This window comes from Pygocentrus nattereri, chromosome 21 (genome assembly GCF_015220715.1).
Source record: "Pygocentrus nattereri isolate fPygNat1 chromosome 21, fPygNat1.pri, whole genome shotgun sequence".
NCBI classification, from domain to species: Eukaryota; Metazoa; Chordata; class Actinopteri; order Characiformes; family Serrasalmidae; genus Pygocentrus; species Pygocentrus nattereri.
The window spans coordinates 14,566,632-14,638,570 of NC_051231.1; the positions used below are offsets into that span (position 1 = coordinate 14,566,632).

General features: G+C 37.5%; 4 protein-coding genes across 13 annotated transcripts in view; 1 reads left to right on the forward strand and 3 right to left on the reverse strand.

Moving 5' to 3' along the window:
* The window catches only part of lrp1aa (low density lipoprotein receptor-related protein 1Aa), a 258,171-nt gene extending 256,544 nt beyond the window's left edge, over positions 1-1,627 (forward strand). For all 7 annotated transcript variants that reach the window (XM_037532351.1, XM_037532352.1, XM_037532353.1 and 4 more), the window contains one exon: positions 1-1,627. This exon is cut by the window's left edge and continues 428 nt beyond it. The gene's annotated coding sequence lies outside the window, so the exon portion shown is untranslated.
* A 6,169-nt stretch (positions 1,628-7,796) lies between these two features.
* On the reverse strand, positions 7,797-16,879 carry LOC108424579 (E3 ubiquitin-protein ligase DTX3L-like). The gene is made up of 4 exons (XM_017692709.2): positions 16,622-16,879; positions 12,929-13,344; positions 9,939-10,156; positions 7,797-8,238 (listed from the first exon to the last, which is right to left on the reverse strand). Exons 2-4 carry the CDS (start codon positions 13,265-13,267, stop codon positions 8,169-8,171), a joined length of 627 nt encoding a protein of 208 aa, XP_017548198.1. The 5' UTR covers positions 13,268-13,344; positions 16,622-16,879; the 3' UTR covers positions 7,797-8,168.
* Positions 16,880-17,960: 1,081 nt separating this feature from the next.
* LOC108424580 lies at positions 17,961-36,849 on the reverse strand. 3 transcript variants are annotated; one of them, XM_017692710.2, is made up of 20 exons: positions 36,777-36,849; positions 33,955-34,054; positions 33,178-33,272; positions 32,144-32,360; positions 28,158-28,233; positions 27,777-28,069; positions 27,589-27,672; positions 27,165-27,238; positions 26,815-26,877; positions 26,371-26,407; positions 26,060-26,113; positions 25,848-25,921; positions 25,658-25,720; positions 23,240-23,448; positions 22,901-22,997; positions 22,159-22,321; positions 21,969-22,072; positions 20,688-20,832; positions 19,919-20,042; positions 17,961-19,322 (listed from the first exon to the last, which is right to left on the reverse strand). In XM_017692710.2, exons 2-20 carry the CDS (start codon positions 34,003-34,005, stop codon positions 19,018-19,020), a joined length of 2,328 nt encoding a protein of 775 aa, XP_017548199.1. In that variant the 5' UTR covers positions 34,006-34,054; positions 36,777-36,849; the 3' UTR covers positions 17,961-19,017. The 3 variants fall into 3 exon arrangements, 2 of the variants coding, with proteins under 2 accessions (XP_017548199.1, XP_037388081.1); XM_037532184.1 differs by lacking the exon at positions 36,777-36,849 and adding an exon at positions 34,296-34,431; XR_005129280.1 differs by lacking the exon at positions 20,688-20,832 and having other exon boundaries at positions 19,190-19,322.
* A 2,848-nt stretch (positions 36,850-39,697) lies between these two features.
* On the reverse strand, positions 39,698-60,663 carry LOC108424633 (E3 ubiquitin-protein ligase DTX3L-like). Of its 2 annotated transcripts, XM_017692782.2 has the most exons (10): positions 60,544-60,663; positions 52,283-52,364; positions 51,497-51,592; positions 49,037-49,129; positions 47,864-47,947; positions 46,657-46,912; positions 46,351-46,505; positions 42,883-44,469; positions 40,766-40,983; positions 39,698-40,595 (listed from the first exon to the last, which is right to left on the reverse strand). In XM_017692782.2, the coding sequence occupies exons 2-10, from the start codon at positions 52,331-52,333 to the stop codon at positions 40,526-40,528; spliced, it is 2,610 nt and encodes an 869-aa protein (XP_017548271.1). In that variant the 5' UTR covers positions 52,334-52,364; positions 60,544-60,663; the 3' UTR covers positions 39,698-40,525. The 2 variants fall into 2 exon arrangements, with proteins under 2 accessions (XP_017548271.1, XP_017548272.1); XM_017692783.2 differs by lacking the exon at positions 49,037-49,129.
* Between the last annotated feature and the right edge of the window lie 11,276 nt (positions 60,664-71,939).

A 71,939-nucleotide genomic window follows, 5' to 3' on the forward strand; every position in this document is an offset into this window, starting at 1 on the left:
CTGTGAAAAATGGAATCGAAAGAAAAGCAGTATGAAAAAATTGGAACAAATTTAATTTTTTATTTTTGTATGAATTGTATAGAGAAAAAATAATATTGTTCCATCTCAGTAGTGCCAACTCGTTCTGTATCACGTTGCGTGGGGAGCGCCGGAGCTGAAAGGTAAATGTTTTTTAGTAATGTCTATCACAGTGTCTGTATAGCACGTGTAAAATGTCAATTCCATATTTAGCGTCTCCTTATTTTATTCCATAGGTCTAGGTTTGAGCATTGTTATGTTCTTTTAATAGCATAGCTGAAGCTTTTACGGTACATACGCCGTGGAAAAAATACATTTGCAGGACAATATGTGTATTTTTTTTTTCGATTAATATCTTAAATTTTAGCGCTTGAATGATGCAAAAATAAGTCTCGCAAATAAAGAGCCATGGGGAAAATTCACCCTGTGCTGATAGCGATGCCTTTCATAACATACAACGTAATAGGAGTGCTGTGACATAATCGCTGTCTGTCTGGATGCCGTGATCATTTTAACGGCTAACGTAAGGACCTACTTTTCTATGTAAATTCATTTGTTTCACCAGAATGAAAGAAGAAACTTCAAGAAAGCATCATGAATTGTTTAGATTTCACTGTCTTGGCTTGGACGTACAGGTTTACACCACAAAAAATGACATCATGAGTGTAGTCAATATAAATGACATAAAATTAATAACATCTTGAGTGTAATCAATATAAATTATATTTCTCATTATGAGGATGTTGTAGAAAAATAAGATATTTAGCCTATTTCTGTACATTTTGACTTGTCATTTCTGGTAGATAATTTTACTTGTTTGGAAAAAATGCAGATCATTTTGCACATTTTTAATAAATATTTGATGAGTCAAATTTTCTGCAAGTGGAACAAATTCATTGGATAAAATGACTTATATCTAGTTAAAATCAATATAAATAGGTTAAATAATTTCATTTTTTTTCCCAAAATGTGTCATAATGAGAAATATTTTATATATTGAGCAGGTTTGTTTTCACTTGCTTACATATTTTTTGCAGTGCAGGAAAAGCCTTAAATGGATATAGAACCTTTACATTATATGGAGGTTCTTTAAAAAAACCCAATTGCACACATCTTCAGTAGAACCAAAATGGTTCTTCCTTTTTGGTTCTGTCGGCCACCTTTATTTTCAAGACTGTAGGCATTGTCTGAGGTTTCGTTTTTTTTTTTTTTTTTTTTGTCTTTTCTTACTTGCTTTGCTGCTTCTGTCCGAAAGGTGATCAGCCATATCGTGATGCATGTTCAGCAAACGTTAAACAAGCTAATTCTCGTTAGCATTGAAGCAAGATGTTTTTTAAGGTTCTGTTCTCCAGATTTTATGGCCATGTTAAAAAAACAAAAAGCAGGAGAATATAATCACATTATGTTCAGAACTATTGCTAAATTGTTCATGCATTGTTTTTTTTGTTTTTTTTTTTTTGTGCAGTTGTATTTAAAAAAATTACCGCTTTTATAGTACAAAATGCATGGAGGGTCAAACTTAGTTCTGGGACGAGAATAATGTTTAATTTTTGCTGGAGTACTTTACAAACTAAATAACATTTGTTATAAATAAAATACCTTAAACCTGCATTGTTTCAAGTGTCTTTCTTTTCTGCTCAATTCCATTTTTGTCGTAGTTTTAGTTTTTTTTTTTTTTGGGGGGGGGGGGTTATAGAGTTGTGCAAAAGTCAGAAATAGGCAATATTTGTGAAATTAAATATGAAATAATCCACTTGATGAAGGAGAAGGTCAAAGTGGGGGAAAAAAAAACAAGTTTCTGAAACTGGAGTTAAAAACCTACAGAGATAATGAGACTCCTAACAACCACCTGGAAGACCTGGTAGACACCAAAACTGCCTCCATCAGGTAAACAGCACTTAAAGCTTTCATCTGTGAGAGAGAGGAGAAAATCAAGCTGATTCAGATCTGAAAACGTCCACAGGTGTTTCTGTCCATCCTTCCACTGTGAGAAGACAACTCACCGCTATGGGTCTGAAAGGATGTGTAGCTGTCAAGAAGCCTCACTGAGAAAAGGAGACACATCAAACAAATATTTTACCTTTAATCCACCTTTTATCCACCTTTAAATGTCACTGTACAAAATAAATAAAGCATTAGCAAAAAACATAAAAAATAAACATATGTCCGAAATGTTGGGGAGACCACGTAAGGTTGTAACATTTTTTGCTTTAGTACCTGTAACTCAATTTTCAAGCTAGAGTTTTCAAACCTCTATATAATGTACCCATATTTCTTTACTGCAAAAGGCTTCAATTCAATCCTCAGCAAGGATATCACAGACTTCATGAGTTAATGTCAAATACACAACCTTACCCCACTACCAGGGAAGGTTGTAACACATGCTGGGGTAACTTGTAACAATTAGACAAACGAGGCAAAAACAGATCACAATGTGCAATATGCTTCAAAAAGAGCTTTACTGAAATAAATGAAATGAATCCCATGTAGCTTTACAACTGATCTGACTGACTCGCCTGTCTTTGTGACTCCGTCGTTTGTTTTTGTAAAACATTGGCAGGCACATCTTTCCTTTGTGAGTCTTTCTGACTAGGCATTCTATAAACGTATTCAAATCCAGATGTTCTACGTTGTATGTACGGGGCTGATTGTAAAATTTTCAAAGGTGTGCAACAACCCACCCCATCCCTGTCAGCCATTGTTTAGCTAGCTGTTTTAGCATGGTGGTCTGAAATTAGCAGGGAAAAAGGCGTCAAACTACAGTGGAGTCTAAAGTCACATGGTTTTATCTGTGATAGCATAAATACTAAACAGAATACAGTGCTGGTCTGAACATTACTTCTTTTCTCTCTCTATAGAATCTGCATGTGCCTGTTTCCAACCTTCATAACCATGTCCACCTTGAAATGTCTCTGCTCGCGATGTAACCAGCAAGCTGATTAGCTCTTTTTCTGGAAGGGCGGGACTTACTCTGTAAACAAACGCCTTGTTGAGCCTTACCAGCTTTCCCCATTCAAAGTTCAACCAGCGACCATCTCCTCTCCTCATTTATAACGATTCTGATAATCTTGATAATAACAATTCAAGATATTTATAGACTTTATAGTTTTTTGCAAATATTGATTCATTTTGAATTTGATGCCTGCAACACGTTCCAAAGAAGTTGGGACAGGGGCATGTTTACCACTGTGTTACATCACCTTTCCTTTTAACAACACTCACTAAGCATTTGGGAACTGAGGACACTAATTGTTGAAGATTTGTAGGTGGAATTCTTTCCCATTCTTGCTTGATGTACAACTTCAGTTGCTCAACAGTCCGGGGTCTCTGTTGTCGTATTTTATGCTTCATAATGCGCCACATATTTTCAATGGGAGACAGGTCTGGACTGCAGGCAGGCCAGTCTAGTACCACACTCTTTTACTACGAAGCCACACTGTTGTAACACGTGCAGAATGTGGCTTGGCATTGTCTTGCTGAAATAAGCAGGACGTCCCTGAAAAAGACGTTGCTTGGATGGCAGCATATGTTGCTCCAAAACCTGTATGTACCTTTCAGCATTAATGGTGCCTTCACAGATGTGCTAGTTACCCAGACCATGGGCACTAACACACCCCCAGACCATCAGAGATGTTGGCATTTGAACTTTGTGCTGATAACAATCTGGACAGTCCTTTTCCTCTTTGGCCCGGAGGACACGACGTCCATGTTTTCCAAAAACAATTTGAAATGTGGACTCATCAGACCACAGGACACTTTTCCGTGTCTGTGTGGGTTTCCTCCGGGTTCTCCGGTTTCTTCCCACAGTCCAAAGACATGCAGTCAGGCCAATTGGACGTGCTAAATTGCCCCTAGGTGTGAATGACTGTGTCTGTCTGTCTGCCCTGCGATGGACTGGCGACCCATCCAGGGTGTATCCTGCCTTCCACCCGAAGACTGCTGGGATAGGCTCCAGCAGCCCCCCGCGACCCTGACGGAGAAGCGCCTTAAAAAATGGATGGATGGATGGATTTTCATCTTTTTAACAGAGGAGTTACATGAAGAAACTCACCAGTAAGGCCAGCAGAGTGGAAATGGAAATGAATATAATCAAATATAATATTGAAATAATAAGTAAACAGAGAGAGAATAGGAAACACATATATTATTAGGGGATATATCATAATACATTTAGGACAATCTACTCTATTTTCTCAACTCTGTAAATGACCAACATCATAGGTGATACTCACTGAGCTGTGATAGTCAACGTCCATACTGATGATTGGCTCTTCACACTTTATCCTGTAGTCCAGAGCCACAAACAGCCATACTATCACTCACATACTCTGATACCACCAGCTGCCCTGTAATAATCTGCTACTGACTCAACAAACTGAAAGGTTTGTAAATAGGGCAGGGGCTTGTGAGACCACCCAGTGATAAACTACCAGGTTTCATTTTTTCATTAATTTGAGGACCGTGCTCATTAATCAACAGAAGAAAAATACTGTAAATGTGCCATATAGGCTCATTTTTATCTCTTGTCCCTGGCCAGTTCTTCAATTGCCAACCTAAAATTATAATAAAATGATTTTTCAGAAATAACACACCCACAAATAATACATTTAAACTACTAAATAAACCAGTACAATTAAATGACAACAGTAAAAAATATATGTATAGGTGGACCTCTGCTTCTTCTGTGGCCTACAGAACTTATCATGAAGGTTTAGTTAAGTTGGAGGGCGTCTTACTCCCTGGACTCCTAAAATGTTTAACAGTGAGAAATCTGAGAACAGTGGGTCACTAATCTCGGCATATGATTGACAATCATTATCTTGCACTCTTTAAAATGATGGTTCTTCAAGAATTTAGCAAGGAAAATGGTACTACATAGAACCATGAACACTCAAAGAACCATGGTTAAAGGGTTCTTTGCATCATGAAAGGGATCTTAAGAATGTGTTGTTGGATGGTTCTATACAGCACCCAAAAGGGTTCTTCTGTTGTTACAATGTCCAGCTTGTATACAATAGAAGAACCCTTCTGAGTACTATATAGAACCCTTTTAAAAAAGGTTTTATATATGTAAGTATATATAAGTATATATATATGCCATTTTGAAAAAATTGGACAAAATGCATACATAAAAAATATATAATAATTATAATAATATATAAATAATATACATATTTTTATTATTATTTAACACTATGGGTATTTCGCAAGTATATAGTCAGTTTATGTAGGACAGTCTCTCTTTGCCTAATTAAGTGTTTGAGTCCTTCAGAGTAGTTTTGTGTGAAATGCTCCATTCTAGAGTCTTTATTCAGAATTATTCACAGTGGTGGTGATAGGAACCAGATGTCCACCTCTTAAAGCTCCCTCCCAGAAAGTTGTGACATGAAATGGTAACAAATTCATTGCCCAACATTTTTATGATCGTTTAAGAAGATATGTGGAATTTTTTTTTTAATAAATTGGGTTTTTTTAAGTACTTTTAAAAAAAAAATTAATGGTACATACAGGGCAAAAAAAGCCCCCAAAGAACTGTTACTTTTCCAAATATGTAGACTTCAGACGTCTGGTTCCTGTCACCACCACTGTGAACAAATCTGACTCTAGAACAGAACATTTCAATCAAAATAGTGAACTTCCCTTTTAGATATCTCAAATCTAAGTTCTGAGAGAGGCACACGTTCACATCCAACTACAGGTCCTCATCATGATCTCGCCATCTCATTCAAGAACTGCATACTGCAACTCGCTCTTGGCTGGTTTTCCCATGCAGGCCATCAAGCCTCTGCAACTCATCCAGAATGCAGCACGGCTTGTCTTCAAACACCCCAAGTTCAGCCACATCACCCCACTGCTGTGCTCCCTTCACTGGCTTCCTGTAGCTGCACACATCAGATTTAAAACCCTGATGCTTGCCTACAAAGCCAGAAATACACCAGCCCCTACCTACTTGATGGCAATGGTGAAATCTCGAATTCTACCACCAGCCCTTCGAGCTTCGAGTACTCTGTTCTTTGTACTGGCACCCAAGTGGTGGAATGAACTCCCACTGGCTGACCGTACAGCAGAGTCTCTTGCTGTCTTCGAACCCAGACCGAAGACACATCTCTTTACACAGCACTTAGATGAGCATTGAATTAAGTATTGATTGCAATATATCATGCTGCACTTATATATTACATTATTTTGTATTGCACTGTGTATTGTAGTTTACTGTATTATATTGTATTGTAGTGTATTGCACAGAGTTCTGTGTTCAACCCTGTTCCTTTTCTCTCTGTATCAACAGTGACTTTTGTTTTTTTAGCAGTATCTGAGCTCAGGACTGTCTTTCTTTCTAACCTATTGGTAACTACCAAAGATTCTTTCTCTAGATAGACAAAGCACTTCTTGTAAGTCGCTCTGGATAAGAGCATCTGCTAAATGCTGTAAATGTAAAACTAATCACTGTTAGTCCATGCTTTGGGGACAGCAGGTCAGATTTTTTAGCCCTGCCTCTGGTCTCCAGAGTGGGTTCAGGCAGCTTATTTACACACAGACTATATCATTAGAGGGAGGCATTTGTTTACATTAGGCCACTGGTATATTTCTGATCAGCTATATTGGCCACTGAGCAGCAACACTAACATTTTCACTTCTTTTACAGTTTGCAGGCTGAACAACGAGTTTTCATTTGACGTTTGTGTATATAACAGTACATTTAGAGAAAGCTGTGCTCTAACATTGTGGTTGAACAGTAACTGAGCTGAATGTAAGATATTTCAGTGACTCTGCTCATGCTCACACTGGGCATTGTGGCTAAATGATAAGTTGTTCTACATTCTCTCCTAATCCTACATTTCTAACTCCATGATTAAGGGAGTGAGCTGTGTTACTTACCCAGACTGAGCTCTCTCAGTACTGTTAAAGCTGGATAGCTGCTCTGCTCCCTTTGGTAAGACAATAAAACTGAAAGTGTGCATGTTTTCTTAGTTACTGCAAAACATGGAATCTTGGCAAGTGAAATTATTTTAAATCCATACACTGAAACATACATATAAAATATATCACATTTCAAGATTGTCATAAGCTTATAAAATTATTTACCTCATTTCAAGACCTTTGTACTTAAGTGACTGTATGAAGTCAAATGATCTCACTATATCTGCAGATTTTGCTTGATGTAAGAAACCTGCTTGAAACCAGCGACTGTAATGAGATCATTTGTTTTAATAAATTCACTTAGAACAAGTAATGAAAGTCTGAAAAAATATTAATCTCATAAAAAGCTTACAACAATCTCAGAATGAGACATTTCAGATATATTCATTCGATTTTAGACAGTTTCACTTGGCAAGATTCCGTTTGGGCAGTGTGGGACAGATGTTTTCACATCTTGGGAATCATTAATCATTAAACGTATTAACAGAACAAATGCATTAACATTTGAAAAAAATTATAAACTGCACAGAACCATTTCATTTTGACGAACCCTTGTCCCACAGCAGGAAGCACTCTAGAATGTAACTGTATGTATCGTTAAGATTTCCAGTAACTGGAACAGAGGGCTGAAGAAACAGGAGCTTTTTTGCTGTATAGCAAGATTTTTGCAAGAATTGTGAGCTGAGCTTTTACACAATTCTGGAGAATCTACTCTTGCCCTAATTATACCTTGGGGGATAACATGATTTTCACATTGTCGCTGTCTCAGAAGGATCTCTGAAGACGCTTCAGTGGAAACTTCCTACTTCACCTTACGTTTAGAGATACAATTTTTACAAACCAGAGAGTACTGCTGATTTAAAACTCAAAAATGTTGCACATAGAATTTATTCACCTCTTGTTCACAGAATTCTTGAAATATTGAATAAAATATTTTAAAAAATCTTTTGTAATTTTAAATTCACACTGTGTATGTTATTATTGAGGCCTTGTCTTTTAAGGGTCCATTAGGGTCCCCCTTATGACATCCCTGATTTTTTTAGGGAAGATAACAAAAAAAAAGAATAATTAAAAGATTTTTAAAAGATATGGTGAATTGTGCTCAATTTGAACAAAGTCAGTTTGATTTCAGTTTGACTGTGAACAACAGGAGGCAAAATTAGAAGAATCCACTTATAAGTCACTGCATAGGAAAAAAGTGAAATAGAATTGTGTGCAGTTTTGTATCTTCACTCGATGCCTTTGGCCTTCAGCTCTTCTTTCACTCTCTTTAAGTAGTTGGGGTCTGGATAGCCATAACTGAGGAAAGAAAAATAATAGTTTAATTCATTATGGTATATACACATTTACATGAAGTACAAGTAAAGAATTTGAAGATAACATTGTAGATAAATGCAGAAAATTATTCAAATCTGATCCGTCTGTTCAACTTCACAGGTTTCAGATCACCAGTAAGACGCTACTGTAAATATAAAAGTGTCCATAATGGTGAACGGAAATGTAGAAGATTCTAAATTGAATAAGAAAGCTGTAGACAGATGGTCACCAGTTCTGCTCCTGTAGATCCTGATGATTCTGCAGATCTACCATGCTGCAGAATTCAACTCCAGCTCAGAGTTAACACTCCTGATCATTATGTGAACTGATGAACTGATGATCTGGGTGAGATGTATTCAGTATCAGTTGGAACTGAGCTCTTCAGGAAGGCAGATCTTCAGAAGACCATCAAGAATGAAGTTCTAATAAAATTAATATCCAGAGTTCATCAAGTTTCAAAGAACTTGACCAAAAAATGTAAATACATAACTGATCATTTTCTTTACTTTTTGCTCACAGAATTCTTAAAATATTGAACAAAACACCTAAAATTGTGTTTGGATTGTAAAATAGATTGTAATATATTCACAAGATATACATTATTAGTATATAAAATAACAAAAAATATAATATGGCAAGTGATTCCAAACATCTGAATGCTGGTATATCATCATCTTGTATCTTCAAAAAATAACTTTACAAGAGAAAAAAAATAGTTTTACTTTCTGTACACGTCAGTGTAAAATAAATTTATTCTAAATCATTTTGGGGATTTGGAGATGGCTTACGACCGGGTTCCCCTAAGATATCCTGTGGGAGGTCCTCCAGGAGTATGAGGTACCGGGGCTACTACTCCGGGCCTTTCGATCTCTGTACTCCCAGAGTGAGAGCTGTGTTTGTATACTCAGCATTTAAGTCGGACCCTTTCAGTATTAGCGTTGGGCCTGTTCGTGATATTCATGGACAGGGTGTCAAGGCGTAGCCAAAGTCAGGAGGGCATTATGTGTGGAGGCTAGAGGGTGGAGTCTCTGCTGTTTGCAGACGATGTTGTTCTTTTGACTGAATCACATGGTTACCTCCAGTTTGCAGCTGTTGGTTGGAGTGTGAAGCAGTTGGTATGCGGATCAGCACCTCCAAATGTGAGTCTATGGTCTTAGCCCGGAAAAGGATGGCATGCCCACTCCAGGTAAGGGGAAAGGACTTGCCCCAGGTGGAGGAGTTTAAGTATCTCGGGGTCTTGTTCACGAGTGATGGTAAGAGGGATCGTGAGACCTCCCAGTGGGGGTGTACCAGGCACGGCCTAACGGGATAAAGACCCGGGGTCATCCTAGACACGCTGGAGGGATTACATCTCCAAGTTGGCCTGGGAGCGGCTTGGGGTCCCTGGGAATGAGCTGGAGGAAACTGCAGGGGACAGGGTCATCTCTCCCAACTGCTACTGCGACCCTATCTGGATTTAAGCGCTCAACGACGATGATGATGATGAGGATTTTGAAATTTCTAAAAGAATACCACATACGGGTATTTTCCAACCAGGTCCTCAGGGCCCACAGATGTTCCACATTTTCCCTTCCTCCCTGAGTTTGGCTGGAGCAAACTATGAGGCCCCGAGGACTGGGTGGGGAAACACTGCCATACACTACATATAAACATCATAAAAGTCAACTTTAGGTCAATCTTACCACTGCGGCCCACCACTTGTGTTAGTCTTATGATGAATGTCGTTCCAGATCACAGTATTTTCTTCTCCAGTGGTCATGGAGGTCCCGACAGTGAAGATCAATTTCTGATCGAAAGCCCTTTTGAGCAGCAGCAGCACATGCCTTCCTTCATCATTGTCAGGGAGGAAAGCATGGCGTTGGGTTCCACTGAAATATTTTCCAGGGTTTGGATGTTTATCCTAAGTAATGATGTACAAAGAATTACAAAGTTGTTTTATATAATGGTTAGTTGCACATACAGTTGAGGTTTCATTTGTGCAACTATGAACTGAATTGCAGCTTTACATCAGATTCTTATTCAATTAAAAGTTTGGTGTTAGTAGGATATTGAAAACTTGACTTCAGATTCCTGATCTTTACATTTTTCAATCCCTTCTTTTAAATTACAAACCAAAAATTATCGAAATGGGTGTGCCTTAAAATCCAAAATGAGTGTGAGGTGCTAGAAGTGGGTATACCATGCTGCTTAAACAGGGATGAACCCTTTAGCTTCATTTAGTCATAATTATAAAAAAAAAACCCAGAATGAACCAAGTACAAAACAATTACATAGTTTTTCATTCATTGAACAACAAAGGGATCCCATGCTATATATTTTGGTAGAAGTATGTGAACCTCTAGAATAATCAGTTTGGTAAAGGGGATAATTAGGGCTAAGAGGTTCAATCAATTGGATGACAATCAGATTTGATAGTAGCTGAATCTTCACCTGAATCTTCACAATCAAATTCAGGATAACATACACTGAACAAATATAGTATGTAAGAATAGTATGCAAGTAATGATAGCACGGTGAAAGCCACCACTCCCTAGGAAGAACATATCTGCCTGTTTAAAATTTCCTAAAGACCACCTGAACGAGCTATAAGATTACTGAAATAATGTTATGTGGACGGATAAGGTAAATGAACACTGCATTCCAGCACTGAAACCTCATAACAGCTGTGAAACATGGTGGTGGCAGTATCAGAGTTTGAGGTTGTTTTGCTGCTATTGGACCAGGGCAGCTTGCTATTATTTGATAGAGCTATGAATTCTCGACTGGATCAGGAAATTTCAATGAATGTTAGGGCATTTGTCCATAAACAGAACCTCAACAGAAGGTGGGTCCTGTGGCAGGACATCAACCCTAAAAACACTGTTAAGTCTACAAAGACTGGTTAGAGCAAAAAAGTTATATTTTAGAATGACTAAGTCAAAGTCCAGACCTTAATCCAATAGAAACATCGAGGCAGAAACTACCAACATAACACAGTTGCAGCAGTTGTGTAAAAAGGGCTGACCATCAGTTATATGAGTTATGTTATTTGAAGTCATTGCTGCTTAAGGGGGTCACAGAAGTTTCTGAAAACTTTGCCAACAAAGACATTTAACACTGGATCACTTTGTTTAACAAGTGAATAAAAACCTATACTATGGTTTCTGTTAAGCCTTGGGTAAACTACATGTCTTTTAAAGTCTTAACAAATTATAAAAAGATTGGGCATCTCACACTATCTGTTTTTTGCAGATTTTTTGGCCGACTGAAATATTGGCGATCACACACTAAACCATTAGGGATCACACACTACTCGACATTTAAGCTGCTGCTGAACCGAACATAACTCGCTGAACTCACATGATTTCACACGTTCTACCATTACAAGAAGACCCAAAGACAACCCCATTTCCAATAAAGTTGGGATGCTGCAAAAATTCTACGAAGAGAACAATGTTGAAATTGAGAATTTTTAGTTTTTTGAAAAAATATATAACAATTTTGTATTTGATGCCAGCAACACATTCCAAAAAAGTTTTGTTTACTACTGTGTATCATCACCTCTTCTTTTAACAACATTTTAAGTGTTTGGGAACTGAAGAGACACTGCTGTAGATTTGAAAGTTAATGTTTTCCTATTCTTGCTTAACATAGGATTTCAGCTACTCAACAGTTAGGAGTCTCTTTTTTTGTATTTTTCATAATGCGCCAAATTATCCATGGTGATAATTATCAGTGGTGACAGGACTGGACTGCAGGCAGGCCGGTTTAGCACCGGGACTCTTTTACAATCGGAGCAATACTGTTGTAATACATGCAGAATGTTTGGCGTTGTCTTTCTGAATTAAGCAAGGCCTACTGGATGGCAGCATATGCTGCAAAACTTATATATGGTTCAACATTAATGGTGCCTTCATAGATGTGCACATCACCCATGCCCATGCCAGTTTAAGCTTACTTAAAATAAAGTTTTATTCCTGCACATGTAATGTAAGTTTACACAAACAGCCCCTATAGGGTAAGGGTACATAGCCCATTAGTTTACCCAGGCCACATAAGCTGTATTTCATGAAATTATTAGCCTGTGAATCTCTTTATGCATTCAAACAAAACAAGACAAAAAAAAAAACTTGCTCACAAAACTAGCGCTCTTGTAATGTTTGGTGTACAATCTGATACACAAACATAGATGCTGCATTGGGTTCAGCCAAGCACGGTGTTTTGGTGGTGGTCAACACCACTGCCAGACTGCATTCTGTACAGTTACAGAGTGGCTGTTTAAGAAAGGTGTCCAAAATGATACTGTTTTGTAGGGATGTTATGATCCATGTTCATATTCTATTTTTCCGATATGGAGGTTAGCGGGATGATACCTGCTGTGAACCAGTGATTAGATTTCTTCGAATAAAATGTGTGATAATGGGAATATAAAATGTGCCATTCCATTTGCTCAATTTTATTTTTCCCCAGTTTGTAAAATTCAGCAAATAAATTGCAACTAACGGCATTCAAATGTACAAGAAGTACATTGTTCAAGAAGTGCATATGTTCTCAGTACAGGATATGCTCACTTTTTTGAATGAACAAGTTGACTAGGGTGCAAACTGTATGTTAATGATGTTTCTTTTTAATCAACGGTGTCAATAGATCACAACGAATTTGTAAACATATTTTAATAATAATGAATTCTTACCGTCTGAATGCCACCTGGTATGAAGTACTCAATCACAATAGTGCCACAGTGAGGATAGCCAGGCAGACAGATTGAACGATTAAAGCTCTTCATATTTCCCTCAGGCTGATTTCCCTTCAGTGCCCCAAAGATGTTCTTACACACTGGGCAGATTTCACCCATGCACTTTAATGATGCCTCCAGACACTCTCTACAGAACTCGTGGCCACACTTCAGCTTCTGTTTGTCAGTAAATTTCTCCATGCAGATTGGACAGTCGACATCTTTGCCTCTAACACTTTCTCTTTCTTTAGCATTTCCAGCTGTTTGTCTCAGATCTCTATTATGATTACCTGCCATGATTCTGAATTATCTCAAAAACTCCATACCAGGCTCCAAATTCACCTGCTTCTCAACTCCTTGGATCCAAGAGTGTCCTGCAAAAGGTAATAAGAAAAATCATAAATACATTTTTTTGTTGTGTAATAAAAATAGGCCCCAAATGCAGGGATCATTTTGAGATTTTCTTTTGCTTTGGCTGCTCCAGAAGCCTTCAGCTTTCCAACATCCATCTGGACTAATCTAGACATGTTTTTTCAGCTCAAATGACCATATATGAGCACTCGGTATTTCTACAGTTACAGACTATGGTCAATTTGTTTGTCTGCATACTTTGTCACCCTGTTCTTCAATGCAGAGCAGGTATTATTTGGGTGGTGGGTCATTCTCAGCCCTGCAGTGACACTGAGGTGGTGCTGGTGTGAGTGGATCAGACACAGCAGTGCTGCTGGAGTTTTTAAACACCTCAGTGTCACTGCTGGACTGAGAACCAAAAACATCCAGCCAACAGCGTCCTGTGGCCACTGATGAAGGACTAGAGCAGGGGTGGGCAAACTTTTTGGCTCAGGGGCCACGTTGACTTCTAAAATTTGACAGGCGGGCCGGGCCAGCTCCAGGTGCATACATGTCAAACATAAACATATAAAAGGCATAACAGTGTTAAAACTTAGCCACTTTTAGTGGGAACAGTGTTGCTGATCCCCCTTTTTTGCCAGTGCATCGAAGTCTGGTGTTAGTTTTGTTGTGGCAATTCTCAGAACAGATCTGAGGTGTTCATCACTCAGCTGGGATCTGTGGGGTGCTTTGTTGGTGTTCATCACACTAAAAGTCTGTTCACACACATATGTAGAGCCAAACAACACCAACATCCTCTGTTCCATCTTCCGGATGTTTGGAAATTTGTCTGTGCTTAATGAAGCATAAAACTCATCCAGTTTAAGAGAGTTGAACTTCTCCTTTAAGACGGTGTCACACTGAAGATCAATCAGTTCCAACTGCAACTCCTGTGGTGCCGTTTCAGGGTCCTGTGTGAACGGACAAGACACCAGGTGAAGTGACTTGTCAATTTTTCCAAAATCAGAGAACTGACGGCAGAATTCTCCATGCAGGTCGTCCAGTGATTTTGTGTATTCTTTCACATGTTGAGGGGCCTCTTTCAGCGTAGCCAGTGTGGGGAAATGAGTGAATGACTTGTTTGACATTTGCTTTGAGAAAGCTTGCTTGGTTTTGAAGGCTCTCACGTTTGTGCACATTTCGTGCACGAACTGGTCTTTTCCTTGTAGCTTCATGTTCAGCTCACTCGTGTGCGTCAGTATGTCCACAGCAAAAGCTAAATCACAAAGCCAATCTGTGTCACTCAGCTCAGGAAAATCGTCACCTTTCTCAAGTAGCTCCAAAAATGAGATAATCTCCTGTTTGAGCTCCCACACTCGTTGACACAATTTCCCCAAACTTAACCAGCGGACATTGGAGTGGTAAAGCAAGTCCTGGTGATCAGCATCAGTTTCTTCAAGAAACTTAATAAATTGACGATGCTGAAGTCCCTCGCTCCAATATAGTTAACGACTTTTACAACTGGCTTCACTACGTGGTTAAGCTGCAATACGGATTTACACAGTGCTTCCTGGTGGATTATGCAGTGTAGGAAAATCACCTCTTGCTCCGGGTTGTCCTCTTTCACCCTGTCCTGGGTTCTTTTGAGCAGCCCGACGTTTCTTCCAGTCAGATTTGGCGATCCATCTGTGGTAACATTGGCGAGCGCTCTCCAAGGTAGCTTGTGCCTCTCCATGACAGCCGACACGCTGTCGTACACGTCCTCTCCCGTGTCCTCTCCATGGCCAAAAACTCCTCTGTTATCTCAAAACTGTCATTTATCTCTCTGATAAAAATTAAAAGCTGAGCAGTCTCCTTTCTATCATTACTTTCGTCCAGTGCCAAGGAATATAATGTAAACGACTCCACTTTTTTGTTTAGCTTGCTAGCTAAGTCTTCGTCAATTAGCTCAACACGACGAGTCACTGTCCTGCGTGATAAGCTCATTTTTTCAAACTTGTTCTTGCTCTCAGGACACAAGATATCTGCTGCCTCTACCATGCAGTGTTTGAGAAACTCCCCTTCGGAGAAAGGCTTGCTGGTCTTTGCTAATTTGAATGCCAGCAAATAACTGTTCTTGTTTCTTGGATGGCAGTTTGTCGGATAAAGGAGTTTTGCTGAGCCTGCAAACCAGCTGCCAACCTCTGAACAGTAGCTGTCCGCTCTTGCGTTGACAGGTTGTTAGCATAATTAACGTGCTTGGTGGAAAAGTGACGGCTAATGTTGTATTCCTTTAAAACCGCAACGGTTTCGTGGCAAATCAGACATACAGCCTTGGATCGGACTTCAGTGAAAAAGTATTTATTTGTCCATTCCTTATTGAACACTCGGCACTCACTGTCGACTTTTCTTTTCTTTGGCCCACTCATGGTTACAGATGGGTTCAGAGCAGAAGCAGAGTAATGAAGGAGAGTAGCCCCTGGCTCCGTAAAATCAAGTCAATGTATCGCTGTGCCTAATGCGCCACCTGGTGGAACGCCAGGCATTACAGAACAAGATTAAATGAACGCAGTCAAAATTATGATATGATTGATTTGAACAATTCTGTACCAATCTTCCGCGGGCCGGATCAAAAGGGCCAACGGGCCGTAGTTTGCCCACCCCTCTAGTCACTAGAGGATGACCAACGCAAACTGTACAGCAGCAGATGAGCTATGATCTCTGACTTTACATCTACAAGGTAGACCAACAAAGTAGGAGTGTCTAATGGAGCAGTTAGTGAGTGGACACAACCTCCAGCAGTACTGCTGTATCTGATTTTTTTACTTCTTTAATTGAATGACAGCTAATATCAGTACCTTGGGAACAAAAAAAGGAAATGACCACTAAACGAAGAACCGTTTAGGAGTCGGTTCTTATGAGCTGAGCTGATTGATCTGGCTCACTGAAGAGCTGGACTGCCCATCTTGATCCTCCAGTTTGTGAGCAGTAGTCCCACCCATATTTCTGCCTCTCTTGTTTTTATGTACTTCTTACCTAACGCTGATCAGTGTAACCAGAAAACTGCTGTAACTGAGTTTAACCGACTTAAACTTCACCACCACTGAGTTAGATCACTGTATTATTAGCTATATTTAGAGCATAATCATCTCCCTCACTTTTCGCTGTGTTTTCACTCTGCGTTTTCTTTCATAACGACAGCAGATTTGTGGAAAGTTGTGCACTGATGCTTATTTAAATGTAAACACTATCTCACACTCAGCAAAGCTGAATGCTAAGGGGTTTTAAATGTATCACTGACACTTTAACTCCGAATGTAAAGTGTTGTCTTTTGTTACTCACCCAATGCCAGTTGTTCCAGTGGAGCAGGACTGCACACTTCTCTCTCTTTTAAAGTGAAATGAAAGTGAAAATAACAACACACCACACCAAAATGTCACCGCCCACTCACAGCCAGCTCAGCTAAACACAGGAAAGTACAGGAATCTAGATCCAAGTAACATCTTGATGGACTTATTTTTCTTGTTTCTTGTCATTTTCAAATGATATGATCTCAAAAAGTAAGAGGCAGGACGAAGAAGCACGTCGTGTGGTTGTGCTTGTTGTGTCGTCGTTTGACTCAGCTAGTCACATGATACACGAGGAAGAGTCCAGCAAAGACAGAATAACTTAAATGGAACCCTGACTATTAAAGAGAAAACATAGGCCCCAAATTTAGTGTAAATGTCCGATACATACATTTGAATATACTCTATAATCCAAGAAAAATATTCTTATTATTATATATATCATTAAAAATAGAAGAATCCTGTTTAGAAGCTGGCGGCCATTTTTGTTGCTGCATTAAATGGTCACTCGCCCCCTCGTCCAGTGACGAACAGTGAGCTAAACATCTCATTTATCTCTAAAGTATAATTCAGTCTTTCCAGCTTTAGCTAGAGAATGACATCACCCAGGAGAAACGCTTTTTTAATTGTCTAATTTTTCATGGGTTTGACGCCACTGCACCCGTATGACATCACTACAGTGCGACATGGCCTACTAGTAGAGGAATGTTGTCTGTTATGTATTTTATAATAAACAAAGCAGTCCCATTTGGTTTATATGGTTTATATATATTTGAATAGTGTTAGACACCATTGTAAGGCACACATGTCAGTCAGGGTTTCTCATTCATAACCCTGCACTGTTATCAGAGCATGTGTAGTGTAGAGAACTGCTACTAAATAGGGTCTTCTGGGTTTGTCAGACAGTAGAGGCGCCCCTGAGGATTTCCTAAATGAATGGGCTGCCGTGGAGCTTTTGTGCAAAGTTTCTGACTTTCTAAATGATTAATCATTTTTATATAGAAAATGTGCTGAAAATGCACTTGAGCACAGACGACCCTTAAACCAGCTCAGGAATTCATTTCACCTTTGCTAAAAAAAAAACAACAAACATACAAAAACACAAAACCCACAATGTTCTCGTGTGACTGATGTTTTTCAGTAGCTCAGCCTTGGATTGCCCAAGAGCTGTTTATGATCTGAAATTCTCAAAATTCTGGGCAACTGCGCTGTCATTAGCTAAGCTGTTGGTTTAGAGTTTAACCTGAGTTTAAACCTGAATGATTCACATCAGTTCTTAAACCCCACAGCTGTGTCAGTGTAAGAGTTCAGCAGCAGTCAGGCGTATGCAGATCTGAGATACAAAAATGGGTTTATTGGCACGAGACAGTGGAGAAGTCCAAAAGGCAGGCGTGGGTCGAAACCAGTAATCCAAACTCAGGCTGACAAATACAAAAGGGTAAGGCAAAAAACAAAGTCGGATGTAACAAGCAAAGGGTCAGGCACGAAAACAAGAGAGAGAGAGAGAGAGAGAGAGAGAGAGAGAGAGAGAGAGAGAGAGTAAACAAAGAAAATGCTCAGCAAGTCCATAGAGAAATAATACCTCACAACTCTAACTGGCTAAAGCACCAAACAATAAACATTACAGAACTACATACAAGAAATTAGTGTACAAAGTAAAATAAAATGCAAATATCAAGAAAAACTTTAATACATCTTGGTTTAAAATACGAGTGCTCTGACATGGTTTTTAAATTATGTGAACAACACTATTTTAAGTAAGCCCACTGGCTCCAACCATGATTTAAAAATAGATTCCGTGGCAGCTGTTAAGGCCTGTGCGCTGTGAATTAGTTACAGCAAAAAATGTGGACCACTGCTGTAAGCTTGAAGACCAGACTGCAAAGAAAAGTAGTGAATTTTTGAAATTGGTCTTTATCACTTATTTCTAGGACATACAAGAACCTGAGCTAGGCTCTGAGAGGAGTTCTGAGCAGAATCTAGAGTTGGTGGTCCCTGAAAATATGTCAATATGATGTAAGCCTGATTAATCCATAAATACTGATGAAGTGACCAGTCAAAGAACTATATACATGCTTAAATGGTTCTCTGCATGGTAAAATTACTCTTCTTATTGATGGAGAATGTGTTGTATATGGTTCTGTATAGAACAAAAAAGAGTTCTTCTATTGTTATGGAGTCAAGCTTATAAAAACAGGGGATTCTTTCTGGTGCTATATAGAACCATATACAACAAATTGTACATCAATCTTAAGAACCATTTCACCATGCAGAGAACCCTTTAAGCATGCAAACAGTTCTTTGAGTGTCCAAGGTTCTATATAGTCTATAGTATAGTCTATAGTCTAGTAAATATATAGTACTGAAGAAAAATCTTTTTTAAGAGAGCAGTTAAATTTTATGAAATTCCTGGCCCAGACAGAACGCTTCCATCATGATCTGTTTGAAGTTTTCGTATGTTAACATGTGTTTAACAGGTAATGTGATGGTGCTGCTGCATGCTGCCACAGTTGGGTAGCATATTGTGTGCTCACTGTAATCTACATCACAGTAATGATTAAATTCCACTATTATCCTGAATTTGGCCTTCTCCCATGCCAGAATAGGAACGTGTCCCTGCCCGGTCACCCACTGAAGGAATGTTCTTGGAGTCATGGAGGGCAGAGCAGCTTCTTGCAGCCCAGGTGGATTCTCATCTAAACAAATAGAAAGGGAAAAATGTGCACATGAAGTTATAGATGTTAAAGAGACGCACGGGTACTTCAGTATTCAGTTAACCCAGGGGTCACAGCCCATATGTAAAGAATAGTGATTTTGCCCTTTCAATAACTTTCTGTGAGGGAGCTTTTAGAGGTGCTTGTCTGGTTCCTATCGCCACCACTGTGAACAATTCACAACAAGCCAGTCAGTGAGGAATATTTCCTACTTCTGTGTTTTAATAAGTAAAATAAACCAGCACAAGTAGCTGTGTCTTTTATCTGTTGCTACCACTAAGCATGGAATTAATGCTTCTTGCGAGAAATGGACTAACAATGCACTGCAAAAATGGCAACTCATGCAAGTGAAATCTTAAATCTAGTAAAAACTGCTAGAAATAATATAATTATACTTGCATAACAGTCTCAGAAATATTAGATTTATTGACTACATTTAAGCAATTTTCACTTACGAAGACACCAGTGTTTGCAGTGTGATCAGCCTGGGTATTGGTATACTGGTATCATCTTTAATAACTGCATGCTCTGTGCTGATTTAATAGAGAATAAAAACTGAAAAAGCAACTGAAACATACTTTGTTCCAGTTCCTGGAGTAGGTCTTGGAGATGGTTCATCAGGGTGACCTCCCTTTGTTCCTTATATGAGCCCTTCACACTAAACTGTGCCTGACAAACCGACATGACAAAGTCTGCATCAGCCTGTTAAAATAAAACAAAATAAACCATTACAGCAAAACTGAAAAAAAGTATTAAGGTGATCAGATGATCCTGCATTTTCTTGCATGCACAGCTGGTCAGTGTACATTTTTGTGCATAAAATTGGTGAACTATTCTTTTAAGATGTTAAATCTGGTTAAGGGACCCATATCAGGGAAAACATTTTTTCAGTTTATTAATAATTCTGTTGTTATTTGATTTAATCGAACACTGAAATATTCATTCACTCTATGTATTTATACTTCTACTAGAACTATTACTAATATAACTAGTTATTATGTGTATATTACTTAGTATTAAAGACTAATTTAAATGAGTTTGTGTGTTACATAGTTAAAATTGATACATTCCGTTTGCCCCCGCTTGGAGAAATAGCTTCTTTATTTGTGAGGGATAAAGAAAGGTTGTTCACGTAAAAATGAATGATGATTGTTTTTGGTACATAAAACTACACAAACACTAATAAGTGTAAAAGTGAAAAAAAGAAAAAAAATGATATATATAAAATAAAAAGCCCTGGGCCCTTTAAGGTCATAGACATGTTCAGTAATCTTGTGAATGCACTGCTTCAGCTTATAATATTTACAGCTTATTATTACATACAATTACAATTACACACAAGCTTACAGTCATCTCTACTCCAGGGATGAAAAGCGGCTGGCAGATTTTAGGATATTTGCTCATGAGATCAGAGAGGCCATACAACTGCAGACCATTCCTCATCTGCTGCAGTATGGGGACAAGCTTCAGCGTAGCGTGGAGAATAACAGCTCTGTTTAGACCCAGAATGCACACACACACAAAATCACTGAATAACTACATTTCTATATATTCATTTCTTAAAGAAAACAATGCATCCCAAGATAGCTTCATGCATCATGTCACATGTTTGCAATTTATCTCTTAATCTTAACCGCAAATAATTTTTTCAATTTTCTGTGGCTGAATATTTCCATCTGACAGGTAAATCAGCTCCACCTAGTGGATACTGTGTCTGGTTACCCAACATAAGCTGTACAGAACAGTTCAAACTAATGATTACAATGCTGACAGTAGAAACAGAGCTGCATGCAAGAGGACACATTGCAGCAAAACCCTAACGCAGCATGAACGCTGCACACAGACTGTAATTTAGCTGCAACTAACTCAGCTATTAGTTTAATTTAGAGTAATAGTCAGTTAAACCTGCCTTTGAGGATGAATTCAGCACATAACAACAAATACAGTGCACCACAATTAGAAATTAATGGAATTATCAAATTGATTAAACGAGAATGCAGACTTAACTGCTCAACACTTCATTCTCAGTAACTTCAGTCATGTTCAGCAGTGCTACCATAATAAGAGTCCCATGTAATTCTACTGATAAATGAAAGATTTATTATACAACATTTATTAAACACTATGTGTTCATACCACTATTACTGCTACTACTATGACTAATACTTAGCTTACACAAGTGTATATACAATGTAGTTAAAATGAAACAAAACCACTCCCGTCTTGGAGAAGACCACCTGGCAAGTATCCCCCATGTAATCATCTGAGAATCATCAGGAGTCTGAGATGCCTTATTTAGAAATGAATACAGTCTGCTATATGAAACATTTTCATTCACGATTAACAAGAAAGACACTATCATTTTTGAAACATCATGCCATCTAGTGGACAAAAAGTACCTTCTTCAAAAATAATATTTAAAAAATTCAGCGATTAGTCACAGAATTCAAATGTAATAAAACAATGAAGGAAGAAAGGAATTTTGGTTCAGAAAACAGCAGATAAACACATTTTTAGCACAATAAAAAGAACAAATCTAATAAAAATACAGCAATTGCACTGCATACAAATCATAATAAGTTTTGTTATTCTGCCAGAACACACCCCGTAATAATCCTCCAAACGTACCGAGTTATTTCCTGCTTCTTCTCCAAGCTAACAGTTCCTGTGTACCCACAGCTCACGATGTCTTCTGTGAGGTCTGTAATTGTGAACTTTGAAGCCGACTCCACCTAAAAAACAGAGGAGCACCTTGAGCACAGCTCAAAGACGCTGCTCAAGAGTGTGTTGTGTGGAAAATCGCCTAGCACAGTCTTACTTTTGAAATGAGATTAGTGTATTGATTGTCTCCCAGATCAGTTTTGTCCACATTTTTCAAATCCAGAGACCCACTGCACAGGAAATTGTAGCACCATAAGGCAAGAAAATTTGGAGCTGGTCCACCTTGGGCCAGACTAGCAGCCATTATTTCTCCTACAGTCCTGGAATAAACATCAACTCCTTACATCAAAAATACACTGAGGGAATGAAAAAACAAGTGAATGAATGAATGAATAAATAAGTAAATACAGTGCAAAAATTTAGGCACCTGCTAAAAACTTTTTAAAAAGCTAATGGGACTGTGTTTGTATTTTCAGAAAAACATTATTATTATTATTATTATTATTATTATTATTATTATTATTCATTTAAAGGGAATGCAGAGTTAGACAAGAAAATCATCTCACAAGTGTTATACAGTATGAATAAATGTAGCATAGTTACACTAGTTAGGACTCTGTTGGGGTTTGTCCTAAAGACAGCACAGTATTTAGGAGATTTAGTCTAGTTCAGACATTTGTGCAATACTGTTTTCTTATCTGGAGTTATTGATAAGATTATGAAGTTAGGAACTGTTATTCCTTAACAGCTACTGTCCTAAATTCAGTCTGTACTGAAGTTGTCATAGAGACTAAACAGATCAGATTTCACACATATGGTGTGTAAACAATGTGCTTAGGCGCCTAAGACTTTTGCACAGTACTGTATATACAGAGAGTACATGAGTGAACAATACATACTTAAAGTGACCTTTGTCCAAATCACACAGTGAATACTTGGGCCTCTTGCCATGCCTGCTCCCCTCAAAGAAACGCTTCTCGATGCCTTCTATCATTCCTTCAACCAGAGGAGCCGTCAACACATTTCACAATCAAGTGCTTTAATAACAATCAGCACATCTGCTTAATGTTTGCAAAGCTGTTTAACCCCTTAAAGTCCCCTTAAAAATTTTATTACACACTAAGAATATATAACTTAAGAATATCTTAGCCAGTCTACACTGAAGTCCCTTTAGTTACTGAATAATAAGCCTTTGTTTGTGATAAGCCTGAGATTTTAAGGGGTTAACTTCTGCTCACCTGTTAGAAACTCTTTGCGGAGCGCCCCTGTGTCGATCCCTGCCTCATCCAAAAACACCACTCTCAGAGGATTCAGTGGAGATGACTTCTTCTGCCTCTGCCACTGAGTGAGCCCTCTCTCCACCATGTTGTGCCGCGACACTGTGACGTCAAATGTGTTGCCGTCTTTACATATTGCAGCTTCGATGGTCTGGAGAACATCATCAAGGCTAACACACATACGAAACAACATAAAGAGAGCTGTAATCAGGGCCTCCGGGAATTTATGATCACAAATTCATGCAAATTAGAGCTGGACACTATGACAATATTATCATAATAAATTATGTTACAATATGTAACAATGTGCTATTCTGAGCACATCAGAGGTGTCAGTAGTCCTTACAAACACTTTCCAAATGCATGTTTCACTACAAAGAGGGAATAATTAGTGCCTTTTAACTTATCAAATGCCTGAAAAATAAAAGTATCATATTACATTTTTGCTGTATTGCCCAGCTCTAACACAAACCATGAAACAAATTCAATATTTGCAGAGGGCTGCAATTTTGTCCTATTGATGCATTATTTCCACATTTTGGGCCAGATTTACTAAAAGAGGCACTAATTACTGAAACTTTGTGCTGGTGGCTGTGGCTAATTTAGTCAACAAAGAAACAAAGAATGTCAATACAAATAAACACAGGTGGCAACCTCATGACATATGAAGAGCGCAACATAACCCCGATGCATTTTGTTATGGAATCCATAACCGTAAACTACAGCACTAAATAGTATATCACAATGGCACCATTAAAAATGTATTTATTAGTGTAGTACATAAAGTATGCAAGTGGTATGCAAGGCACAGCCACAACCTCTCCTTTCATCATCTGTAACTCATGTAACTATAACTGTAAATGTAACTCATAGGGTTGAAATAATTACTAATTTCCTTGAAATTGTGATTTAGGTCAAACTACTGACTAATAACCAAAATCACGCTATTACTCTTGGAGGACGTATGTGATTATTTCATTCCTAATAAGTTATTCTGAAAAAATAAGATCTTATTTTGACACTAAATAAAAAAAATTGAGAAACAAAATAATTACGTATTTGAAAATAAATAACTATGTGATAAACTCTTTTTCTGTGTCAGCAACAACATCAGGCCACAGTGTTTCCAGGTTACAGGCAACAAAACTGCAAAGGTTAGTTTAACAGCTGAGTTTTTAAGGCTGGCTTTACACAAGGTCAGCACCTGACAGTTACACAAAACAATTAAAAAGTTCCACACAACACAACTAGTTAGTCAAACTGTTGATACACTATATCATTTTCACTGTACAACAACATCCATAAGGTGTTTCTTACATACATTTTTTATTGTCTTAGTGTAAAGTTTCCAACTGTCATTCTTTTTCCACATCTATACATCTGCATATATTTATCTATCTATGAAGCCTATCTATGTTTTTTAGCATGTTAGATATATATTTAACTTTTTATTCTGTTCTTTTTATGTTAATCCTTTGAAAATTAAGTTTTAAAAAGCCATTATGGCTAATTATTTTGATCACTAGTCAGTGTGAGCTCTGTTTAAAAGTGAGAAAATGAGTACATATGTAGATCACGGTAACAGCAGCCTTAACAAACTTTGACACATTAATGTCATGGCTCAGAGAAATTACATTAAATACTACAACCTTACTTAAAGTTGGCCAGGAAGATTTTATCATCAGGTGTCTGATAAACCATCCCTTTTATTTTTTTGTTCAATTAATCTGGTGAAATCAGATGATTGAAATGATTTCATTTGATATCACTGTTTTGATCGGCTGTTGATATGCTTGCAACAGTTGTGGCTAAGTTTCAGGTGAGTTGCAGGATGCTTTACACTATGCATCTCAAGTGTGACTGAGTTTCACAACAGTTTCAAGCAACAGAAGTTGCATGAAATTTTCAATGTGTAAGGCCGGCCCTCAGTTTACTAGTGAAATGACTACAGGAGTGTATTTTGTATGCAAGTTTAGACAAAGTGGCAAAAATCTACCCTGCTTATTTGAGTAGCCACTCACACTCAATAGTTGATATTCCCAGTTTTCAATGATAATACTGTGCTTTTTTTCCACCCAGGCCTAATTACATTAGTCACCCAATGGTACAGCATGGTCGAACTTCGCGAAAACTTTATTTTACTTCTTTTTAAAAACACTTCTATATATTTGACTGTAAAAATACGGTGCTTATATTGTATATGTCATTTTATTGTATCATTTTAATATAAAATCAAAAACAGTTCTCTGAGAATTTGAGTGTAAAATTAAATCTGTAAAATCTGTAAATCTAATAAAGATTAGATTCTTAAAAAGTACAAATATTTCTATACATATAGAGGATTATCATGTTATGTACCTGAGAAAAATGTGCAAATACCTCTTAATTCCACTGTTTATTGCTTTAGAATCTTCTTTTACGCTGAAAGGCGCTTCCTCCACCCTGTTATTGCACACATTGTTAGATACAGGGTTTTGTTCTGACAATGACGATTAAAAGCAAAAACATTAAAAAGAAAAACATTTTTTTTAGATGTTTCCTTAGCCAGCAATCATTCAGATATTGTCACCTGTCACAGCACATGTTGGCATGGATTTGTAAATAATCCAGTGGAAAATTTCTTTGACAGATTGGACATGCAGCCTGAACAGAAGACACAAATATAATTATCAGCAAAATATACAAAATTCACTATTTACTATTCAGAGAAATTCTGTCATTATTGTCCTTATCAGAGAGCACTGCTCTTACTAATATTATTATTGCAGTATTTGATTGTACCTCAATGCTGGATTTACTCATACTATTGGGTGGCACTGCAGACACATCAGAAGGCTAGAATGAACACATAACAGGTGTTAATCATTATAAATGTTTACTATTGGTGGTGAGTATGACTAATCTTACTAATAGCATCATTAATAATTGGATCTACTCATATTTGCTGCTGCTGTGGATTTCACTGAGAGGACACATCAGCGGGAAATTTGAATCAATGTAAATGTTTGTTAAAAAAACTCATCCTGTAGCCGTTGTGAAACATCTAATAAACAGATGCATTGTGGTTGAATATTTACTGAAATCTTTATTACCTTTATGTAATTATCCATGTTGGTCTCTGTGGATGACCTGTCAATGCAGCAAGATTTGATATGCAATGGCAGAGACAAAAAAATCTACTCAAAATACTCAAAAAACAAAAATTAACACAAACTTAAAATTAAGCCACAAATCTACCAAAATCAACCCAAAAATTAATCAAGAATTTGACCCAAAATTCAACCCAACAATTTACTCATATTAAGCCAAAAATTAACCCAAAACCTGACCCAAAATTTAACACAGAAACCTACTCATATCAGACCAAAACAATAACCCAAAATTTGACACAAACATCTACCCACATTTACCCAAAAATCAACCATAAAATCAATCACAAAAAATGTTGTGAGATCCTGAAATGTTGTGTTTGTATGAATCATAAAAAACAGAGAAAATATGTTATGTACTCAGGCTAAGAAAATGTGTAAATATACCTCTCAATTCCACTGTTTATTGGTTTAGAATCTTCTTTTGTGCTGAAAGGTGCTTCCTCTGCCCTGTTAATACACACAGACATTTAAAGAATTATTACACTCAGGCAATTCAATACATATTATTGCTGTTGGAACAAAAATGTGTTTGTTCATTTTTGTTGTTTTGTATTTTGACACATACATTGAAAACGCAAGTTGTCATTTACACCATGTCAAAATTTTGGCCCAACAGAAATAAATGGTCCAAAATGACGAGAATCTTTTTGGAGATCCAAGGTTCTGTCCTGCCAGTAATGATATACAATATTCAGATTTATTTATTTAGCCAAGAAACATTCAGATACACTGACCTGTCACAACAGAAGCTGGCATGGATTTGTAAATAATCCCGTGGAAAATTTCTTTGACAGATTGGACATGGAGCCTGAATAGAAGGCACAAATATAATTATCAGCAAAAGACAAAAAAAAAAAAAAAAGAGAAATTGCTGTCTTTGTTGGGTAGCACTGATCTTAGTATTATAATTGCAATGTTATGTCACTGTCCAAAAAATGTCTCTGTACTTGACCATTTTTTTCTGCATCATTTAAACACAGTGGCTGCCCTTTACATTTTGTGAAAATTAATGATCATGATGAATAAACTAATAGAAATGCTCCAAAACCACTTAGAATAAAACCTCTTTACATTAACTCACATTAAAAGTTAAAAATGTTTTGCCTTCTCCTGTAAAGTTACTATTTTGGAGATGCATGTTTTCTAGATTGGTCTTACCTCAGTGCTGGATAAGCTTGTAGTAGTTGCTGCTGAGGATTTCACTGAGAGCAACTCATTAACAGCAGATACATCAGCAGGAGACTAGAATGAATGCAAATCTTTGTTAAAAAACTCATCTTGTAGCTGTTTTGAAAAAACAACAACTAATTACAGATACTGTCCTGAATATTTACTAAAATTATTACCTTTACATGATTATCCATGTCGTTTTCCGCGGCTGACCTGTCAATGCAGCATGACTTGATGTGCACAGCCATGACCTGCAGTGGCAAAGACAGCCCACAGGCTTGGCAGGTCGTCTTTGGTATCTTCTGGGATTCATGTTCACCCACAGGAAGAGGAGATGTATTGAGTTCCTCCTGGAGAGGAACTATGTACAGCGTGCTCTTCCCCCTTCCACTCACAGATCTTAAATATTGAGTATTATAACCCGCAGCTTCCGGAGGGACAACTGTAAGTTTCCGTTGTCCTGATCCACCTGTGTGGGGCAGCATGAGTAAAACAATGAAATGAGTGAAGTTATAAAATGTGTCTGACCTTCTGAACAGTTTGAGGTGTTACATTACCAAGGGCTTTGTACAGAAGCCACCCTCCTGATAAGCTGGAAAGTTTTGGGTAATGTTCAGTCAGAAGTCTTGTAACCTGCATTAAAGGACAAAGAATTTTGGTGTGACATCAATGTTTCAAACTTTTGTGAATGACTATTTTGTTGTTCTTGAATACTGTCAATTTTGCCACTCCTGGTTATGCTGATTTACTTTTAGCTTGCTAAGTTTCTCAGTTCCTCTGAAACTGTTATGTGTGAGTGGAGCTTGAGACGTAGCCTTGTGATTGGTCATGGGAATGCTTACATAAGCCTTACTCAAGATTAGGACTGCTCAGTTTACATTGAGTTGAGAGAAATAAGGTTTTACATGTTTACTGTTTTCCTGCAAGAACAAGATTAATCTAATTAGAAAGAAAACAGAGATTTAGGTTTCCTGAATCTTTAATTATGGACGACCATTAAATGTTTTGGGTTTTCCTGCTCTGTCACACCCACTTCAACTCAGGCTGGGCTTATTTTATAATTTACTGATTATTTGGATCAGGTGGGTTGGGAGCAGGGAAAACACTAAAATGTGCAGGGCAGGGGGTCCTCTAGGACCAGGGTTAGGAACCACTGATGTAACCCTTCATTTTTGATCAGTTTCTGACAGTAGAGCCACTTATGGCTGGAAATTATTTGGGTGGCGGTCCACTCTCACATTAGAAACTTGTCAGAAACTGATCAATGGTGAACTGTGCATTCATCTGTCTACTGTCTGTACAGTGAGTACGTCTGCTTTTAACAGATGAGAGATGAGTAAAATTAAATTATTAAATAAATAACATTACTATTATTAATAACATTAAACCAGCTATTAGGGGCGTACTTTGTGTTCTTCTGGTCCCAAGCCCGGATAAATGGTGAGGGTTGTGTCAGGAAGGGCATCCAGCGTAAAACTTGTGCCAAAACTATCATGCGGATCACAAATATGATTGCCATACAGGATCGGTCGAGGCCCGGGTTAACAACGACCGCCTCTGGTGCTGTTGACCAGCAGGGTGCCGGTGGAAATTGGACTACTGTAGGTCGAAGACCATCAGAGAGGAGAGGAGGAAGGCGGGTTAGAAGGCAGCGAGAGAGAAGGAAAGGCAGGAGTGTGGAGGTTAGAATAGGGACTATGAACATAGGGACAATGACTGGTAAAGGCAGAGCTTGCAGACATGATGGAGAGAAGGAAGGTAGATATTCTGTGTGTCCAAGAGACCAGATGGAAAGGAAGCAAGGCCAGGAACATTGGAGGTGGATTCAAACTGTTCTATCATGGTGTAGAGAGGAAGAGAATGGAGTAGGGATAATCCTAAAGGAGCAGCTTGGGAAAAGTGTTCTGGATGTAAAGAGAGTGTCAGACAGGATCATGAGCCTGAAGTTGGAGGTTGATGGTGTTTTTTTTTTATTTTGAATGTGGTCAGTTCATATGCAGAACAGGTTGGTTGTCAGTTAGAGGAGAAAGAGGAATTTTGGAGTAAGATGGATGAAGTGGTAGATGGTGTTCCTAGAGAGGAGAGATTAGTGATTGGTGCAGACTTCAATGGACATGTTGGTGAAGGGAACAGAGGGGATGAAGAGGTGCTGGGTATGTATGGTGTGAAAGGCAGAAATGCGGAAGGTCAGATGGTTGTAGATTTTGCAAAGAGAATGGAAATGGCTGTGGTGAACACGTATTTTCAGAAGAGGGAAGAACACAGGGTGACATACAAGAGTGGAGGGAGGTGCACACAGGTGGATTATATCCTTAGCAGGAGATGCCACCTAAAGGAGATTGGAGATTGTACAGTGGCCAGGGGAAAGTGTAGCAAGGCAGCATAGGGTGGTTGTCTGTAGAATGAGGTTAGAAACAAAGAAGAGGAAGAGAGTGAAGACAGAGCCAAAGATTAGATGGTGGAAGCTGAAGGAGGAGGATGGTTGCAGGCAGTTCAGGGAAAAATTGCAACAGGCCCTTGGGGGCAGTGAGGAGCTACCTGAGGACTGGGAAACTACAGCTAAGGTGGTGAGAGAAACTGGCAAGAATGTGTTGGGTGTTTCGTCTGGTCAGAGGAAAGAAGACAAGGAAAGTTGGTAGTGGAATGAGGAAGTCCAGGAGAGTATTCAGAAGAAGAAGGCAGCTAAGAAAAAGTGTGATAACCAGAGAGATGAAGGAAGTAGGCAGGAGTACTGTGAGGCTAGTCGCATAGCAAAAAGAATGGTGGCAAAGGCAAAGGCTCAGGCCTATGATGAGCTGTATGAGAGGCTGGACAGTAAAGAAGGAGTAAAGGACTTGTATCGCTTGGCTAAACAGAGAGATAGAGCTGGAAACGATGTACAGCAGGTTAGGCTGATAAAGGATAGAGAGGGAAATGTACTAGTGAGTGAACAGAGAGTGTTGTGTAGATGGAAGGAGTACTTTGAAGAACTAATGAATGAGGAAAACAAGAGAGAGAGAGGAGGACAACGGGGGGAGAGATAGCGGATCAGGAAGTGCAGAGAATTAGTAAGGTGGAAGTGAGGGCAGCTTAAAAAATGATGAAGAATGGAAAGGCAGTTGGTCCAGATGACATACCTGTGGAGGTATGGAGATGTTTAGGAGAGAAGGCAGTGGACTTTTTAACCAGGTTGTTTAACAAAATCCTGGAGAGTGAGAGGATGCCTGATGAGTGGAGAAGTAGTGTATTGGTTCCCATTTTTAAGAACAAGGGTGATGTGCAGAGCTGCAGTAACTACAGAGGTATAAAGTTGATGAGCCACACCATGAAGGTATGGGAAAGAGTTGTTGAAGCAAGGCTAAGGCGAGAGGTCCAGATCAGTGAGCAGCAGTTTGGTTTCATGCCCAGAAAGAGTACCACAGATGCAATTTTTGCATTGAGAGTGTTGGTAGAGAAGTACAGAGAAGGTCAGAAGGAGCTACATTGTGTCTTTGTGGATCTAGAGAAGGCATATGATAGGGTGCCAAGACAGGAACTGTGCTACTGTATGAGGAAGTCAGGTGTAGCTGAAAAGTATGTTAGGGTGGTGCAGGACATGTATGAGGATAGTGAGACAGTGGTGAGGTGTGCAGTTGGAGTGACAAATGGTTTCAAGGTGAAGGTAGGGTTACATCAGGGATCAGCTTTGAGCCCTTTCTTGTTTGCAATGGTGATGGAAAGGTTGACAGATAAGGTCAGGCAGGAGGCTCCATGGACCATGATGTTTGCAGATGACATTGTAATCTGTGGTGAGAGTAGAGAGCAGGTGGAAGAGAATCTGGAGAGGTGGAGGTTTGCACTGGAGAGGAGAGGAATGAAGGTCAGTAGAGACAAGACAGAATACATGTGTGTGAATGAGAGGGAGGCAGGTGGAAAGGTGAAAATGCAAGGAGTAGAGGTCGTAAAGGTGGATGACTTCAAATATCTTAGGTCAACCATGCACAGCAATGGACAGTGTAGAAAAGAGGTGAAGAAGAGGGTGCAGGCAGGATGGAGTGGGTGGAGACGGATGTCAGGGCTGATGTGTGACAGAAGGAAAGCAGCAAGAGTGAAAGGGAAGGTTTACAAGACAGTAGTGTGTCCTGCTATGATGTATGGTTTGGAGACTGTGGCTCTGTCTAAAAGACAGGAGGCTGAGCTGGAGGTGGCGGAGATGAAGATGCTGAGATTTTCGTTGGGAGTGACAAGGCTGGACAATATTAGAAATGAGCAGATCAGAGGGACAGTGAAGGTGGAGCAGTTTGGAGATAAAGCCAGAGAGGCCAGGTTGAGATGGTTTGGACATGTGTTGAGGAGGAATAGTGGATATATTGGGCAAAGAATGTTGGAGATGGAGCTGCCGGGTAGAAGGAGAAGAGGTAGACCTCAGAGAAGGTTTATGGATCTAGTGAAGGTGGACATGGAGATGGTTGGTGTGAAAGTAGAGGAGGCAGTGGATAGGGCAAGATGGAGGCAGATGATCCGCTGTGGCGACCCCTAAAGGGAGCAGCCGAAAGAAGAAGAATTATTAATAACATTCATGTACCTCAGTGTGGTCTGCACTTTCTGGGAGTCTGACCGTGCGTCTCCCCATGCCTGCTAGAAGAAGTGAGAGTTCTTCTGCTGGTTTAGGTGTCCTTTCCACATTCTTGTTCACGAGGTAGAACTGCATAGACATTGTCCTGGTGCTGGCCACCTCATAGGGGGCAAGCCTTTTCTTGCCCCTTACAGGAGGAGATTTTCTAAAATATCCTGAAAATGATCTGTGGAATCACAACACATTAAACAACCATTATTCAACTGTTAAAGTAACATTATTTCAGAATAAACTGACATGCTTGAGGAGCAAGTCATGCTAACACTGCAAAGAAATGGTCTCTTGACAAGTGAATGATCTTAAATTGAGTGGATATATCTAATATTTTTTTTATTTTTGAGGCTGTTGAACACCTATTATAACATTATTTTAACATTTTTTACTTTAAATGACTTTAGTCAAATGATCTCACTGTATTTGCAGGTAAGTTTGCTTGCTGTAAGAAATATTAAATGATTGAAGTTGAACAATGTGTAAAAATGAGTCATCTTTTCAAAAGCACACAACATGAAAATGATTAGATACATTAACTAGATTTAGGATCATTTCACTTGCCAAGACGCCATTTTTCACACTCAGATGTGAAATGCAACTAGCCTTCATGCTATCATGATGTCAGCATAATTACTGGTCAGGCAAGGAGAATCTGAAACTTCAAAATACGAACTTTTTAAAATATGTAAAATATCATATCATCGCTGTTGGATCAAAAACTTGTATCTCCAAAAAGGTCACTTTGCATCAGAAGATAAAAATATTCATAACTTTTATTAATGGAAGATAATAGAGAAATTATTTATTCCAAGATATTCTGGAGCATTTCTGTTTGTCCATTCTTCATGAATTTTGGACAAAAAAAGAGCAGCTGATGATTTCAAATGCATAAAAATGGAGATATAAGGTTTACTTCCAAAACAACGATGTTCTATTGTCTAATTATTCAGTAGATGTGAACTTTTCAGAGGGCTGTAACTGTTACTCACAGAAAGGGGGGCAGCAGTTCTCTCTTGGGCGTTTGCTGGGGGTCTTGGTTACAGACCTGGGACAGACTTGGGTAAAAACTAAATGATGTGTGTGTCTGAAAATATGAATAACATGTTAATGTTAGCTTCTATGTAATATTCATTGTAAAGTACCAAATACACACAATAAATGAGGGCTGCAAGACATGGACATAAAATGTAATACTCCTTAAGACTTTGAATATCATGATGAAGATAAGAGAAACGATAAATTATTATTAAAATAATTAATAAAATGTACATCTAACTTGACTATACTTTTGAAAATGGTTCTATTTAGTACCAAAAAAGGGTTCATCTATTGCTATAATGTCAAGCCTGTAACAATAGCAGAGTCCTTTTTGGTGCTTTATGGATATACGACACACTGTTAATCACTCTGGAGAACCATTTCACCAGGCAGAGAACCATTTCATGCATACGATTGGTTCTTTAAGTGTATACGGTTTCATATAGAGTCACTGTCTTTACTAAAGAGCCCTTGAAGAACCATCGTTTTTAAGAGCTTAATGCAGGGACACCCTTGTCGGGCTTTTAACACTACGCCCCCACCAGTCAAATTATATCTTTTTTGTGCTGCATGGGAGGTATTTTGATCTGGCGTCATAACCTTTACTGATGTGCTTATTGCATTAACTTATATTGTGATAACAAATAACAATACAATTTATAATGCAGCCCTATAATAAAGGAAAGGTATATATAACTATAATATTTAACATCCTAGGTGATACTCACAGTGGCGTCATCGTCAATGTCAATTTCCATTGGCTGCTCCTCATCAGACATGATCGATGACCGTCTCTTAGCTCTACACTCCTACAGGTGGCTTTCAAATCTAGAACCAGAAACAATCACGTTGTTCACCGTTACAAGTGATTTTCTGAATCCACCAGCAGTTTGAGATGACCCCTTACTGACTGAATAAACCAAAAGGTTTTAAAAGGTTGAGGTGCATGAGTTCACCTTTACACCTTCCATAAAGTGATAAACTATGTGGTAAAGATTAGATGTTATACAAGCTCTGAACTGTTTTCAGTCTACATATCTCTGAGGGATGAAGTAGAATTACTTCTCACTTAAGATGGGCGCCAGGTCCAGTGCTCCAGCACTTTTTTCTGTTAGCCTGTATCTCAGGCCATCACAAGTTGATAAGGAGCCCCTTAGGGGTCATCCTTCCAAGAGTCACTTGCTGTGATGTTTCCAGAAGTGTTTCTGGAAAAATTATGTAAATTCAAATATTGAGGCACTACAATGGCTCAAATAGTCACAGAAGCATGACATTTTTTAGGAAGTATCCTGAAATAATGGAAAAAGTGGGAAAATAAGATGCAGGGGCTTATTGTCATTCATTTTCAAAATATCCTCTAAAACATCCCCAAAACGACAAAAAATCACAGTCCGACTGACAAATTCTCAAAAATCAATATTTATTAGCTAATAATAAACTAATATTTTTCCATCTGCATCTGGAAAACCTCTGAAAATTATGGCCTTCAATTTAAGCCTTTCTACCTTAAAACCTATGCTTGCTGTGGCCAAAAGTCTTCAGCATACTTCAAAGTGAAGAAAGTGCAGCTATGAGGCACTCGTCTTCAAATATCAACTCTTCTACATTTCTTAAGCATACTAGGACAGTGATAGTTGTCTTTAAAGGGGAACCCCACTGACTTTTCTAAATTTCTGCATAACTAATAGGTTCAGATTTAAACAAATGTATTCAGAGCAGTTTGGTGTGAAAATGGTTTGGATGAAATGCGTTTTGATGTTCTTTAGAAACGTAGCCAGAATTGTTCACAATGGTGGTGATAGGAAGTAGACGTCCACCTCTAAAAGCTCATTCACAGTGGTTATGTATACAGTGCCTGATATCTGAAACATTGTTTTACAGCAGCTTTGTGATAAAGTTTGGGTGTAAAACTTATTTGAATCCGTTCATGGTAACAAGAAAAACAGTCCTCAAAGAAAAACATCAACATTCCACACAAAACTCAGAAGACACGTGCAGGTTCACTGGTAGTTTTGGATAGTAAATAAAATGTCTATATTTATGTTTTAAGTTAGTCATGGTGACCCCTGGTTCCTATCACCAAAAAAATAAATCTGAACCATTTCACACCAAACCACTCTGCATCACTCTGCTTACATCTCGCATACTCAATTAATGCAGATGTTTAGAACATTTTGAAGAAGTGGAATCCAGCCTTAAGTACAAAGATCTTCACCGTGCTGGTGTTGTGCCAAATTGGGCACCCCTGCCGCGAGATGCACCCCCTCACAGGAGCACACGCAGTCTTTTGCTGGAAAATGCTTTGTATAGCAGAACACTGGCCAGAAAATGCTGGTTTTTGATAAATAGGTGTTGCATCCCTGAAAATGTATTGGGGAAAACACATGCTGGCCCTAAGTGTATATATAAACATATTTCATAGTTCTATTCATAAAAAAGGTTACAAGAAGGCGCTTTTCAAGAGTCCACCTGTCTGGAAAAGAACCCTCTGTTAGATCTGGCTGGGGGCATTGTGGCATCTATGATACTTGTATAGGTTTTGCATGTTGGTCACAATTATGTGTGATTAAAAACATATTATAGATGGGTCATCTAAAATATGAATATAATGAATGAATAACCTTTTTTATGAATAAAACTATGAAATATGTTAGTAATATACACTTAGGGCCAGCATGTGTTTTCTGCAATACATTTTCAGGGATGCAACACCTATTTAACAAAAACCTGCATTTTCTGGCCAGTGTTCTGCTATACAAAGCATTTTCCTGTAATTGTTTTTTCTTTCGAGTCAAGATTGAGGTAGAACTTCTCTTTTATTTTCCATCGAACGGCTATGGACATTACAATTAGCAACAGCACTGCTAACTCTCTCTCTCTCTCTCTCTCTCTCTCTCTCTCTCTCTGTCTCTGTCGCTCTCTCGAAATCGGTGCAGGGTGACACTGGGCTAATGCTAACTTACTTTCCATTTAGGTGAACTGAAGGTAGAGCGGAGAATTTCATCTCTTCATTCAGAAGCTGAAACTCTGAGCTCACTCGGATGTTTGGAGCTCAGCTGCGCTGTTTTGGTCATTCTTTTGACGTTTATGAACAGACTAGCTAGTTAACTAACTAGTTACAGTCGCTGAGACACAGTTGATCCGTCTGAATCGGTAAACTTGGCCGTCGCCATGACAACCCCAGAGACGACTGTGATTGGTCAGCGAGTTCAAGCCGCCGTCGAAAGTTAGCGAAAACCCACGAACAGAGGGCAAACGAATCGGTACATTTCTCCGTAGGAAAGATACCTAAACTATATTCGAAATCAAATTACTTTATTGCCGTCTGATTAAGCCGCACGAATATCATTCTTATTTTGCTCAGTATCGCAACTGAATGCTAAAGGCTTCTTTTGAGCAGCGTCCCAAAGCACATACTACTGTACTACACATACTACACTAATGGGTGTTTATTTGTTTCTGGCGCACTGTTTAGTACGGTACTGTGCGGTTTTGCTCTTCCTTTGACATTTCTAACTCCATGATTAAGTGAGTGAGCTGTGTTACTTACCCAGACTGAGCTCTCTCAGCGCTGTTATAGCTGGACCGGTGCTCTGCTCTCCTCCTCGGGTCGACGAGGAAACAAAACTGAAAGTGTGCAGTTGCTCTGATTCACTGTTGGCATGTTACACAGGTAGAAAATCACCAGAGGCGTAGCTAGATCTCTTAGAATGGGGAGTAAGACCCAAAGATTTCCATACTATAAAAATGTACTAAATGTATGTATAATATACATAACATATGAAATGTATGAAAATGGCAAAATGTATTTGTTAAATATATTTTAAATGCATGTATTTATTATATGTGCTGTTGTGTGTAATAAAGGTTACAGATGTAACTAAACGGTTCTGATTTCTGTGATCTGCGTTGTTCTTTACATTAACCATGTATGTATGCAGTAAGACACACAATGCATTTCAAATAAACAAGATATCAAATCATAACTGCATTTTTAGAGAGTATCAACACCTGCAACACTCACTTTGGTCATATTAAAGGCTCATTTGTTAATATTTAAAATGAAGATACTAAAACACACAAATTCATTTCAAAAGGTATCAGACAGTGAAGCGCATTAGACAGCATTTTGGCTGTTTTCGTACACATGGATTTAATAAACACATTTACATACATTTACTTCTCTCTATATGTAATATTTCCCCATACATTTGAAAAACAATGCATTTTAAAATATATTTGATTAATATGGCAAAATATTCTGAAATATATTTGTGTTTTTCATGTATTTTAGCATCGAAGGCATATTGTCCATATGGGTTTATTGCATTTACATTTACAGTATTCAGCAGAAGATCTTATCCAATTACAAGAAGTGTTATCTAGAGAAAGTATCTTTGCTAGTTACCAATAGGTTAGAGAGAAAGTTAGTCCTGAGCTCAGATACTACTAGAAAGATGGTTCTTTTAAGGGTTCTTTAGTAAAGACAATTTAGAACCATGAACACTCAAAGAACTTTCTTAATGCTTAAATTGTTCTCTGCATTGTAAAATAGTTCTTTGGATCGATGGAGAATGTGTTGTAGATGGTGCTATATAGAACCCTGGTTCTATATAACACCAAAACAGTTCTTCCATGGTTACAGGCTAACTATAACAGTGGCAGAATGCTTTGTGGTGTTGTGAAGAACCCTTGTCAACTACACTCTATATAGAACCACATACAGCACATTCTCTATCAATCTGAAGAATTGTTTTATGATGCAAAGAACCCTTTAATCATGTAAAGGGTTCTTTGAGTGTTCATGGAACCATTTTCTTTTCTAGAGATCGCTTGAAGAACAATCTTTTCTAAGAGTGCAGCCTAGAAAGAAAGACAATGGAGATGGTGAGTAAAATAAGGAGAAAGACAAGGTGCAAAAAATAGAACCAGGAGCTAATAGCAACAAACTAAAGTGAATTGCAGTGTGTTGATTTAACTCAAAGACCCCAGATAGTTGAGTAATGTGAGGGACATCATATTTTGAGCATAACAGACTGCATTTATTTAGGTATGAATCTCAATCGTCCTGATGGAAATCCTGTGAGAGCTTGAAAAACAATTACTTTTCTTTTATTTGAGCTCACTAACTTTGGCTGATTTAACATTTGGAAAATTAGGTAATATCAAAACTAATTCTTTATGTTTGTTCTAAACATGGATCAATTAAATTAATATCAGCTTAACACATTCACATGCAAGAGCCTCTTCATGTTTCATGAGTGCAGGGCTTTGTGCAAGCTAGTCAGGCTCCTCCACACCTGACTATTTCTTTATAGAGCTCACAGGGGCATACGGTCTTGCTGAAACAGTAAAGGGTCATCCCTAAATGAATGTGTCTTATGTTGCAGCATTCCATTCATTGGAACTGAGCTCTTTTGCTGTATTGTAAGTGTATTTGTAATGATGAGTTGGATTTTTCCCCAAACTGTTCCCTCAAAGTTGGAGGCATAAAATTGTCCAAAATCTCTTGGTCTGCTGAAGCATTAAGATTTCCCTGAGAGATTTTGAAAAATTTCATGCTTACAACTTTACGGGAACAGCCCCTTAGTGTTCCAACATGACTGTGCACCAGTGTACAAAGCAAGGTCCATAAAGACATGGATGAGTGAGTTTGGTGTGGAAGAACTTGACTGCCCTGCACAGAGTCCTGACCTCAACCCAATAGAACACCTTTGGGGTAAATTAGAGCAGAGACTGTGAGCCAGGCCTTCTCGTCCAACATCAGTGTCTGACCTGACAAAGGCGCTTCTGGAAGAATGGTCAAAAATTCCCATAAAACACACTCCTAAACCGTGTGGAACGCCTTCCCAGAAGAGTTGAAGCTGTTATAGCTGCAAAAGCTGGGCCGACATCATATTAAACCCTATGGATTAAGAATGCAATGTCACTCAATTTCTTATGCGTGTGAAGGCAGTCGACCGAATACTTTTGGAAATATAGTGTATATACTTGTGCAGTTCTTTGGAATGTGGTGCTGTTATGTGTTTGGGGCCTAAAGAATCACATCTTATTCCAATGTATGAGTTATATTAAGGAAAGACAATAAAGACCAATGATTTGATATCTTCATTAGAATAATGTTGATTTTGAGATCATTTGAAACCGGACCTTCCTTTTTAGCCTGTGTGTGTTAATATGTAAAGACATATGACGTGGTATAAACGACTCCCCACCTGACACCTCAGACTTTTGAATGATTATTTCAAGATTTAAGGGGCTACTCGCCGCAGCACACGCTCAGCATATTTTAGAATTTTTTTATTCTCCTCACTCAGTAATGATACTTAATAAACACATTATTATTATTATTTAATAAAGGTTCTACAATATATTAGAATATTGCTCTACTTTAATTTACTTGCTGTATTGCCTGTTCATTTGCTTAGAGCCATTTTTACAATAGAAAGGACTGAATAAACACTGGAGGAATGTTTTATGCATAATCTGGTTTTATTTGTCTTCATTGTATCCAGTCACCATTACAACTTACAGAGTGTAAAATTACAAAAGTGCAGAGTACTAAAATTTAACATTAGCCACCTAAATTAAAGAAAAAAAATTATAACACTTGTACTTGATTTTGACACATTTTCATAAAGCGAAAAATCTCAGAATTGCTTTTTGATGGCTTTATGATGAGCTTTTAGACTAAACCCATTCATAGAGTATGGGTACAAGTAGGACATTATGAAGCAAAACAGACCCCAAAGAAAATGTATTATTTAAGATTTTCCACTATTTTCCCATCATCAACATTCCATATGAAACTCAGAAGACACAAGTAGGTTCACTGGTTGCATAGTAAATAAAACAGCTACACTTGTGTTGTCGTCCCTGGATCTACTATGCTTGGATGTTGAGTGGCTATCAGTAGCTCAACATCGCTCGGTGGTAGATGGCAGAATGGATTGAATATTTACAGAAAAATAAAAATTTTAATAAGTTTACTGTAGAGGTTGTAGTAACTTCTCTTCATTTCAAAAATCAACAAAATATGTCATTTGGCCTGGGGTGCCAAACTTTCACATACAACTGTACTCGCTCATTCACTTTTAAAAATAACTGTACTGAATCATAAAATCATCAACTATCTGGAGTTGAAAATATAGTTATCACATAACCACACATTTTTCCTAAGATTCTCTTAAATCCACATAGAAGACTAAATTAAGTGACTCTTCTTATTAGGCATTTGTTATCTAGAAAATAAGGTAAACATATGAATATGAGTTACATGTACTTTTGTATTTTAAATCTTCACTCAATGCCTTTTGCTTTCAGCTCCTCTTTCACCCTCTTTAGGTAGTCAGGGTCTGGATAGCCATAACTGAGGAAAGAGATGAGAGTTCAGTCTATGATATACACGTTTTTTTCATAGTGCAATAATTTAACACAAATAAGGCAATTAATGACCCCATTATGTGGTTCATTTGGTGATTTTTAGAGAGATTCTGCGTGTTTCAATACAGAGTTCTTTCTCATAATAGTCACTCTTACCCTTGTGGCCCACCACTCATGCTCGTCTTATGATGAATGTCGTTCCAGATGACCACGTTTTGTGCTCCAGTGGTTGTAGAGGTCCCGACAGTGAAGATCAGTTTCTGATCAAAAGCTTTCTGCAGTAGCTTCAGCACATACCTTCCTTCATTGTTGTCAGGCAGAAAAGCCCGGCGACTTGTTCCAAAGAAATGCTGTCCTGGGTTTGGATGTCTCTCCTAAATAACAATACAAAGAATGATCTTGTTTATATGGAATGACTGCACACTTTTGGAATTATGAAGTGCTATACACAGTCTACTTATAGGTATTAGCACCTATAATGTGTGTCTCATTTAAATTTAAAATAATCCATCCTCTACAACTTGTACAGAACACAGCAGCACAGATCCTCATAACACCAACACAGAGAGCTCATATCACCCGTTTACACACTGCACTGACTGCCTGGTCTTTTAGGAGTGATTTAAAGCTCTGCTGCTGGTTTTTAAAGCTCCAAATGACCTTAAAGCTCCTGAATGTCTCCCTGTTTATGATCTTAGATCTGCAGATACTGACCTTCTGAAAAAAATAGAAAATTTTCAGAAATTGTGGAGAAACTCTTTCTGTTATTCTGCTTCTAAACTGTGGAGCTTTTTTAGCTTTTATTCGACAGTCAAGCTCAGAGCTCACTTTTAATAAACATCTGAAACCCTGCACTTTAATAAAACTATCTGTTTAATTTGATCTGTGTTATTGTCTTATGTGATTTTAAATTGACAATTTTAGTTTCTTCTTCTTATTATTATTATTTAAAACTGGGTTGGATGCAACTTGGCAGAAGCAATAAGATTCCAGTAATACATATTTTCAGGCTCAATGCAATTTTCAATTTTTAGTTGAGATTTGATTGGATTTTTGCTAGTTTGTGTTACTGGTTCTACAGAGCTTTAATTCTGTTTTACACAGACTGGTTTTGCTTAGATAAATGAAAGTTCTCCAGCTGACCTTTTCAATCATGAAAACCCACGAAAAGTGACAAGCTCAGAAATCAGGATCAGAAATTCTCCTGTAGAACTACGGCATCAGTCATAGGAGAAGTCTAGAATCATTTTTGGTTAATGTTTGGGATTATTTTGTTCACCAACACAAATAAAAGTCATGTCGAAAACTACAGTTTTCTTCATATTCTGACTTTTTTGTGTTTATCATACTACGTTCAAAAGGTTACTGTGTATGCAACTTGGTAGGCATCTCCTTTTTAAATGGATGCCATTCTACAAAAATTGCAGTCTACTGGTCTACCTCATAAAGCTCATAGTGCTTGGACCTCAATGATTTCCACTTTTGATGCAATATGTAAAAAGCTGCTATGCTCTCATAGCGGTTCATATAGTCCACAGTTATCAACGTATTTCTGTCTTTCAGATGAATGCTAAATAAAAACTTTCTTCATGATAATTTACACATATTAACCTTTTTTGTCCACTATTCAAAAGCTACTAAAAATAACAAAAAATGAGTGAAAACATGCAAAAATGAAACCAAATGATTTTACATTTTCTTAACGTTATCTTAGATCTGATTGGCACTTGAAAATGAAATACTGCAGGTTTGCTGAATAATGAAAGTGAACTGCTGCTCTGGGAGAGAGGAGGGTTTCTGTCAGATTAATCTCTCTGGCAGTCAATGTTTATCATTCAAAGTGGTGAATTATGCTAAAGGTGACAAGTAAGCATGGATGACTTTTTCAGAGCGTGTCTTCTAACAAACCCCAAAAACAATCTTTAGAATTTATACACACAACTACTGTTTATTTGCTGAATTTAACAAAAAATAAAACTAATTGTGCAGTGCAAATGTTATGGAATGTTTCATCTTTGATCAGTATGTGAAATTCACTAAATAAGCAGTATTTTTAAAATAAAATACATAGATCTGTGTTCTCTGTAGAGGATGTGTTAACACATTTATACTCACAATCTTTAGAATTTATACACACTTCAGTGTAGGCATGTCCATAGCTGAAGCCCTGCCCCTCTACGCCCACAGAACAACTACCTCAGTTTCTACACTATACACCAATTATAAACATGTGGATATTAAAATTTAACCTTTTGCTACCAATGAATTCTTACCGTCTGAATGCCGTCTGGTATGATGTAATTAATTTCAATTGTGCCACATTTAGAGTAACCAGGCAGACTATAATGCTGTATAGAAACATGCATCTTTCCATCAGGCTGGGTTCCCATCAATGTCCCGAAGATGTCCTTACACACTGGGCAGATTTCACCTAAGCTCTTTATTGCTGCTTTCAGACACTCTTTGCAGAACTCATGGCCACATTTCAGTTTTGTTTTGTCAGTAAATTTGTCCATGCAGATTGGACAGTTATCATCTTTGCTTTTATCATTTTCTTTCTCTTTAGCAGAGAAAGACTCATTGTTAGCTTGCACTCCACTGTTCAGAGATGGTCCATGTGTCCACTCTGTTGCACCTGCTCCCTGTTGTCCTCCGCTAAGCCCCCATGATTGTGGCAAATTTCCTGGATAGCCAAGTAATTTCTTTGTCTTGTCCTGAAATACAGACTTTCCAACCAGCTTCTCTATATCAGCGATGGCAGGGCCGAGATGCTTTGGGAGTCCAACAAGTTTTCGGATATTGTTTTTCTCATGTACATCTAAAAATAGGTCTTGACGGCCAAGTCTTTCCAGCACCTGGTCTACAGTCTTCGCCTCAGCAGGGTTCTTAAATGTACATACGACAGCTGATGTGGCAACCTTCTGGTAGAGATGCATGAAGGCTCTGAGGGCATGGCTTTCAAGATTGACATGTTGACTGACTGATTGTACTGCCACCTTAAAGGAACCCTGCGCATGTGCAGGACAAAACACAACTCCATATTTCTGTTCAATGTCTTTAATCTGTTTCTGAGAAATCTTCTTCATCAGTTCCCAGTATATCTCATTCATCTCAATTGGACCTGGAGTGTCCTTGATATCCATTCCCAAGGTCCAGCTTCTTGATATATCAGTCTCCATTTTACTTGTCATATCATTGCTGTGGGATCTTGGTAACACCGTTCTGGACTCCAGATTCATCTCCTTCTCAACTCTTGATATAATTTGTGCTGGTCCAAACAGCAGGAACTGATCAGCTGACATATCTAACACCATCTTAGTCTGGTCTACTTTAACATTACGCACCACATCTTTAACAATTTCAGACTCCTGTTGAGTTTGAGGGATATCAACACCCTGTAGGTTATGTGTGCTTTGCTGATAAAGGTCTATAAATTTCTGAGCCACATCATCACTTCTGGTTTGATCCCCAGAAGTAACTGAAACCAACACCTCAGCATTTATTTTAACACCAAAGTCCATCTCAAACTGGCTGAGCACATTTCTGAAAGCACGGCTGAAGTACCAGTAATGAAAGAGGGGGACAGTAAGAGTGGGTGGAGCTCCACTACTCTCAGCATGATGTGGGATCTCAGCTCTACCTATATTGTTTCTCACTGAAGCAGCAGCCATCCCAGTTTCTGATCCTCTAACAATGCTGCAAACCTCTCTGTAGAAGTTCTCAACTGTGTCAAAAGGTCCGGAAAATGACAAACTGTTTTCAAACTGAGGATTTCCAAACCTCCTCTTGAGCTTTGTTTGAATATCCAGGGAAAATTTGTTTAACTCTATGAAGGCACTGAAACGCCCTATACCTCCCACCTAAAAACACAGAAATAAGGTTTATAATTAGTAAAGACAGTCACATTATATATAAAATGCAGATTTAAAAAGCTGACAGACATGGTGCCACAGGTGTAAAATGTGGCTTAGGGTGTATTTCATTCACATTAAATACTGATTAAAGCTGGGTAACGATTTTTATTTTTTATGATTTTCCTTTTTATGGTATCGATTGAGTACTCCAGTACTCATTCAGTACCAGATGTTAATATCTTGACAGTGAGCCAGGTGCTTAATATCAGCAGATCATTAAAGCCCAGTAAAAGGTGATGAAAGTGATGCTCCAATGAAGGCTGAGGATGTTGAAGAAATTAAGGAAACGATGTAAGGAAAGGAAGGAGCACAATTTAACATGAGATCCACACAAGGTAAGTGTTTAGTCAAGGGAGAGCGGTCTACGGCAGCAGCTTTTGAAGCGCAATGAGATTTCACATGTTTCCACTGTGAACTGACTCTGCACCTCATCATGGAGCCCTGAACGTCTGAAGACGCATTTTTTTCTGGGGTCACTTTTTCTGGGAGAATCCCCAGCTGGTTGCCTCAAGGTAACACTGGATCTGACCATTTATATATTTAAGTCATTACACCCTTCTGCCAATATCAGTTGAGCCTATCCAATGTAATCCACATGGACTGGTTTTATTCCATTGTTGGATGTTTAAAATGATGCAGACATTTGTTTGGAACATCTGCATTGTTTGTGTAAAGTACCTGAAAGTTACTTTAAAAAACATTACTTTGACTCAGAAACAGTTGAAAAGTTTAAAACCATTTATAATAGTTCAGCAAATACATATCTGACTCCATCCTGTAATCATCTAGTCTCCAATCTAATTGCTAGATTACGGGAAACCCTTGACCATCTCGCTCCAGGAAATGGATGAAAAAGCCACATATTCATAAAAGTCCATGGACGAATGCAGATATACACCAGCTGAAGAGAAATTGTTGTAAATCAGAGCGCTTACAGAGGAAAACTAAACTGCAGGTACATTATGACATTCTTAAAGATCAGATCTCAGTCTATAATAATGCTATGAAAAAAATATCCAGACAGTCATATCTGTCCTGTGTAATTAATAAACACAAAGATACTTTTTCCCACCACAGACCAACTAATTTACCCCAGCTTTTGTGGTTTATCTTCTAAAATCTTCAAAATTCATTCCCAAAATAAAATAGATCTGATACGACAGGGTGCAGCTCTGCAGACTCAAACAAGCTCCTAAAACAAACAACAAACAAAGTTTGTCCACATGTGATCTTGACCCTGTCCCTACTTCATTCCTTAAGATGGTTTTGATTGTGTTCACAATGATGTATGAACAACTGTTTTTAAACAACTAAATGTGTATCTACTATCAAACAATTTATATGAGATGTTTCAGTCAGGTTTTTGTTCTAACCATAGTACCGAGACAGCATTGATTCACATTATGAATGACCTCAGGCTCAGTGCTGATGCACTGCAAAGGCCTTAAGACTGAACCTTAAGTTCAGTCTTAAGTCAAGTTCAGTGCTCACTTTTAAGAAGCATCTAAAAACGTATCTCTTTAACTTAGCATTTAATTAAAACTCTACGTCTTGTGGTATTCATCTTCTACTTCTTCTGATACTAAATAAATTGATCTCTTGTATAACTGATATGTTCTATCACCTGTCTGTAAAGCACTTTGAGCTACCATCAGCATGAAAAGTGCTATATAAATAAAAATTATTATTATTATTATTATTATATTATTATTATTATTAACCAAACACAGCCCACTGGGTTAGAAAAAACCCTTACACTCGGGGAGGCACACTGTACTGAGAAAATGAGGAAATAAAAAATAATAATAATCTAAAAATACAGATTACCTCTGGGACAAGTACCTTCTCCTCCTCCACTGTGGGTCCTGAATTCTGTGGTTCATTGAAAATCGTTGTTTCATCCAAAAAGTGCACTGTAGCATTGCATCTTAAGTCCTTAAATGTTAAAGTGTCTTTTTGTAGCATCTTTAAAATGCCCAAAACTAAAATAAAAGACAAATAAAACAAAACCAAGCATTTTTAAAATTGGACAATAATTATGAAGTCAATTATTACAAATATTATTATTATTATTAATATAATATGTTAAGTACAAAATGACACTGTAATTATTTTACAAAAGCAAGTTCTCACATTTCGATGGGCTTATCTCCACCACTGCTCGACATAGATCATCCAGAAGTTGAAGGTTCACAACAGTGCAGGTCTCTTTCACATGCTCGAACAGTGTTGTATTGCACCATGTCTGAAGAGCTTTTTCCAGCTGTGATTTCCATCTGTCTGGTGTTTTCTCTGCCCACTCTACTCTGATATAAACTTTTGCAGAGTCCCGAGGAGCCGAGGGTTTGGGTCCATCTGCTGTCCCTGAATCAGCAGATCTATTGTTGTCCTGAAATGAAAATGCAGGATTAGATTCTGTAATTTGAAATGTACAATACACACCGAAAGGATTAATATCAGAAATGAAATCAAAAACAGAAAAACAAGGAAAATCAGTTTTGTTGTTCTTCATTCTTTTTACATAATTTGAAAATGTCAGTTGTTCTTTACAGAATCATGTACAAAAGTTTGAATAACCTCAAATTCAAAATTTGAATAACCTGAAATTCAAAATTCCACGTTTTGCTGATTTTCTACAGAGGAAACACTTAAATATGAATTTTTTTTCTGTTTGTTTTTTTTTTTTGGTGAGTTTAACGGTGTGTTTAATTCAGGAAAATAGTAATTATGTATTAAAATTTGGCAGAAGTGTGTTTATTGATGTTTATTTATTATTACTTAGAAAATCAACAACAACATGGAATTCAACTGGAGCGCTCAAACTTTGGTACACAAACGTTGGGTTGGGTTGAATACTTCAAACAGTCGAGTATTTGTTTGTTACATTGGTATTCAGTTTTCTATTTAGTATTAGGAAGTTCTGCCGTGACAGTTAAAGTCTGAAGTAATTTTAATTGCCTTTGGATAGAATAGCGTCTGTTAACATGTTTTAATAAAAAAAGAGACAGTAAATAAATTACAGCTGGTTGACCTGAATACATAATTAAGCTCAAACTGCACAGATTTACACGGCTGCTGAAGTTCAAAGATCAGAGAGGCATCAGAAAGAAATCATGTAGCGCTCTTTAAAATATCAGAGGATAAGAAAAAGAGGCCAGTATAACAGAGGCACAAGAAATGTGATGAATCATCACAAATGAATAAAATGGCCCAAATATAATGCATCAAAAGTCGACAATAATTCTGAATAATCAAAACATAATGAGTGCAGGAATTTGTTCACAAGGCATTTCGTGCTGTATATGTTATTGTTTAATGTCCACTCTACACTGATATTAACCTGGGCATCTGGACAGGCTGAGAGATTTAGGGTGTCATCACTTTTTGTTGCATCTTTAGTTATTGCCACTGCTGTGTAAAGGTCCTGTAAAACAGGCAGAATAAGATTAGAAATGTCACAGGATATATGCTGAAACATACTGGAAATGACAGATATCACAAATAATGACTCATCAAAGGAAAACTTCAAGGTAGTCAGTTAGGGTACGGAAGGGACATTCCATACTGTTTTTAACAAAGTCAAAAAAAGTGTGCTTATTTTTTTAAGGTATTGTTTTGTTCCATGTAACATCTCTGAGGTGTTCTAGGCACAGCCGAGTGTAGATGAAATTATGGTAAGAACAGCAATGCTAGAAGCATGAACAGCAAAAAGCTCAATGTGAACGCTGCTTTATATTGACACTTTGAAAAGGTTCAGCTGTTATTGCTGAAATCCGAGCTCATAAACTGCAACCTGATGATGAATTGCCAGTTGAGCATCACAGTTTTCTCCTAACAGACTCTCTTTAACTAGTTTACACTTTAAATATTCTTTATAACTGGATGTATTCTGCCTTCACTAGCTGAGCAGGTCAGCAGAAGCTAAACGGCTAACGCTGCAATAATACAAAACAGACTTCAAGTTCAAGCTTATAAAGAGGAAGTTACTTAAAAACTGAGACTTACAATTAAAAAAAAATTGTACAAAGTCTGTTATAAGCTAAAAATGTCTGTATTTAAACTAGAGTTGAGTGACAAGTCTGAGCTTGTTACTAACTCACCATGAACGTAGTAATGACTTCATTAGCGTGAGTAATTGGTTCTCTATTTAATATATGATAGCTCGGCCATGACAATTAAAGCCTAAAATCACTTTAATTGCCTTTAGATAGAATACTGACTGTTAATATGTGTTAATGAAAATGTTAAAAGTAATACATTATATCTGGCTGATCTGAATACATGATGTACTCAAACCCAGACGTCAGCTGAAACTGCAGATTTTCACACGGCTGCTGAAGCTAAAATATCAGAGACGTCTCAGAAAGAAATCACACAGCGCTCTCTAAAAATAAGATGATAAGAAAAAGAGGCTGGTATCCCACAGAAACACAATACATTTGATGAATCATCTTGAATTGCATTTTGCACCGTATATGTTAGTGGTAATGGCTGTGTCCACACTGATATTAACCTGGGCATCTGGACTGGTCAAGAGATTTGGGGCATCATCACTTTTTACTGCTTCTTCAGATTTTGTCCCTGTAGCTTCTGCTGTGTAAAGGTCCTACATCAGTAAAAACAGGTAGGATTAGTTAAGAAATAAGATTAGAAAGTCAACTAAAATTAACGACCAAATTAGTTGGCCACTAATTTAACAGTCGATTAGTTGGTGACATCATGATGCATCCTTCTCAAGCTCACTAGGATTGTTTTGACGTTAACGGTCACTGGAAAGTTCACAGCGCAATGGCAGAATCCTAAAAAAATCCTAAAAAGTGGGAGCAATTTATGCAAAACTCTGAAGAAAAGGTTGTTAACTTTGCTATTTGTAAAGCCAACCTTAGCTGGCATGGGAGTACATCCTCCATGCTGAAGGATCTGAAGAGGTACCTTGTCGGCCCACTGGATGAGATCTATTTCGGTAAGATACGCCGCGTCCAAAACAGCAAACTAGCTCACTAAATAGTGTGTAAAATAGTGCATATACCATTAGAAGTGCACTCATTAGTGAAATCTGTGAGGGACAGAGGGCAGAGTTGTGTTAGCAAACTAGTTAGCTAATTTTAATATTAAATTCCATCCTACTTAATGTTCTGAGCTGTAACATTTTCTATTTCGAAATGCTGCTTGGAACAGAGAAGCAATAACTATTATTCATAGCGATCCTTTTCATGTTCAAGATAATGTTTACACTTTTAAACACTGCATCGTCATCTTAACGTCGACCACCAGTGCATTCAAATTCAACGAACTTTCGGCTCCAACCGCAGTTTCACAAGGTAGTTCTCAGCAGACATACAAGGCAGCTGGACGAAGGGTTACAGTTGAAATGAAAAGTTTACACCAAGTCGTTCATGTAGTTCATTGAGAACAAGTCTGCCACAAACATTCGCCACTTTCCCCTCTGCTCCATGCTTTCTGCAGCGGGCGTATTTGCTCTCAAAGAACCTACATATATTGTCTAATTATTTTTGCCAGAACACTTGTTTGTTTTCAACTTCAAAATAACATATTGTTGCTGTCCAACAAAAAACAAGTATCTCCAAAATATAAATTTTACAGGAGAAGACAAAAATCCTTCCTTTCAAATGTGAGTCAATATAAAGGTATTTTCTTCTAAGTGATTTTAGAGCATTTCTTTTGGCACCCTCATCATGAAATTTTTACACAATATAAAGGGCAGACGGTTTGTTGAAATGATGTAGAAAATTAAAAAAAAAAAATGGAGATAGATATTTTTCATTTGACAGCAACAATGTGTATATCTTCAAAATAAAAGTAATAAAAACTTTTTTCCCTCATTTTCAGAAATCAGTGATTTCTAACATTTATATTAAATTATACTATGCTTTGTACCATTAAAAGTCTTTGAGGTGTTCTAGGACAATGTGCAGCCAAGTTAAGATGAAACTATACTAGGAATAGCAATGCTAAAAGCTTAAACAGCATAGAGCTTTCTGTCAATGTTATTGACATCATGAATTATTTCATGGTGTTGGGGTCTGTGGAACCTGTATTAAAGGTTTACCAAAAGAAAAAATTACGTGATTTATTATTATTGCAACCCCAGATTCCTTGGCCTTTGATCATTTTCTGTGACTTCACACTGTACATTCCCTACACATTTATATTACAGAGATGATGTGTCTCTTTACTCTGTTCTCCTCCTACATGACCTGCTGTTAGTGTGTGTGTGTGTGTGTGAGAATGGACAACATGGACTGGCTACAGCTGCTAAAGGAGAACCCTATGCTGGCCACGTGAGATATTTTAAACATCTGGTATTTTTACATACATTGTTGTGGCTGTACTGATTTAAAAATAAATAAATAAATAATACGGTGGGTCCAACAGACCACTGAGTAACAAAAGCATGACCACTACACAAGAATTAAATAATCCTATTCCACTTTCTGAGTGCAATATTCTTGAAATAGTATAATTTTGGTCAGTATCTTTCTTAAACTGATGCTCTGTAATGGTACTGAATGCAGTCCAGCAACAATGTTGACCATCCCAAAATGGCGGTGTCATTGACGAGCCTGGCTGGATCCAACACGGAAATTAGGTCTGTATATCTATCGCTCTTCCATTGTAGCAAGCTTGACATCATAACAGCAGAAGAACCCTTTTTGGTGTAGTGTAGTGTAGTAGCGGAGTGTGAGATGCATTTTTCATGCTGGAGTGCTGTTGCATTGTACTCTTAAAGGTGTAGATGGCCTGAAGTCTTTATAGGTTACTTTATTGAGAAATTATTGTATGTGCATCAATATGTGTTTGATGACAGTGAAGATGCAATACAATCGCTGAAGGACAGAAGGACAAAAATGTTCTAATACAGTAACTTCAAGAAAATAATCATCACAGGAAATTAGATACAGTCACTTAACAATATAACAACAAAAGATAAAAACAGGAAATCAACCCAAACCTCTGAAACAGGCATCTGTCCGGGGGTCTCAAGCTGACCTTTTAATTCTTCTTCAACACTCCTGGGTTGTGTAATAACAGCAGGGGTGCTAAGCGACTGGAAAAGAGAGTGCAACAGTTATAAACTATTTATACTTTTAGAAATGGTACAGTATTCTTATATGGGTAGATGTACTTTTTTAAGCACTGCAATGACTTGAGATTATAATAATAATTAGAGCAGAGACTGCGAGCCAGGCCTTCTTGTCCAACATCAGTGTCTGACCTCACAAATGCACTTGTGGAAGAATGGTCAAAAATTCCCGTAAACACACTCCTAACCCTTGTGGAAAGCCTTCCCAGAAAAGCTGAAGCTGTTATAGCTGCAAAGGGTGGGCCGACATCATATTAAACCCTATGGATTAAGAATGCCTCTGGGACACAGCCAATCCATCGTCTTGGTTGTTGCTATGCCAACTCCAGAAACGACCATTAGTGCATTACTGGTTACTAAGTTCATGACACTGGCCAAAGTTGGCAAAAAAAAACAAAAAAACAGCGATTTTCTGAAAAATCCTGTTTATTGTGTAAGATATCATCAGTTAAACATGTGATCAAATTAGCTGACTGTCCAAATAAATTGCACTAATAAATAGCATTCGGTGTGTAAAGGCCTAAATACACCTGAATCAGGAGGATGATAATTAGTTAATGAGTGTAAGTCTGCAGGATTAGGAAAAACACAATAACAAGCAAAGGGTTTTGCAGTAGAGAAAAAGGTGTAAATAACATGAAGACCAATACTCACGGTGTCACTAGTGTCCATTGGCTCATCAGTCGATATAGCTGGTGATTGCATCTTTACTTTAGACTTAAGTTGGCTTTCAAACCTGGAACCAGAAACAAAGAGGTTGTTTGCAACTTTACACTCAATTTCAACTAGCTTTCATTCTTTTACTCAATTTCTGTAAATAATTTAGTTGCACTGACCAACATTCCGTTATCAGCATTAAAGAAAATATTTACTTGAGCTAACATACGAATGTTTATTGTCCTACTAAGTACAAGTAGTCAAAACTCTTGAGTCATACACCTTTTCTCCTTTTATAGTGACGTTACATCTTGGCAGATGCTTTTATGCAGAGTGAAGTTTTAATCAGGTTACAGAAGCAAATGTAGTTCTTGGTGTCGTCTTTGAAGGATTTTTTTTGGTGAGCAGAGAAGGGAACCCTAATCTGCCGAGTGGTCAGCAGCAGTGTTACTCACTATACTACACCAATCCCTGCATAGCCAGACACCACTGGGTCATTTATTGCAGGGTATATACAACTGACTCCATGTGCTAAGTACAGATATTGACATGCTAAAAACAGGCCAAGTCAAGAAGCTTTTATTCTCATTCCATCTACGTTCAAGTAGATTAGATTAGATTAGATTAGATTCAACTTTATTGTCATTGTGCAGAGTACAAGTACAGGGCCAATGAAATGTAGTTAGCATCTAACCAGAAGTGCAATATATAACATTATTTACATAAAGTGCGGTGGTAACAGTGACCAGTGCATAAATATAACTGTTATATACATGTGTGTATAAGTGAAATGTGAAATATGTAATATAAAATATGAGACATACAATATAAAATATAGTGTTATATATGCAGTGTTATATGTATCTATCTATCTGTGTATTATGTTTATATACAGGAATGTACATATTGAATATATAGTATATAATATACATATATACATAACACATACATAAAGTGTACACAGTGGAGTGAAATTACATTCCTCCAGGAACATCACGGATCAACAAGGAACAAAAAGTACAAAGTGCGAACGTGCAGACATAGTGTGCAAACAAAAAATTAAGCTAGAAACAATATAATAAATATGATAAGTTAAACAGACTTTAGACACAGTAAACAGACAGGACAGTGCAGCACCAACACAACACACATTTCTGGACATGAGGTACTGGAATAAGGTGTAGACATATTTAACATCCTGTGAACTGTGATTCACGCAGTCAGATGACATACGTCCACATAGCAGTCCGTAGTGACCTTTGTGAAGTTTTGAACTTTGCATGAAGGACTACAAAAAAACTTAATTTTTTTATATTAAGTTGATTAAAATAAATATCCCTAAAAACGCTGTACTCCATTATGTAAAAATTACAACTTTTAAACACATTATTTTCTGTAGTGCACTGTAAGCAATGGCTGGTGGTTTGTAGTGGTCAGCACTGCTGTCCATCACATGTCTTGTCCTGCCCTTGTCTTTGGTTTCATTAATGCCCTTTAGTCTTTTGTTTCTTTCAGTGTAATTTTTTTGGTCCTAGGTAATCTTTTTTTGTTTCATTCTTTTGTGAATTACTATGGATTTCAATGAAGAGATTAACTTACATTGCTTCCTGCCTCTTTATCTCCCTCCAAGTTACAATAGCAGACTAGATTTCAGTTCTTTGCTTAGACTGTAAAAAGTCCAACTTGCTAAATCTTAGGCAAATGTAAAAAATACAGTTGGCCCAACTTTCTCATGATAATTTAACTGACTCAACAATCTACACTGTATTCATGGCTGTATCATAGTACACACGCTGCATCAACTGACAATTTCAGGTTGATATAACGTTTTTACATGGGTTCTAGCACCTGGACAACTGATTTTCTATAGACATGGAGCTATATAACAGAGTATATCAAACCAAGTGCCCAGTGTACAAAACTACACATAGAAATCATTTTTGCTGCAAAAGTTAACACTTAACAAAAAACAGCCATTGGCAGACTTTATTTTGTTTATATTGTACATTCTCTGTAACTGGACTAAGTAGCTACAACGTTATATTCCTATAGCAGGCTTGCTGTTAGATAGGTGACGCTAGCTAACATGCTAATAACCCAGCTAACTTGAAGAGTTGGCCCGAGCTCATTTGCTGTGCAGCAGTCTCAGCTAAGAGTTTTGGCACACCTGAATCAGGACGGGTACGGCCGAGCAACTGATGTTTAGGGAAGAAATACACCACAGATTCGTACTGAGGCAGATTCCACCTGCATTGAGGCAGATTCTACCCGTACTGAGGTCCGAGCTGTCATAAACACTCCACCGCAGGATGTGCACACTTAGAGCAGCTTCTGGAAACTTCAGAAGGCTTCAAAACATGTATGTTTAGTAAATGCTTGGTTTGACATTTATTCAAACCTAATACTATAATTTGTTAAAGCTGAACTCTTTATTATGTTAACAATCAGTTAGCTAGGTTAGTTACATTGATTGAAAGAACTGTTCATTCAAGTGATTTATTTAGCTTGAATAAAATTAGTTAATTTACTTGTTACCACATGAAGTTTTTTATTTTTGCATAAACTGAGCAGTCATTTTTTACAGCAAGAAGCTGATGTTGACTTTTATTCAAATTTCTGTGCCACCTCAAATTGTGAAATGAAAACACTGAGATTTAAGGTGATTTAATGGAAAATAAAAAAATAAGAGAACTACGGCCTGCTTTGTCCAGAACTGCTAACTAATATTCTTCAGTACAATGTGGACGAAAGTCTACCAACTTTTAAGGATTGAGATGATGTAAGATTTTTTGGTTTTCACAGTCCTGCCCCCTCGTTTTCTTGACTCCGTCCCGATTCATTCCACCTGTTTTACGCCTGTCCCTCGTTATCCATGTTTTGTGTTTAAGCCCTGTGTTTGCCCCTTGTGTTTGCTGGTCTTTGTATGTTCTGAATGTATGCTTGTTTGACGTACTTTGCTTGTTCTGTTTGTAGTGTAGTATCTGTATTCTGTGTTTATTTCGTCATGTCTGCCTATCATTCTATCCGTGTTGGCTATCTGACTTTGGACTGTTCCGACTACGACCCTAGATTTGCCCAAAATAAAACTCTCTTTACTCCGCCTCCTCGCTCCCCGGTGTTACAATAAAACTATTATTGGTTGTTTTTTATTTTACTTTATATATATTTTTATTTGTGAAAGTCAATGCAGATGGAAGATAATGGTGAAATGGACATTAAATGGACATTAACAGTTGCAGTCTATATTGTTTTGACATAGTTATTCACAATAACATGCACCTTCTTGTATTCTGTTGTCTGTGTCTTTTCTTTTTCTTGCTATTTTTCATCCTTATGTTTTGTCTGATGAGTACTTATTACCAATTTTGCTCACTTTCTCAGAGACCTCCACGTCTGTTAAGGAACAAGTATGTTTAGCACAGTAGGGTAGGCTTCAGATGTTAATTTTCTTGCTGTTTCTCTGTCCCACACATACGTAAACACTCACTGGCCATTTTTAAGGTATTCTTAACTTAAAGACTGCAGTGTGTCTGTCTGTTTCTCTACATACCTTTTAGCCCCCTTTCACTCTGTTCTTCAGTGTTCACTGGACACAGCAGTGGCGCTGGAGTGTTTAAACTCTGTGGCCACCCACTGTCCACTCCATCAGACAGACAGGCGTTTTTGTTTTTTGTTGTTTGTTTTGTTTATTTTTTATCATTCTCACTTCAGCAGTGATGCTGAGGTGTTTAAAGCATTGCTGTATCTGATACAGTAAAACCAATACCACATATACCACTATGCCAGTGTTAATGCAGTACTGAGGACGAAATATAATAACACCCACTCAGTGGTGGTCCAGGAGGGGTCCTGATGTCAAAAGGTTAATAAATTATGCAGAGAAACAGATCAACTGCAATCTTCAATTGCAGAACTACAAAATGCATTTATACATTAAACGGACTTGATTAAACTGGAAATGAGCATAGGCACAATATTAGCCGCCCATAATTAAGTGGCCATTCAAGTACAACACACACACCAATTTAGTTTGTAATTTGTAAACATCTTTGTAACTGTTTCTTTACTTATGTACTTGTTATTTCACTCATTTTGTCAGAATTGTAAGTTCTGTACAAGATGTTTTGACAATTAAAGTAGTTGCTTCAAAATGCTTTTTGTTGCAATCAGTTCATGTCCACATACTGGTGAACACAGGTGAGCTTTAAGAATGGTTAAATTTAGAGGATGTGATACAGTACATTGTGGCTTAATGTATGACATTGTCTTAAAACTGTTTCAGATTATTGATTGCTCAGCTGTGTTCACCTGTGTTGTACTACCCTTCTATTTCTTTAGACATTCACAATTTTACTGTAGTGCTTTACACCAACTGTGTTCTTTAAGTTTAATGGGACAACTTAATATTCCTTAGTACTGATTTTCAAGGCATATTTTTTGTTAATATTTTAATATATTCAATTTCAAAAAGCTTTGTTTAGTGAGTAAGAATGTAACGGTTACATAAACTATATTTTCATTGTTTGTTAAACAAAAAAATAAAAATGAGTACAACTCTTAGGTCAGTTTGGCTCAAGAATAGTTGTACTTCTTTGTATAACAAATATTCTCATTTTAGCTCAACTAAATATTTCTTTTAGTTTTGACAAAAAATGGGACTTCACTTCCTCCCATACATTGCGACAAGTCGCTGTCTGACCAGAGCTCAGAACATAAACAGAGACCCTTCCCACCCCCACCATGGACTGTTCTCGTTGCTGGCCTCTGGAAGGAGGTTCTGATGTCTTTGAAGCAGAACAGCCAGTATGTTTATATCTATGTTTACATGTTTACATATGCACTAAACTTTACACTACATTGTATTACTTTTTTTTCTTTTCTCCCCAATCTACTTTGAACCAATGCAATGTAATTTCATTCTAATGTGCACTGTATGGTGTAAATTTGAATGACAATAAACTCTGTCTAAGTCTAAAAATGTCAATCAGTATAACAAGTAATTTATAAAAGTTGAATGAACAAGAAGAAATTTGCAGAAATTCTATACCAAGTTTTTTTTGGAGCGCAAGATACATGTTTTTTACCGTGTAGGCAGAAATGCCAATGTAAATCAAAACGAGTCCTTGAGCACGATGCCTAGCACTACATATACCTGCCTCTGTAACATGATTCAAATCTTACATCTCTCTAGATAATAGCATCTACCTAATGATGTAAATTTGAAAGGAGAAAAGTTGGTATGGCTCAAGGAGTTTTGACTAGCTGTACTTCTTAAGACAACAAACATTCTTATGTTAGCTCAACTGAATATCTCTTTTAGTGTTGATAACAGAACGTCAGACATAGGGCCCAAAGATGAATAAATCACAATTTGAAATGATGCAACTTTCAAATCGCAAGAGCTGCAATTTGTTATCATAAAATACACTATTGATAAGTTTCAAATGGAGAAAATTTAACCTTATAACACAGAGGTTGAGAACAGTCTGTAGATGAGTTAGATTAAACAGAAGCAACAAAATGTTATGTATATGTGACATATACAACTATCACAGCTAACTGGTAATCTGACACACTCTTCAAGCTTCATACCATAAAAAGCAGAATTTCTGGTCTTCTTGGCCAGAAATCGGGCCTTGAAATGAATTTACAGAGAATAATTGCATTTAAATCACAATCGCTATATTGGTCAGAAAAATTGCAACTAGATATTTACCCCAAATCGTTCAGCCCTACTCAGACAGCAGAATCTATTTACAGGAGTTGAGTAATCAAGAAAAAGAGCACATTTTGATCAAACTCAAATTTTTTAGAGTGCAATAATAAAATTAAAACTATTTTTTATTATCTTGAATGTTCAATTGGACCCACAAACAGCGTATTACAATTTCTGACATCAGATCAAAGCTGCCGTTGAATTTCTTGAAGTCCAACAAAGAAACCTATAGTTTGTCCCTATAATAAGGTTATTCAGCACATGTATACTGTGAATGTATCTTTTGTTCCTTTTACCTCTGTGCATGTATGCAAATATAACCAGATAGAGTAAACATCTGCTGTAAACATAGCAGACTTATTACAATAGTACAACACTAACAACAGTAAACAATGAAACAAAAATGAAAAAATGAATGATTATTTTATATTAGATTTGACACCATATCTGCACAATGCACTGTAAAAATGCTTCATCAGGTGTACCCAAAAAGTACTTTGTAGTAACAAGTAAAATAACTACCTAAATAAATATATGTATATGTGTTTACTTGAGAAAACTTTTTTTACAATGTAATAATACAATTAGATATAGACTTCATATTTTGTGATCCTATCAGATCAAAGCTGATAATTGTTAGGATTTTAAAGAGAATAAGTACAACTGGATTTCACCCTAATAAAAACAGACTGTGGCAGTGTATATGCCATAGCTTGAATAAGAAATATTATTGTGGTCATAATGTAAATGATTTTCTCATTCCACCAGCTACTTTGTGGTAACATGTTATCGACAGAGCATGCTGAAAGGCTTCTAAAAAGGGTGAGGCATGTGAAATCACCTTTGCACCTCCATAAAGTGATAAACCAGAGTAATGAGCAGAGCCACATCTGGCCTTCAGTATAGCCTCAGACTTTCTTGTTATGTGGTTATACAAACCCTGAACTGCTTACAGTACAATTAAAGACCACTCTTTAACAAGAAAAGCCTCCAGATCGAGTGAAATTGGCCTGGTTTTGCCAACTGGAAGTTCAGCATCATTATTCATCACTCTAACACAATGGCAGCCTCACACTGGACTGCACTATCTAACACTATTTGTCACTAATACTGCTTCACTCTTCCACAGCACCCCTGCAATTTTCTGCCAGTGATCATCCACAACATACACCTTTAAAAGGATGGTTTTTCAAGGGTCTTTAGTAAAGGGAATGCTTCTATTTAGAACCAGAAGTTCTACATAGAACCACTTCATGCTTAAATGGTTCTCTGCGTGTGTGCATATGTGTTGTATATGGCTCTATATAGAACCTTTATGAAAATGATTCTATATAGCACCAAAAATACGCTTCTATACAGAAGCACCTTTTTTAAGAGTACATGTGTTTAAAAGAATGTCCACATTCACTTTATTAGAAAAAAAACTAATGTACAAAAAGTAAAACTAAAAAGGCCATTCAAATAATACTCCATGAGCACAGTAAGTACTACTTCATGAAAAAGAAAGGATTCTAGGAGAAAACTGATAGGGGTTCTTTAGACTTCAAACCAACACATAAATATCCATGCAAACTCTTGCTTTACTTTAGGTAAGATGATCTAACAGAAGTGACTTGTCTTTAAACACTGCCCAGGCAAACTGGACAAGACTGAAGCTGGCTCCTTATTCAAATTTCCATTGAACCTTAAATGATAGCACACTGTACAAGGCTGAAGTTAGCTTGGTATGCAAATTTTCCATAAGACGGTGACAAATTAACACATTTTAACGAACTTGAAATGTTGCTGCAGGTGTAGAACCTCCCATCCACACTGATACAGCACACATTAAAGGGTCCATATCCACTTAATAACCTCACAACTCGTGTGTAACACGACCGTTTTCCAGGTCGTCTTTTTCTTTGAGGAATAAATACCCATTTTTTACTGTCCCTTTAAAACAGATGCACGGTTCCCCTAAGCTGACACAGTCGTGGCCATGAATTAATGTATTAAAGCCAGATTAAAATTTTTCTTAACTCATTTCCTGAGGCGGCAGAATGTAACTGCTGCACCACTTAAGGTGGAACGAGAAATTCGAACAAGACGCCAACTTCAGCCTCGTTGAAACCTTGTTGTTTTTTAAGCAAGCTAAACTCTAAACTATTTTTATACATGTGAATTTGTACAAAGGCTATTTATATATCCAGCTGGAACTATGCTGAGGTTTATCTGCTTTCCACGCACTGTCTGCGCCACTGAGCAACAACACTATCACTTTCGTTTCTTCTGCGGACCAAACGACCAGCTTTCACTCGACGTCTGAGAGGAAATGTGAAGCAAACTGTGCTCTGTGGCCTCACAGAATAAACTCCGAGCGAAATGGGAGGCATTTAACGCGTTTAAAACGTACACAGGTCCCGCTGGTTGTGTTTACACTCACACTGAGCTGAATAACCTAGCTACTGCTACTGTCCTTCAGCTCAGCAGTGGAGCTGAATGTTAACAAGGCTTTTATAAATGTTTCAACCTTCGACATTTGCTACCACTAAGTGTTACTCACCCAAAATGATCTGTTCCAGTGTTGGTGAAGCTGTAGAGCCGAGAACTGCGCTGTTCTCCTCACAACCGTCGAGAAAACGAAATTGAAAGTTTGCTACAGGCGCAGAACCTCCGCCCATCCGCGCGGCGCCTCAACAACAGTTCACTTAAAGGGCTCGCGTCAACCTAATGACGTCACCGCTCATATTTACACGACCATTTTCCAAACTCTTTTTATCTTTAATAATAAACAAATAAATAGAAATAAACCGGCTGTTTCAGAGCAATAGTCCCCAGCTGTAGCCGGAGAGATGTTCCACATGTCGTGAATAAGCACCATAGACTGTACATACACTCACTCACTGTCCAATTTATTAGCTCCATTGACCATATAGGAGCATTTTTAGTTCTACAGTTACAGACTATAGTCCATCTGTTTCTCTGCATACTTTGTTACCCTGCTCTTCTGTGGTCAGCATCCCCACAGGACCCCCACAATGCAGGTATTTGCTCTGTGAGGGTCTTGTGGGGCTCCTGACCATTGAAGAACAGGGTAACAGAGTATGCAGAGAAACAGATGGTCTACAGTCTGTAACTGTAGAACTACAAAAAGCTGTATAGAACCATGTACAACACATTCTCCATCAATCTGAAGAACTTTTTCATGATGCGAAGAACCTTAATTATGCGAAGGGTTCTTTGAGTGTTCATGGTTCTATGTAGAACCATTTTCTTTACTATAAAACCCTTGAAGAACCATCTGTTTTAAGAAAGTATGTTGTCTTGTACATTGTTTGTAATCATGACTCGCTGCACACAGGTTTAGAACTGGCCCGTCCTGTTGGAGAAGGCAGGGCACTGTGTAACAGGTTAGACCATTTCCTTTAAAAAATTCCATTAGTGTCACATACATTGATGAGATCTGTTCTACCTTCAGTTCTTTCAGTTAACATAGGACAATATTGATCATTACAGCCTAATTTAAACTTTCTGCAGCTGATTAAAGATAAAAAAAGGGATTATAATCAGGAATCAGTCGACTAAAACTGGGACTTCACTGAGGATGACCCTCATCTGCTGTGAAGCCAAACATTATACAAACAAGAATAAACTGAAAAGAGTAAAACAGTTTTTCTGAATATAAAAATATACCAAGAAGACAAAAAATGACTTATTAAACATATTATTAAAACAGTACAGAAAAATAAACATTAGAAAACAATAAGACAATCAGGACAACCAAATAAACTACACTCTTAAATGAATCAGGATTGTTTTAGTAAAGAAAATGGATCTGTATGGAACATCTTCACTGACACCTAGTGGCTTTTTGAGCAGACATCTAATGATAAAATCAGTTTGCCTTCAGCAGTTTCATTTACTTTTACTATAATTTGTTATTACTAATCTACTCAAAAAGATGGTTCTTCAAGGGCTTGTCAGTAAAGACAATGGTTCAGTATAAAACCATGAGCACTCAAAGAACCTATTGCATGACTAAATGGTTCTCTGTATAGTGAGATGGTTTTTCAGACAGATGGAGATGTGCTGTATATGGTTCTATATAGAGCCTTTTAGAAAATGGTTATGCATAGCACTAAAAGCTGTTATGATGTCAAGCTTATAACAATAGAAGATCACTTTTTGCTGCTAGCTAGAACTATACACAACACAGCCTACATCAATCTGAAGAACAATTTCGCCACGCAGAGAACCATTTAATCATGCAAAGGGTTATAGGATAGGGTAGGATAAGCTAGAGTTTTATTATCCCACTAGGGGAAATTTACATTGTTACAGCAGAATACACAGTAAGCAGATAAAGAGCAGTAAGTAGACAAAGATGTGCATCATACAAAATACTAAATATAAGATATACTATAGAAATAAATAAATGAACAAGGTGTCTGTTAGCAGAAAAATAAAAATAGAATTAAACTATACAAATTTACAGTTTACACATGCAGTTGTATGGATATTGCACATTTCTGAGCAGGTAATGACTGAATATCGCACAGAAATTGTAGATATTGCACAGTAATCTGTCAGCAGCAGATATTGCACATTAATTAGAGGTAGGATAAGATACAGGTCTATGTGGTGTGTTCGTGATAGAGTGCACTACAATAGAGTGAGGTGTGAATCCATAGTGTGTTTATGACAGAGAGTGTCTGAGTCTCTGCTTGGGGAGGTTCTGATTGTAGAGCCGAACAGCCGTGGGGAGAAAGGAGCTGCGGTATCTCTCTTTTCCGCATCGCAGGTGGAGAAGCCTGTCACTGAAGGAGCTGCCCAGTGCTGCAACTGCCTCCTGTAGTGGGTGAGAGGGGTTGTCCATTATGGATACAAGCTTGGCCAACATCCTCCTCTCCACCACCTCCCCCACTGGGTCCAGTGCACAGCCCAGGACAGAACTAGTCTTCCTGATAAGCTTGTCCAGTTTCTTCCTGTCTGCTGCTGTAATGCCACCTCCCCAGCAGACAATGCCATAGAAGATGGCTGATGCCACCACAGAGTCATAAAAAGAGTGGAGAAGTCCACCCTGTATTCCAAAAGGACCGGAGCCTCCTGAGCAGGTGAAGTCTGCTCTGGCCTTTCTTATACAGAGTGTGTGTGTTGTCAGTCCAGTCCAGTTTGTTGTTTAGATGAACACCCAGGTACTTGTAGGTCTTGACAATCTCAATGTCTCTACCCTGGATGTTCACTGAAGTGGGTGAGGAGAACTTAGTCCTGCGGAAATCCACCACCAGCTCTTTGGTTTTAGCCGTGTTGATCTGGAGGCAGTTCTGCTGGCACCAGTCCACATTTGTGTATTCATGGATCTATGTAGAACCATTGTCTTAACTAAAGAACCAACTTTGTAAGAGTGTAGTAAGCATAATGGATTAGTACTACAAATTACACAAAAATAAAAATGGAAGCATAGAAGAATAGAATAGAATAAAACTGCTGAACGGGGAAGAACAACGGTAAAAACATAATAAACTGGTTTTATTATTAGACGTTTGCTCAAACAGCCACTAGGTGACAGTAAAGAGGTTAGTATGTGTATCATATCTGAATGGTTTGAGCTGATGAGTTAATAATAAGACATTAGTGACACCAAAGTCATCATTTCTGTTTTACTGATACTGTGATTAACTAAAACAGACATCATGGAAAGGTTGATGTTATAGAATATCAATATATGTTTCAATTAATTATTGTATGTAGCTGCTTCTTTTGTTTACGACTTGTTTTGCAGTCCAAATATTCACCATTATACTACAGGATTATTTTAATATAATTATAATTTCCATTTATTAACCCTTTAAAAAGAGGAAGAGGAGAATTTTTTTTAAAAAAGGAAAGACAATGAAAGAAAATGAAAGAGTTCTTCAGGCTCAGCTGAGCTGCTACCATGCAGTGAAAAAGCAACTATAGCCCTGCACCAGTGACAAAACATTGTAATAGAACATCATCGTCTGTAGTTTGTATGAAAACTTGTATGACAATTCAGCTGCTGGAACAGTGAAACTGCACTGAACAGATAACAGATGAAGACTTTTCTACCTGGACTAGTAATTGCAGTCACAGAAAAAGGTTTGAAAATGAAAACAAATAATCTAATAAATGTATATTACTCAGAGCCTTCAGTCTGATGACCACAGCTGCCTAGCAAAACACCAAAAATAACCTGTGGTTTATTTCCTGCTTTGTGTTGACTGGGAATAAATGTATGGTGTTTGATGAAGTTACTCACAGTGAGCCCGATGACCATGACTGGCGTGTTATTTCAGCAGAGAATAACATGTTTGTGAATAGACTGTGCCAGATACTGGATGTCAGTTCACCTAGACAGATCTGCACGGGCGGGAGCGGGACAAAATGATTCCAATTTTCTGCACGAAGAAATCTTATGGGAGCAGAACTGAAAAAACAGTCCTAAGCAGGCCTCTACTTGCAGCCTCCTTTTGTGTCAAAATAAAAGCCCTCCTTCCCACAAGTAAACATTGCATTCCACAAGTAAAAATAATGGTTCTTCAAAGGTTCTTTATTAAAGAAAATGGTTCTGTAAATAACCACAAACACTCAAAGAATGCTTTGTATGGTTAAAGGGCTCTTTGCATCATGACCTTGTTCTTCAGCTTGATGGATAATGTGCTGTAGATAATTCTAAATAAAACCCTTTTCGAAAAGGGTTCTATATAGCACCAACAAGTGTTCTTCTATTGTTACAAGCTAGACATCCTCATAATTAAAGAACGCTTTTTGGTGTTATATTGCATCCTTTTTAAAACGATTCTATATAGAACCATCTACGGTGCTTTATGCATCAATTTGAACCAAATTCAACCCTTTAATTGTGCATTTGAGTAATTTGAGTGTTCTTGGTTCCATATGGAACCGTTTTCTTGGTTCTGTATAGAACCACTTTCTAACTCTTAAAGAACCTACATTTTTAAGAGTGTACTTAACATGCAGGAGCTCTTATCTTAATGTCCATTAAAGTGTTTAACATTGAAAAGTTTGACATGGAGGAATTTTCAGGAAATTGCTAACTGTTTTAACACATTTTTAAATATTATAAAATATTAAGATATTTTAAAGAAATAATACATTTTCAGAACTGAACTGTGGGCCCAACTATCACAGAGAAACTCACAGGGCATGTTTGGAAGCAGTTCAGGGATTCAGCCACCTGGTGTCAGTAAACAGCTGCAGATCACACAGAGGTCAGTGCTGTAGGTTTGATCTGCAGTGACTTAATTCTACAGTCATTAATGACACCAGACTCATTAAATCATCAAGTGTTTATTAGTAAAATGAACTAAACCTGAACTACTGGACTTTACTGTACATCAACACTACAACAAGAAATGATCAGTCCACTTCTATTCAGGTGGTTTTATTTCACTAATATTTCAGTATTTTTTTTTCTTTGATCATAAAAGCCCTCACTCCATAAACACCTGGACAAAGGACTTTCTACAAGTACTACAAAACAAACTACAGCTTGTGCAAAATGCTGCCGTGAGAATATTAACACAGACTAGAAAACAGGACCATTAAAAAGATGCTTCTTCAAGGGTTCCTTAGTAAAGGGAATGATTGTATTTAATCCGGGTGTTTTATATAGATCCATTTGCATATTTAATTGCTTCTTTACATGATGAAATGGTTCTTTATATTGATGGAGAATGTGTTGTAAATAGATCTATATAACACCAAAGAAATTCTTCTGTTACAAGCTTTACATCAACAGCAGAACCCTTTTTGGTGCCACATAGAACCATTGTCAAAAAGGTTTTTATAGTTCTATACTGAACAATTTGCACATTAAATAGTCATTTGCTCTTCAGATTGCTGGAGAATGTGTTGTATAGGGCTCAATATAGGACTTAAAAAGGTATCTATTGTCACAAGCATGACATTTTCACAGTAGCAGAACCCTTTTTAGTTCTATCTAGAACAATATACACATTATAGCAATCTGAAGAACCATTTTACCACGCAAGGAAGGAAGACGTGCAAATCTAATGGTTCTAAAAAGTTTTGGTGCTGTATGATATATTGATCTGATGTTGGCTGTATATCTTTAGAATGTTCTATTTGTGTGTTAATAATTAGAATTTATATAAAAAAAGGTCTCAACAGTTTCCGAGTCCATCTTACACTGTTAGAAATAAAGGTTCTATGCAGATACATTTTTCATTCATCGAGGTACAAACACTGTAAATGTTCCCTCAAAGCTACAACAATTTTAAGGTCAAATTGTGAACCTTAAATATGTTTTTCCAGGTGAAAAGCACATATTTGTACCTTTTATTAACCCAATGTTTTAAGACAAAACAATAAAATAAAAAGCCTGGACATGAGACAAGGGGTGTGGAGTCAATACAACTTGTACCCTAAAAACAAGACCAAATGAGGTCGAAACCACTCGTCTAGGGTATCAAGGCCAGACTCAAGTACTACAAGCATACAGTCCTGTTTTCATTTTATTTTTAAACAACACAAATTACTACAAATACAAAGACATATCAGTGATGCGTGTGACAGTGATCCTTTTACTTATTGCTTTGTTTTGCACAGGTTTTGTTTGCTTACATGACAACTATTAGCCTAATACCCATTCACCCCCCGTACAGGAACTGTGTATGTTTTTCAGAGAAGGAAACAGTTCTTTCTCATTCTTTGCCGATCCTTTTCTTAGGATGAATAGGTGAAATAAATTATCATACTATGAAGGAAGTTGTTAAAGAAGAATTCCATGACTTCCTTAACCTGAGCAACACATGACTCACTAATGCAACCTTTAACTTCTCAGGGAACCACTTAGAGTCGAGCCGCTTAAATGCTTTAGCCCCAGATGGCATCATGTGCCTTTTTATGCTTAGTGGGCCAAAATAAGTGAAAGTATGTGTCCGTGGCATCATGATTTGAATCGCATCAGTGAATACAATGGATTACTTGTATTTGAGTGTCTTGCTGACTATCAAACATCTTTGTGTATTGTGGTTGCAGAGCAGAATCCACCCTGAACACCAGCAGGACTAGCTTTCCATAACTGCAGTGAGGGTTGATCTTAGGCCTACATTCATAACCTGTGATACACACCGGATGCATCTACAAACTATGATCCACATTTTCATTTCACAGAGCAGAGGTTCATGTTGACTCAGCAGGAGATAAAACAGAAACACAAAATAAAAAATCCATCCATCCATTTCCTAAGCCGCTTCTCCGTCAGGGTCGCGGGAAAATAAAAAATAAAATATGAAAATTAAAATACGTTATAAAAACTGAACATTACAAACTGATGTACGGTGGCTCTAAAGGGATGTAATGTATTTTTTAGGTAAAAAATTAAAAAGGTTATACACCACATACTATCATGTAAGTACCCAACACTTATATATTAGTATATATATATATATATATATATATATATATATATATATATATATATATATATTGCTGTTAGTGGAAGAAAATCTCATATCTCCAAAAGGGTAACTTTACAGAAGAAGGAAAAACATACTTTACTTTTAATGTAAGTCAATGGAACCAGACATTTTTCCAAGTCATTTTGGGCCATTGCTTTTAGCCCATTAATCATGAAATTTACACATAATGGGCAACAGGCATTTTCAAATTATGTCAAAAACTGAAAAATTATATATATATATATATATCTGGGCAAATGAACTAATTATGTAGTTTAAGCAACTAAGCACAGAGAGCACAGCTTAGCCTAGTTAACTAACTGTCTCACCAGCTAGATAGCTAGCTAAAAGCAACATGCTACTGTTAGCAAACTGTGGGAACTTTGGTCCGTTTTACCTAAAAGAAAAAAACACGTCCCTTTAGGGGGTCCATACTGGTGTGAATATCTGTACAGCTTTTTATATAATCATTCTGTTCAGAGGAGTTACTGTGAGGACGCTGGACGGTCAGTTTAAAGTGTGAGTGTCCACTGTGGTTAATGATCTACAGCTCTGGGGAAAAAGCTGTTAGCATGTCTGGCTGTGCTAGTTTTGATGGTCCTGAATCTTCTACTAGAGGGGAATGTCTGGAGGAGGAGATGTCCAGGATGAGAGGGGTCAGCTGTAATTTGCTGTTGTAGATGTTCTGAAGAGTTGCATCCCATGATCCTCTCTGCTGTCCTGATTATGCGCTGGAGCAAATCCCTATGATATTTACAATGATGTCTGTTTCACATAATCTAACATGATAGCTTTTTAAAAATTGAAATCGGCTGCCCTAAATTTTTCCATGTGATAATGTTAATTCTGAGTGTGGAACTTTTACTGTTTAAGCAGCATCAAAATGCGTCTGAAACTCAAATGGCTCCCTCCTCCCTATATAGTGTGTTTTTTGAGGGGCAAAAATAGGACGCTAGTTGTTTAGTATAGAGTTGTACACTCAATTGCTATTCGTGAGATATATTATGCACTGTTTGAATGCAGAAGTCAGTATTTTAATTTAACTATGTTAGAAGCTGGAAGCCATTTGAGATTGAGCCTCAGTGCAGGAAGAAGGGCTTTCAACAGTGTTAGTTTGGTGCTAAATAAGAATGGAAATCCCATAGAGGTGCTTGTGGAAATTTGCATTATTATTATTGTATTAATAATAGAACAAACCGTTTATTGAGGAACTGTGTGTCTGCCATTTTATGAAAGTAATATGCCGCCTGAGGCCGTGTGTTACAGTGATTTTATAAAATCTTGGCTTATTGCTTTATTTAGCTAAATCAGAAGTGACATCACAGACATAGAATCCCAACAATTTATCACTACTTTTATCAGTGATGATTTCTGATCACTGAAATATAAACACACAAAGATGATCAAGCTTATCTACACCACATTTAGGTTTAAATTTAAGCTTCATTTTAATAAAGAAAACCAATTCCAAACTTAAAGTTACTTATTAATGACAAAGCGATTAAAGCAGTGTTCTTTTGCTTACAATAATGTCAGTTCTTTTTTGGCTCTTTTTCTAGTAGGAAGTGCCTGCCTACCGCATCTACCCAGAACTTCAACTCCTGTTTCCAAACAAAAGGCATATCAATAAGGAAATATCATTTATGAGCAGTTGTAGTATATTAGAGTGAAGCTTTGAATGGCTTCCTGCTGAGAGAACACCCAGCAGCTTACAGAAAATCCCTTTAAATGCTTAAGTTGTGGATTAGAAATGTCTCCATGCTGTTGCTTCTTACCATAAGAGCAAACACCTCATCTGAACCTGTTACTTGTTGGTTTGAGGCCTTTAACTCCACAGGAGACTTGGATTTTTTCGTGCTGTTAACGTTGTAAACCTGTTGCCGGCAGTGAGTTAAATGTGATGTTCTTGAACTAAGACCTTTATCTTATCTCTGTAGGGCAATGGGCTCAGCTTTCTGAATCTGCTTGATATCACTGTATTACAGTGTGTCCTCGACAAATGAACTGAGTTTCTCAACTTTGTGTTGACAAACGGATTATATAATGTAATTATTAACATTATTTGTGGTATACTTTCCAAAGCCTATATTACAAAGGCCTTTGACTGTGAACACTGTTTTAATTAAAGCAGAACTCCACAAATAAAAAAAAAAAAACACATACTTGAGTCAGAACTGTTCACAGTGGTGGTGATAGGAACCAGATATCCACCCCTAAAAACTCCCTCAAAAAAAAGTTATTACATAAAATGGCTATAAAAACACTGCGTGAGAAGAATTTGAGATTTTGGACCTAAACCCTTTTTTTATGAATTAATTAATGGTGGAGGGACACCTAAAGGGTATTATGAGGCAAAAAAACCCCCATTATGTTCAGATTTTCCACTATTTGTCCATCATCAACATTCCATATAAAACTCAGAAGACACATGTAGGCTCACTGGTGGCTTAGGTAGTAAATAAAATGCCTATATTTGTGTTGAAGTCATGGTGACCCCTGGTTCCTATCACCACCACTGTGGAGAAATCTGAACCATTTTACATCAAACTAATCTGAATCTCTCTGTTCATGTCTCAGTTATTGAGTCATGCCGAAATATTGCAGGAATTTCTACAGGACGAACAATTACTAAAGTTTACTATATGATATAAACTAGTGCTGTAGGAACAAATACATGATTATAGCTCTATTATACAGCACTATGCAGCTCATATTGCTCGTGCGCTCGTTTTTAATATCATTTTAAATGAAGGCAACCACATTATGAAGGTTTTATTATTGTCTGTGTTGTTGTAAGGATGTCTAGTTGGGTGGAGGCATCATTAGGCTTGGCCCCACCTCAAAATTTCCCACAACAATACGAGCCTTGAATGAAAACCTTGTTCCATTAAACTGCATTGGCTTCCATGTAAGGCCTGAATGCTTGGCTTGCGTGAGCTTATCATGTTGCACGTTCCAAAGAAAACAAAAGCCTTCTCTGCACTCTACTGAACTGCTGGCACTCTCTCTTGGCTCAGACTGTCATTTAATGCAAGAGTTTTTTTTTTTTTTTTTTTAATCCATTTTCGTGCTATTGTTTAAACGTCTCCTTTAACATGAGAACCAGATTATACTGCTGGCCTATATACAAAGCAAGTTTACAGCCTTTCTTACTACAAGGCGGAAAAAACCTGGAGCTTAACCTCTATGTAAGATAGCACCTCCAGTAAGAGGAAGTAGGACTGTCATATAATGTACTGTAATAATCAGTTCCTTCATATTGCTTGGTCAAGAAGTAAACAAAGGCTTGTCAGAGGCATGAATAATAATAGCATGCTTTAAATTCTTTACTTGTCAAACACCGCATTTCCAAAAATGTTGGGGCACTGGGCAAATAGTGTGAAAATAGTGCAAAAGCAACACATCAAATGTTGAAACTGAGAAGTTGTATTGTTTTTTTTTTTAATATTCATCATGATATTAGACCTGGCGACCTGTCCAGGGTGAATCCTGCCTTCTGCCGGCTGGGATAGGCTCCAGCACCCCCCTGCGACCCTCAGGGAGAAGCGGCTTAGAAAATGGATGGATGGATGATGATATTAGAAGAAATGCTTCAGACTGAGCTGCTTTTTGAGTGAGACATAATGCAAGGCAGCCAATCAGAACAGAGCTAATTTACCTATATCACTGTTTAAGCTACAGTACCAAAAAAACTACAGTATGAAAAGAGAAAAGTTTTTTTAGCAGATAAACCCACATAAATTTCATAAGTATAAGGAAATGAATCAAATGCATGAAGAATGTAGACTATGGACCCCTTAACAGTGTACTTCACTGTAAATGGCTGTAAAGTCAAGAAAGCACTGTAATGTATAATATTTTAAAAAAAGAAAGTGACTTCCTGATTTAGTTTCCTCTCAGGGTTAAAGGTTGGTTAGGAACACTTCCACTGAGCTCATTACACTTTCTGTTCCACTGTGGAGTTTAAAGCACAGATCCAGACATTATCTCAGCTAGAATAAAGGTAGAGGTCAATTGTCATTTGACTTGGTTTAATTTTGGAGACTGGCAGTCAGACAGAATCCTGCATGGCTACAGTGCCTCACCAGGCTGGCATTTTACAGCTGACTTTCATGCCCAAATTATACCTAAAACTAAAACTATGATCCACAGAAGCTGTCCAAGTATATACAGTACTGTGCGAAGGTCTTAGGCACATAAACACACGATTTAACCCCTTAAATACTCAGTGGGCCCAAAGTTTCACTACATAGTTCTATCTAAGAATAGCTCAGCCAGTTTGTACTGACGACCGGTGGTTACTGATTAAAAGGCCTTTGTATGTAATAAGCCTGAGATTTGAAGGTGTTGAAGCCATTTATTTGAGCTATAAGTGTTTTTTTGCTTTTAAAATCACATCATTAGGATAAATACAAATAAAAATAAATAGAGCAAAAAATATAGTTCATATCTTCTGAGATGCTTTAAGGAACACAGTTTGGTTCCACATTTC

What these genes read in the sequence shown, in the direction of transcription:
- LOC108424633 (XM_017692782.2), bottom strand. Translation starts at nt 52,333, where the DNA reads ATGCAATCACCAGCTATATCGACTGATGAGCCAATGGACACTAGTGAC. An exon ending in TGACCAGTCCAGATGCCCAG is followed by an intron (nt 47,948 to 49,036) that starts GTTAATATCAGT and finishes CCTGTTTTACAG; the next exon opens with GACCTTTACACAGCAGTGGC. An exon ending in ATGAGTGGTGGGCCACAAGG is followed by an intron (nt 40,596 to 40,765) that starts GTAAGAGTGACT and finishes CTCTTTCCTCAG; the next exon opens with TTATGGCTATCCAGACCCTG.
- LOC108424580 (XM_017692710.2), bottom strand. Translation starts at nt 34,005, where the DNA reads ATGTCTGATGAGGAGCAGCCAATGGAAATTGACATTGACGATGACGCC. An exon ending in AAAGTGCAGACCACACTGAG is followed by an intron (nt 28,234 to 32,143) that starts GTACATGAATGT and finishes CCTTTAATGCAG; the next exon opens with GTTACAAGACTTCTGACTGA. An exon ending in TCCCTGGAGTAGAGATGACT is followed by an intron (nt 20,043 to 20,687) that starts GTAAGCTTGTGT and finishes TTATTTTAACAG; the next exon opens with GCTGATGCAGACTTTGTCAT.
- LOC108424579 (XM_017692709.2), bottom strand. Translation starts at nt 13,267, where the DNA reads ATGGCAGGTAATCATAATAGAGATCTGAGACAAACAGCTGGAAATGCT. An exon ending in TACCAGGTGGCATTCAGACG is followed by an intron (nt 10,157 to 12,928) that starts GTAAGAATTCAT and finishes ATCATTACTTAG; the next exon opens with GATAAACATCCAAACCCTGG. An exon ending in ACAAGTGGTGGGCCGCAGTG is followed by an intron (nt 8,239 to 9,938) that starts GTAAGATTGACC and finishes TTCTTTCCTCAG; the next exon opens with TTATGGCTATCCAGACCCCA.